We start from the raw sequence: 67,152 nt of genomic DNA, 5'->3' as shown, positions 1-67,152 counted from the left end.
ATTTTTCAAATCAGGCATTTGCTTAGAGGAAATAACAGTGAAAAAGAAGTAATTGAAAATGTTCACTGTATACATAATTTGCAAATCCATCTTTGATGATTGACTGATAAGATGCAAATATTCGAAAATATGTTCATTTGACGCTGAATTGATAGCGGCTGTTAACCAGATATGTTATCTAAACAAATAAAACAGCATCAACTGTTATAATAGAGTAGGCGTGAGAAAAGAAAAAGATGGAGCAGTTTGATCAATTGAAATTGCTATTAGCAAACCTGCTAAGAAATTAAGTTGATTAAAGCATATTTCTTCCAATCAAATTATTTGTTATTCTGAAGAAGAAGAAGTAAAACAGTTTATACAAGTAAGATGTATCCATTCTCAATCAATATTTTTAAATTATTGTGTTGTATCAGCGTTATGTGACAAAATCATTAAATGTTAATATATATATATATATAAAGAACTATGAGTAAAAGTGAGTAAAATTAAGAAGACAGTCAGTTTGGATCATTGTGCAATATGTTATATATTGTAGCAGTTGATCTTTAATAATTGTGATTGATTTGAAATTGTTGTTGAGTAAGAAAGGTGAAAGATTATATTTGTTTGCTTTGAATAATAAATAAGTAAACGTTTGAATATTGTACACATTTTATTTATGGTTAGGTTAACATTTTTAAAGAGAACAAGAAAGAAACTTCAATAAATCATACAACTGCTGTCAATGAACTGTCATTAGTGATAAAGATCGTTAATAGAGGATGAGTAACAATGAAGTAATATATAAAATTCAAGAAGAGGACAAATATTGAAAGAATATTAAGAATTTATTTTTTCAGTTAGAAATAAGGGAATATGCAAATTGCACTTTTTAATTAGAGAAGATGGAAAATGAAGTAAAATGGAATATCCAGTGAAATGTATGACGTAAAAGCAAACATCAATAAGAAAAGAGACGAGAATGGAATGAGCTAGAGAGGGAAAGAGAGGAAGAGAGGGGGAGAGGGAGGGAGGTAGAGAGGAAGAGAATGAAGAGAAAATAAGAAGAAGGGGAGGAAGAGAAAATAGAGGAGAGACCTTTTGCGCTATGTTTCCAACTTGTTATTCATTTTCCATCGCGTCGCCTAGTCGGAAGGTCGCGTCACGTCCATCAACTGAATGCGTGCTTTTCGTCATTGAACGTTTACAATGAAGATGCAGAAGCTGCTTTGGCGTTTCTAGCGTAAGCGACTGGACGACTCATTCAGTGACTGACTGCTCTGCTTGCATGTTCGCCGCCGCCTAAAGCTAAACAAACAAAGAGCATAAGCATAAGCATAAGCAAGCAATAATCATCATCATCAAGTTCAACAACATCGTCATCGTTGGTTGGTGCACGTCAGTGGTTTCGTCCTGCTTGTTTCTTCCCATTTTCTTTCTTTTTCCTCTTCTCTTCCCAAAGAGAGGGAAAGAAGGAGAGAGCAAGAACGAGAGTGAGACTGAGACTGAGACTGAGACTGAGAAAGAGGGAAGGAGAGAAGCTAAGAGGGAACGGAGAAGAGGAAAAAGAAAGAGAAGAAGAGAAAGAGAAAAAGAGACAGACAGCTTCTGTTGAAAATCGATTGCGCGTCTTCAACAGACGCACGCGCATCTTAAAGTGCACGGCTGCTTTTCTGCTGGTCAAATTATGCCTCTAATCTTATAATGATCAATTTCTTGTTTTCGTCTCATCTTTTTTAAATTCAACCTTTTATAACAACTGTAATCTATGCAATGGGATTGTTTTCTCTGTTTTATGTTTTCCATTTTCGCGGCTAACATGCAAGCTTGTTTTATGTGCTTCAATTATTCGTTGACTTTTTTATTCTGTTATCATTATTATTTCTGGCCAAAATCGTAATGAATGAAAGAGATTAAGAAATTGAATAGCCAAACCATTGTTATCAGTGCTATCAACCACTTCATCCGAGGGGCATGGAATTTTTCAGCGCTGCTTATACAAAGCCGCTGATTTTCACCACTTGAGCCAATGGTCGATTATGGTATCGCAGGTTCGATTCACCTGTTTACTACCACCACCATCACCATCATCATCATCATCATCAATCTGGACTATTTTTATCTACATTTTTCTTCTTTATGCCGCTATGTTTGCTGATTGTTCATCTGAAAATCAACCATTGCAAGTTAAAGGTAATTGTTTTTTCCCTTTTTTTAAACATAAATTTATACTTATCCGTTATTCATTTTCAATATCTTTATTTATCAAATGCTTGTCAGTTGATATAGCAGATGTGATCATATTTGAATATTTCCAACTGATTAATGTTGCTCTTTGAATTAAATAAGGTGCGCAGTGTCTATTGATTGTTCACAACGAATTGTCAGTGAATAACCATCGTTGTTTGCTAAATAAATTTTCATTAATTATTAGTTTTTAAAAAATTATTTTTTTATTTATCTATTTATTAAGCTTATTTTTTCCTTTATTAAGGTATTAAGGTAAAGGAGTGAGTAATTCAATGAGAAATTGACTTTTTCTCTTTTACAATATTTCACATACTTTGAAAATGTAAATCACTCCATTTATCAGTATGAATTATTTCACTTATTTTTGCCTATCAGTATAATTCTACAGCTTTTATATGATAACCATTAAACAAGACGATTAGTTTTTGATGTGCTTTTGGACAGATTAATTTTGCTTTATAAAATCCCTTGAGATTAATGTAAATAATGATCAATGTCTACGGAATAAGAATGTTCTTATTTCGTAGAAATAATATTTTAATATATCATAGTGCACTTTTAATTAAAAAAAAGATTTTGCTTCAAATATTCAAAATTTCAGTATCTTTTGGGACATTTTTATAGCGTATTTATTATTTGATGTCTAAAATGCAAATTCGTTCTTTGAGCGATTGTTTGATTAGTCTAATCTTGCATCAGATTTTGTTTGGCATATTTATCATCTGATATGAAAATTTCAGATTTCAAATTGGATAGCGAAGGGATTATTATATGGAGGAAATAATTTGATTTGTTTTCAATTATGTGAAACAATACTGTATTGTGTTTAGAATTTCAATATACTAAATTAAGTTGTTCTTTGAAGGTTTTTTCAAAACAAAATAAATTTGCCGAGTTATATAATGTAATGAACATTTTCAGCGAAAAAATGTGATGTAATAAATAATCAAGAAATTGTTACGCAGTGAAGGAAACTATTTTGCACATTATATTGTATGAGCAAACAGCTATAAGCCTTGTAATAAATATATTTTAAAGCAATAATGTTTCTAATGAATCACTGATATACAAGTATAATTTTGGCTAAAAGCATTTGGTAGCATTGATATAAATGCTTCTTGACCACAGCATTCATTGTATAATGTTCATTGTATGAATTTAGTTAGTGAAATCCAAACAAACGTATTATTTTATTGAATTTTATTTCAAGTGGAAGTGAAATTGCATTCAATTTAAATATATTATTAAATACTATTACATTGTTATAAAACATATTTTATTAAACAACTAATATTATTAGACTTTATGGAATATTATCAATTATTGAAACTTCTAAGAATTATACTTCAGTTAATGTAAACAGTTATAAACTGATGTTAGTAAAGAAATATCTCTTGTATTTTATTTTCTAAGCGACGTTGCATTTCTTGCTTAATCATGATGCTATACATACGTACCATATATCGCTAAAATTTTATAGAAAGGATAATTTACATAAGCAATGCTTCAATGTTGACGGATTAACAGTTTTACGTAGCATGTGATGAGCTGATTGATTCAACTTTTTTTATTATAATACAATCACATTGGCTAACAACATGAATATCAGTATAGGTGTAGGTATAAGAAGAAAATTATTTTTCTTTTTTTATTTGTAATAAATTTGCATTATTTTCTGTTTGAAAATTTCAAATTTTTACGTCGAAAAATTGTGATTCGAATTTTTCCACGTAATATTTTACGTATCTAAATGAAAATAAGGTTATTCAAAGTGATTCAAAATATGGATTTTTTAAAATTTCAAATTAGTACACGGCGCAGATTTCATCGAATTAAAATCATAATGTAAGTTTAGCGTTAGAGTTCAAGTCTTTACTCGATGAGTAATGCAATTTACTAACACCCAAGAGAGCCTGATTCGTCTCAAATGAATTGAATTTAGAGAAGGCTAACTAAGGAAAATTTACCCTGCATAAAATGACTTATGAAGTGTACAAATGAATGAAAAATTAAAATCAAATAAAACTGTAGTTATTTTATATGACAAATGCTTGTGAAGTTTTGAAATTTGTAAATCAATTTTGAATACTTGTTTGAAACTAGTTAACTGGTAGTCATTTGAAATGTATTTGATGTTATTAAAAGAAATTTTTTGTTCAGTGCTTGATTTCAAAATCATTTTCAATTGAAAATCTTTTGTGGCTTCAGTATGAGCTAGTAGTACGTTTAAAGAATGAATCAAAGTAATCTATTTTTTAGTTTTTCATTGTAACAAGTACATTTGAACTGATGCAAATAAATAAATAGATAACAAAGTATAAAAGTTTTAGCAGTCGAAGAATGCTCATTTTTGTATGATGGAAATAAAACTATCAATGGTACATTTGCCACGCCAGGCTATCCGAATACATATCCTGCAGATACTCGGTGCCGTTTTCGTTTCAGAGGTAGACGAGATCAAGTGGTTTGGATTTTATGGAGTGATTTTCATCTCGAAGGTCCGCTACCATATCAAAGGTGAAAGTGATATTGCGCATTTTGTTATACATTTTAAAATATAATTTTGACAGTTCCGTTATGAATTTTATTCTAAATGTATAATGATTGAAGGTGCCTTCATGATTATGTAGAAGTAATAATTATTGATCGTCAGAACGTGCAGCATATTAGTGGCCGTTATTGCGGTAATAAGAAGCCGCCAGATTTCAAAACTATGCAACGTTCCGTTGACATAATTTTCCAATCTTCCTTTAGCAAGCATTTTCAAGGATTTTCAGGTGTTTTTATGTTTATAAATGAAAGTATGTTGTCATTTTTGACACCTGTTTGTTTTTTTTTTGCTTTTTTACTTTCATTTGAACATTTTTTCAGGAGAAGTTCAACCTCCGATGAGCCATTATCCAGGCAAATCGAACCCTCATAGCGTCGGCTGCGGTGGATTTGCTCAAGGCATTCACGGAGGAGTTATTAAAAGTCCTGAATATCCAGAAAGTAAATGTTCATATTTCAAAATTGAATAGCCTGCAAAGCAGTCGCTAGGTGTTGTAATTATGATTTTTCAATTCAAATCAACTTCTATTATTTATTATTGATATCGAATTAGGTATAATAATGGTCAAAATGTCTATACTATTTATTAACAATTAAATTAGGCATTAATTGAAATTTCATGGTTCATATAGTATGGTTTACTTAACTAGTTTTGTTGTTATGCAATTTTTACAGAATATCCAGAAAATGTTGAATGCAACTGGGTAATTCGAGTCAGACCCGACAAACAGATATTTATTAAAATACTCGAACTGCAGCTGACACCTGGATGTAAGTGTCATTTATTATGCTATTAGATATTGTATAAATTAGAATGGTTTTGCAATTTGAGTTCGGTGCGAAGACGCTCAACTGGAAGTGATAGATGGTTATGCTCATTATAATCCGAACGAAGAAGCTGCACTGAGTCAAAGTCAGCGTGTACGTTTTTGTGGAGAAGAGAAATATTACCGAGAAGAGGGCGACAAATCATACATGTCGGACAGAAATCGTATACACATTAGGTATGCAAATTTGATTGTATTGAACGTGGTCACAATAAGTTAGAGAAGGTGAAATAACAGATTTAAAACATCGAAACCTGCGCCGGAACAAATGAAATATAAGAGACAAGAATTTGGTTCCGTGATCGGTTTCTACTTGGTATGGACAGAAGTTTCAATAGATGGCAAGTGAAAATTTTCTGCTTGTTGAATTGAGCACACATACGCAGACACGTGTAATAAATAAGCTTTATCATTTTCAGCTGATTGTACTAGTTTTTATTGTCGAGGTGGAGAGTATTGTATTGATGAGGGGAAAAATATTTGTGCAGAAAGAAAAAGATATTGCATTGAAAATAGCCTTGTTTGCGATGGAATACCAAATTGTGCAGAATTCGATAATAGTGATGAAGAGAATTGTAAATATTTTTGTTTGTTGGCTTTTATTTTGTGAATTTTAACTGTATTTGTTGTTGTCGTTGTTTCAGGTTATTCCAAAGAGCTTCTTGTTTCTGGAATATTTGTTTTGGTACTTTTGATTTTTGTAATATTAAGTGTAGTTTATTGGCAAAGATGCCATAGTCGAAAACAACTTGACAGATTGATCAATGGTCGAAGCTTAACTTCACGACGTGCAATGAATGAAGATATATCTGAAAAGGGTGATTTAATTTGGCAACCAAAGTCGGATCAATGTGCAGATGGTTTGAATGAAATATTGGACGATGGTCCGAAAAAAGTGACTGGTGAAATCAAGGACAATACCACGACAATGGATGATAATGCATGCTTACAGAGTGGTACATACAGGCGTAGGAAAGGTTACGAGGAGCAGAATCATGTTGCGCCTTTAACATTCCATCCAAATGAACACGCGGCAGGGGTTGTGGTGAATTTCAAATCGGACATTCAATTGGCCAACAATTCTGACATACTACGTTCACGCATTCCACCGTCATCATATTCATCTCCAACGTATGCTTATCAACCTTCAGCTGTATGGCAACAGCGAACCGATTTGCATCAGTTCACTTTTGCACCAACTCAACTGCTAGTGACAAGTCTCAGCGATGAAACAAGTGCTGATACGGAATCTGAGCCTACAAATTGCACGAAGAAAAGAATTAAAAAATCATTACCGGTAACGAGTAATTTTAAGCAACAGCAAAAGAGTAGCAGAGCAAGGCAAAATACGGTGGCACAGTGTTCACTTTATCAATCGGCTGCTTGTCAGCCGCATGCTTGTTCATCGTTTGCTCAAGAAGAAACAAAAAATCCAAACAATTTGAAATGCATTTTAAAAAGTCATTCGTCATCATCATCAGCCCAACAGGATCGTTTGGCGGCTGAAATGGTTCATCCAAATGAACCGAAAGATGATGATGATGATGATCAGCTGCGTTGCAGCAATATCAAATTACAAAGTCAAGCAAATTCCAAACAGTCAACTATTAATTCTTCTTCAAAACTGAAAACTTCCAAACAAAGAGTGGAATTTAGCGACATTGTTACTGTTCGCATTAGACCGTCTGATGTTAGTGATGAAGAAGAAATTGAAATTGATGATCATCAGATGAAAACAGTAGACTGTCCATCTAATACCAACAAAACTACAACTGACGATCTTGGTTTGAAACCTACAGTTGTTTAGTTTTAGCATTTATTGAGGTGCCTTAATAAAGAAAAAAGGAATTCCTCTAATTTTTCATCTTTTATTTGGTTGTTTTCATTTGGCATCCATCGATCAAGTGTCATTTTAAAACTGTACATAGTATTATTATTATTATTATTTTATTACTGTTCATCATCATCGTCATCGGTTTTCAGTTGATGTAAACTTTACAATGTTTTATTGCATTTTCAATAAAATGCAGGCCATTTTACACGAACAAAGTATTATTATTCATCTGCTCAATAAAAATACTACCAAAAATTGCTATAACCATAGAATAGCATCTAATCTGTTTTAGTGAATGCAGCATACTCGACAACTTCCGGTCATTCAATCGTAAAGCAATTAGATAGAGACGGAAAAACTTTCTTACACTCTTCTTGAACAATAAATTCAATTTTTTTGTAAAAATAATAAAAAGACACGAATTAGTTTTTATTTTATTTAATATTTCATGATAAAATTTGTTGCCAGATTCAGTGTTTGATAATCAAGACAGTAAAATTGATTTTTCGCACTTCTACACGGCTGCAAAGAACAACAGAACATACTTTCCTTTTAAAATCAAAGATATTTTAAATATTACAAAAATTATATGTCAAGAACAACAAAAATTTCATAGCCATTGTCTTTCTTTACAATCTTCATGTTGTTTAACGTAACTGCTTTCACTTCCATGCGTTGAATGTGTTTGGAGACGTCAAATGATTCTCCCCATGCACGAGCTGTCATGTAGCCATCCGTAAGATTAAAAGAAATAATTTTTATATAACGAGGAATAAAAAACGGCTCGCCATTGAATGCAGCAAACCATTCGTTTAAAAAATCAAATAGCATTGTTTTCTCATCGCTGCCTCGCACTTCAACGTCATATGAAAAGCATGCATCAACTTTGTTCAAATCAGTCAAATACGCAAACATTGCCATGGTTACCTAAAAACAGAAACCATTTCAATATTTCTTTAAACTTTAAAAGTTTTCATTAAACAACACGCACTTGTTCGAACGCTTCAATTAAATTATCACCCCACGCATGAAGCATGATATCTGCCGTGTGATCCAGATGCTCATATTTTATAGTAGCATTAAACGGGCAATCTGTACTGCTACGCACTAATGCATCTTCTTCAATAGGAAGCTCTTCACTACCATCACTTAGCATTGGTATCAAGGCTTCAAAATAGCTTAATTTATGCATATGCTAACATAGTAATTCACATTATAAAATGTATTTTTCGTGACTAAACAGCAAAAATAAAAGGCATAATATCAAAAGTAAAAATGAAATTTTACTCTTAAGTGACTTCAACTAACAAATACTACAAAACATTGTCCATCTGTATAAAATAAGTAGTTCAGTGAAAGATTAAAATTCAAAATAAAATACGTTGCATTTCTTAGTGAGATGTTAAAACACAATGCCAGTTCATTAATAAGTTTAAGAATACTAAAAATGCTGCCGCTTTAAAGAGATCAGTTACTTTTCGAATCATTCAAAAAAAAGAGAATCTTTAGAAGCGGCAGTGACAATTCACATTAGGCAAATATATTATTAAATAAAACTGTGTATGCTCCTGAATTTTTCTTTGGCTTCGTTCACATTTAAATGTTCGTCATTCACTTCATTTATGAACTGCCAGAAATCATCGGCGGACTAAATTTCAAAACCATATTACAAATAAAGACAAAAAATAGCAATGATAGTACAAACATCAGCAAACGAACGCAGTAGACCAAGATTCGGTTCAAATACGGATTGTACATCAGAAAAGTAGATGACGAAAGACAAGAATTCTCGCATATCGGGTCACCTTCTTCTGGTATATATCTAAACCGTTATCAAATTGCTTAAAACATGTCACTTTATCCAATTTTTTACACATGATAAATATGAACAACACCAAAATTGTTCAGCGGAAATTTATCAGTGTAAAAAATAAAGCTCTAATTTCTTACCCATAAAACACACAACGGTCAGTATCAATCACCTCTTTAATTTTGTTCCAAATAAAACGACTGATGTAACGATAATGGCGAAAGAAAGGTAACACCTTCCAATTTACGCTATTCTGCACGTCCTACAACACAACCAAACAAACATCTGAACATATGCAACCTTAATAAACGTTTCACCTTACTTGAAATGACTGCACAAGACAAAACCTGGTGCTTTTCGTGTTCATAAAATCGTAATCTTCAAAGCAAAAGCTAAGAGCTTCCAGTAAATAAAACAGTCTTTTATTTTCTATTGTGTAACGATAGCACTGAATAACAAAAAAGTTAATAATTTCACTGTAGAAATTTTAAAAAACTTTACGCACTACTTCACCGCCACTTTCTGTACGTTCGACAGGCATCGTGCGACGATTGTTCCTTAAATCTGGACTGAGTTCTTCATAAGGGGCAAGAACCTGCGAATCATGAGGAGTAGCATTGGGACCAATGGATTTTAAAAACTCTTTAAACCGACGTTTATCCTCGGAAACCATTTTGCAAGAATAAGTCTCTAACCTAAATTTATCAAAGCGAATAGTAAAAAAATAACCGATTTCAGATGCTACTAGTACCGGACATCAAAGTTGCAGTCTATTGCATTGTCACTGAAAATTTCTCTGAGAGGTCCGTAAGCATAATCGTTTAGCAATTTCATCTTGAATTCCACCAACTTGACCAAAATGAAGAGATCGTGATCGTACCGACGTGACTATAATATATAAAAATATAATTACATATGACTTATTATAAGATCGCTCATTTGAATTTGATGTGTTAAATAACAATAAGCTAAATAACATGCAAAAATAAGTTATACTAAGCAACTGGAAACAACAATAAACCTTCTATTTACCAGCTAAAATGAATGTAAACAACAAATGCTATATTTACAGTACTAATTACAGTAAACATAACGTAAGTACTTTAATAAAACATGATTATTTATTTTGTGACACATTTGTTAAATAATAATATTAAATGAATTTAGTCTGTAAAATAATAATTGTCACATGTAATCATGACAGCGTTTTGATAACAAAGCCGCATTTAATACACAGTTAAATATTTTCGTTGGTTTATTATCAGCATTGTTTTCAAGAACGTTTTAGAATGCATGGCTAAAAAGATCTTTGGATTGATATTTTTGAGGAACAGCATCTAAATTTGAAAAGCAATCTCGTAGTATTTTTAGCTCTTCATGTACAGTTTCTAACTGTATAAAGAAAGAAAATGCAACAACTGCACTTCAGTGGATTTACGATGTGTAGTTTTTTGAATTAAACAAGTAGCCATGATAAAATTTTCTGTTTGCTAAGTTGCAGAAAACAATGAAAATAGTCGTTCATGCAATGATTTTTAGAAATATTGATGAAAAAAAATAAATAAATAATTTATGCAAATCTGTGAATGAAGTTAATTTCGACTGTAAATTATATTTGTACCAGACACCCAGGTGCTGAGTGTCCTGTGGTAGGGAATCTTAAATATCACCCATTCCAGACACGGCAGAACGAGAACCTCCACTGCAGGATGATGAGAAAACCGATCGGCAGAAAGGATTCATGTGGCACTTGATTGTCAAAAAGGTTATGGTAGAGAGTTAGCGTAGAAGAGAGACGTTGTTGATTCTGGTGGTGTTGGTGATCGTCTGTTTGTCGCTCATGGTATTGTTAATCATGATTAGTGACGGTAGCACGTTCTAATACATGTTTTAACTTACTGTGTTGTTTTTTTTGTTATCCTGAATCTCTTCCTCGCAGCGTGAAAGAGGTCAAAAGATCGCTGCAAATTGCAGTGACCGATGTGGTAGTTCTGAAATGGAGTCCGACACGCCAACTTCCACTTGCGACATTGCCTGCTTGGCATATTGTTGCAAATGTATATTTGCATTCATGCAAATAATACCAACTAATAGGTTTATGGATTCTGTTTATTCAAAGGACAATACAACTATTTGCTTTTATGCGATATATTCGAGTTGAATGCACTGCACGAAAATACTGTGCCAAGTAATGATAATTAATCATAATCATACTGTTACGCTCATGCCTGCATAATGAACAACATGAACATATTAATTTTCATATGGTCCTTCGGATCGAATTCTTTTCGCGAGCAGTTCAACAATTTTATCACTTGTGTAGCTTCGATTTTTATGTAAAATCGCACTTTGAGTAGAAGCATTTTGAGATGTGTTATTAGAATTCAACGGATCGCCTTGTAACGATGTGTCTAAATCACATGAAAATGAATTTCCCAAAACAAAACAGCATAATGAGAAAAAACTACCTTCTTGTTGCGATGATGGCTGCATATGAACTGGTGCACATAAAAGATCGTCAATTGAAGTTATTATAATGTTGTTACTTTGCTTCAGTTGTGAATGTACTCTTTTGAATCTCTTAATTAAATTTGTATCCGCCATTTCACCTACGGCTTTCGATAAATCTTCAAGTACACATGCGGATATTTTGAAATCTGTCGTTGGAGAAGACAAATCAGTAACAATAAGTTGCTCAAGTAACTGAATAGCTTCGTGCAGCCGATTCAAATTTTTCAAAGCATAACAGAGTAAACCACGACTTAAAACGTTATCCTCTGGCTTCTTCATTAACATTAAAATTTCATATGACATGTTGGGATTTTCTATCTTTAAGCACAATGCACTCATCATTGCTAAAGCTTTTCCCGGTACTGGAACCTTAGTGATGCAATTACCAAGAAACTGCAGGCCGAATTCACAAGCCTCCTCCGTTGCCTATGATATGAATGCAATAAAAATTAATATGCAGAAGCATCTTGAATATTACCATTTTATAACATGCAGCAGTGGTGAGAATTTGCAAGGATCTTGGATATGGATTTTTTAGCATACAGTCGCTATTTTCATAAATTTTCCAAACATCAATTATCGCCTGGTAACGTTCTTCTTTATATAATAAATCCATACAAACGGTGAAACACATGGGATGATTAAAGAAATTGCTCAGCGCCTAAAAGTATGATGTAACTTTGCTGCAACAGAATACCAAGCGATTGTAATTAAACAAGTAATATAAATAAGATGAATTATAATTAGAAAAATAATTTTTAAATGCTAACGCAGAAAATTGTCTCATCGTTTACACAAAAACATACAGGATCTGATATTAAATCATAAGCCAGATCTGGTTTCTTAGCACAATGCAGCATTCGCATAATTACAGATCCAAACTGATAAATAAATATTTTCATGCGCTGACTCTGATCATTATATCGGTAACACATTTTTGTAACAATATGAATCTGTTCTTCTGTTTCAGCAAGACATACGGCATTTTTCAAATCTTCAGTGTAAATAAACAAAGTGTTGTTAGGAAGGAAATAATGCTGCATTCTATTCCAAAATTGCTCTAAATAAGAAAGAAAAAACAATTTTTTCCGATACAACTATCAGCTAACATTGAACATTGTAACCTTGTGAAATGTTCAACTTTCTTCGACGTGCATTTCGGAATATGTCGAAATCAGTAAGGCCAAGACTTTTATCAGTAAAAAGAAATCGTTCTACAATTCGAATATTCAAAATTCATTTCATCGTTTTCTCATATATTCATTACGTACCTTGTCTACAACGTCGCAGGTTAAAAAATAATTTGAATATATTTTTACTGAACATGAAAAACGAGCAATCTAAAAAGTATGGAACTAATTATTTAGTTTTTAGGCTAGATTTTATTAATAACATTACCATGAATGTACAGTACTCAAAATGACATTTTACCTTCGATTACTTAGTACTCAGTGATATGATTAGAAAAAACTATGTATATTAAAATACTTAGTGGAATATTTCCCTTTATGGTTTAACTTGAATAATTCTGGATTTGGTTCCTATATTTTTTGCTCCTTTTATTAACAACAATATTCCATTTACTTCACAAACATCTGAATTTTATTAAATCATTAATTTTATAATTTTAATTATTAATATGAAAATGACATATAATTTATAAATTATATATAAAAAAAATTTCTTTTTAAATTCATTAAATTACAGTCAATCGCTTTTATACGATACTAAGTATGTAGAATAAAGCAAGCATTTTTAATATTGACGTACTGTATCTAAAATAAGATTTTCAAGATGAAATAAAGTCATTATGAACAGTCACAATATTCTTTATTTCATTTAAATTTATTTTTAATAATTTATCATGAAAACAGCGATGTAAATATGAAATATATGTTAGTAAACCAGCTGCTTTTTATAAAAGAATATTTGTTTTATTCAGCATAAATTTGATGGTGGAGTTTGGATAATCATATTTTGATATACTTTTAATTATAATTCTTGATATTACAGTGAACATTACCAGGTAAACTATGAAATTGACTGTATGGTCTATGATATAATATTAGCTCATGAAAATCATTAACATGTACTATTTAGTGAGCACGTGAATTATTCTTTAAAAGTTAATCGATTATCTATTTTAAAATGTCTCTATGGCGAATTGGTGGTTTGATGAAGCGTGATGATTTTAGATATCTGAAAAAGTTTAGCACCAGTGCTGTTGCAGTTAATGGTTTTATACTTTTTGATGTGATTTGGTTTTAATTGCACGTATGCATTTTAGTTTGCTGATGATGCTTTTTCATTGGGAAAATTAAATCATGTTGCCATCGCTTGTCCAGATTTAAAAAAGGCAGCAGATTTTTACAAAAATATTTTGGGCGCTGAAGTTAGTGAACCAGTGGTAATGGGATTGATTTGTTTTGTTTTGTTTTGTTTTTCTAATACATAGAAATAAGCAATACGTATTTTGGATGCATGAGTAAATATGTACGTTTATAAATTTCTCAATCTGAATAAATGAGAATGTTAATATGTAAAGTATTTGAGAGGAAGAGAATGATACGGGACAGCTTTGTAACGTTGTTGCAATTATGCTTTAGCGATTTTTAAGTGACAGAAAATTTTTATTAATATTGAAACTTGTTCTTTGAGGAGCTTTATTGCATTTTTATAGAATCTTCCTAATCATGGTGTAACAACTGTTTTTGTCAACTTGGGTAACAGCAAAATTGAGGTAAAGCGGTGATATGGTCCGTTTTTTAAATTTTATTTTAAACATGTTTTAGCTGCTACACCCGCTTGGAGATAAGAGTCCGATTTCAGGTTATTTAAAAAAGAACACATTAGGAGGCATGCATCACATATGCGTTGAAGTAATTTGTGTTGATCGCTTATTGTATACAATTGTTTTGATAATTTATTCAGTGCACTGTTTTATTGAAAAGAACTTGTACAATTTAGCATTTTGGGTTACTTTTTAACTGTTTGCATAGTTAACTGGATGTATTTTTAGGATGAACTTGTATATTTATATTTATATTTTATTTTTATTGAGGTTGATAATATTGAGAAGGCAATTGCAAATGTGAAAAGCAAAGGTATCAAATGTTTGGCTGAGAAAGCTTCAATTGGTGCTCATGGAAAGCCAGTAATGTTTCTGCATCCAAAAGATTGCAACGGTGTTTTAATTGAATTGGAACAGGCATGATTATTAGTTTTATTTTATCTCACCGTAGATCGAACGTTCATAAACGATGATTGATTGCATACGTCATTGATCTGTTGCCATTGCTGATTTATAGTTTTTTATTTTTTCTTGATTTGCTAATTTTTATAATATAATTATCAATGAAGTAGACGAATATTGAAAATTCGTATTCTGTAATTGGTGAAGTTGGAATGTTTCGATGTAGATAAATATACATATAGTTAATGAAATAAATAATGAGAATATCAAAGTATAATAAATTTTTTAATTATTAAATTTGAAGCTTACTGCAAAATTTACTCAGTGTGTAATGTCGGTAGCGGTAGTGTAATATAAGTTTATGGGAAATAAAGAAAGGTACATTACTGTTTGTATGAAATAATTGGAATAAAATGCTGCTTTCTTTTAAGCAATTTTTATGCATTTAGTAGGGATGGTTTTTATAGAATTGTTATAATGGTTATTTCAAATAAAAGCGTGATGATAAATTTCAAGCCATTTCAACTATTGATTTGAAGGTAAAATTTGTAATAGAAAATTGTGTAATGTTTTGGACTGTTCATTGAATGTATTTTATGAGTATTGTAGAACAATGTTGTTATTTTATATTATAGTGAAATAATTTATAATGACCATAAATTGAGCATTATTGTGATTGTTTGATGATCAGTAATGGTGTCTGATTTTTAATGCAACGTGGAAAGTGGCAATTTGAAATTGCAAAATTTCTTGCACGCAATAGGGCCATTGCGTCGGTTCAGAGCACAGTTGAGAAGGTTGTCCCAAGTGATGTGAGTATTTTTGATTTTTCACTTTGAAAAGTAAGTAATGATGAATTTCAAAAACGTCATTCCGTGTGGAAAATGTATTCAAAATATTTGATGCAAGAGAATGGAAGTTGGAAATAATGAATAAAGTTGCGCGTTCGTTTTCATTGTCAATACTCCATTCTCTGACATGCCGTATCTGCTTGGAATTGCTTACTATGAATAGTTTTAGTTTCACAGGCGTTGTGTGCTCGCTTTTTCATTAAAGCAACGCATTTTCATATTATCAGCGTGGCAATGAAAATTCATATTATGCAGATTATGCTTTTTTCTTTCTAATTTTCATTATTGCGTTGTTTAATAGCAATGAAGCAATGAAAATTTGATACTCGACATGTTCATTTTCACAGTGAACTTGCTGAAAATGTCGATTTTATTTAATTTTTTCCATCTTCTTCGTTGTCCGAAAAATTTTCTTCTTTTCCATGTATTTCACTAAAGAAACACTACGGCAATATATTTTTGTTCTTTTTTTTTGAGGAAGAAATATTTCATTTTTTGTTCAGCAAAGTTTATTATAACTTTGATTTTAATAAGTAAGATCAATACATACACCCAAAAACAATATATATATATATATATAGATAGATAGATAATTTATTTTTTTATGTAAAATTGTATTGTATACTGCATTGTATTGTTTGAAACCTGTTGATGATGGACAACAGTCTGTTTGCAGACAAGAAAGATAGCGGCTTTCATGTCAACTGCTGTTGCCAGAAGACCGTGACTGGTCAGTTTTGAAAATTTACAGTAAGATTTAGTTTGTTCTTCACTTTCTTGATAGACATTGGACAATACATGTGATTTATTTATAATATTTACATATATGTATATATATATATTTATTTATTTATTTGAACAAAGAATCGAATATTATACAAGCGACAACGATGAATACGAATTTGTTTAATACTAATGATCATTCCACTTTAATTTTTGCAAAGTCTTTGCCTACAGCTAGACCTTATCGATCTGTTGCATTTAAAACATGGAGTGTTGGTGGTGCAAGAAATTTATTTATTAATAATTGTCAATCGTTACCAACAAGTGGAAGAACTTCTGTTGGTTGTGGTTCGTCTGGTGTCGAAGAAAAAAACAATCAATTGCTTGGATATTATGTAAATGGTGGTAATTATAGTGCACCTCCGTCTAGACGATGTTTGAATAAAAGTTCAACAGTTTTGCAATCATGCAGTGCGGCTGTTGAACAAACTTTCCATGAAAATGATTATAATGATAGAAATAAATTTTTGGATGAGAAAATAACAACAGCTGCAAATAATTCACAATTAGGGTGTTGGCAATCAGTGGATGAGGATGTTTCAAGAAAGAGATTGATAAAAACTTTACCGAAAAAGTTGTCGTGGCAATACAAAGAGCATTTTGTTCAAAATGTACATTCTACCGATGGATCGTATTTCGAAGCAGCAGAAGAAGAATGTTCTTCAAATTTTATTCCAAAAAAAACTTTGCAAAGGCAATGTCGTCAGTGGTTTCAAAATACGTTCAAACAAATGAATTCCAGGAAGAAGAAAAAAATGAACAATCAACCGAATTTTCACCGTATTCGGGATTCTTTTACAAAAAAGCAGACTACTAGTCATTATGGAAGTGCTGAACGATCAACAGCACAAGTTGTTGAATGTCTCTTTAGTGACAATGATATCTCTAGTTGTGATACTGTTCCAGAGCAGCATTGTTGTATTTCATCAGATTATTTCGATTTTAATGCAGAACGTCTTGAAAAGCTGAAAAAACAAATGGTAAATGGTTTGTTCACTGTTTTTAACTGCAAATGTTTTGTATATGGATAGATTGATGTTGTATTTGTAATCTTCCATTTTACTAACTAACTTTTAGGTGGTGTGAGCGCGCACGCTAGTGCTTGACATTCATAGCAATGCATTTTTCATATGTAATTAATTTTACGAATTTGGATAGTTATTGTCATAGAATGTGAAAGTTTAACAGCTTGAATGACAGTTGAAAATGGAAAATTTTTGCACAATCCTTCCTAATATTGTTAAAGCTTATCGAGTGAGCATATTGTTCATATTTAGGCATGTATGAATCAGTTCCTGAAGATTGATATTTATTCAGTTATTTATCGGAAATCAGTACTGTATTTGTATGCAATTTTCTTTATGATGCATATGTAAAATTTGTTCCAAAAACTTCTGTATAATTTGACTTTTGTTTTTAGTATGAGGAATGGTTGTTTCATTTCGTCTTTTTCCATTATTTATGTAATTTTTAATATTATTATTCATCAATGAATATAGCAAATGATTAGTTAATTGTGATCATTTATGAAAAATGCTTAATTATTAACAATTGAAATGCAGCATGGCATGTGTTTATTTGCAAAGTAGTGAAAATAATTTTTAAATTAAATTTACTTTTGTATTGTTGATGCTTGTATTTGGTAATGTGGTGATTTTAAAAATAAAAAGATGGCTGTCGGCTTTATTGAAATTAAGTTCAACCGTAGAATTAGCTCGTAGAATGAATGCATGAACAGAAGATTGAATTGATTATTAAGTTTTATTGAAATGCTTTTTTCTATTGAAATGGTTATAATAATAATAATGAACGATTTTGTACTGTAAAGTAATAGAGATGAATTATAGTAAAATGTTTGATGAAAATTTTCCAATATGCAAACAGTGATACACTTAAATTGGGATTGATGACCGAAGCTTAAAGTAAATTTGTATGTTTATTTGCAGGCGACAGTACGAAATGATGACATAATGCTTATTCACAAATTGCATCAATTGGAAAAGGAGATTTTTATGAAAAAGCAAAATATACGAGGTGAAGAATATTGATGTAGAAAATGAATTGTGATGAATGACAATGTTTTAAGTGATTAATTAATTAATTAATTAATTAATGTATTTTATAGAAAATTTATTGAAAAGAAATATGGAATATTCAGAATTGTATTGTCGTAGTTTCAGTTTGCCACGATGTTTGAAATTTACACGTGTCAAGCCGTCTGCACCATGGTATGGTTGGTAATAATAAGCAATGGAAATTGCAAAAATGTTTATGTTATTTGTTGTAGAAGATTATTTCTAGCTTTGCAAATTGGTGGCATAAATTGACGAATGAGAATTTTAGATCCAGTTTTCAAAAGTGCAAAATGGCAATTTTGTTCTGAAAAGCTGCTGCTGACTGACTGACTGACTGACTGACTGGCTGGCTGGCTGGCTGTTAATGTTGTGCTTCATGTATTTGCTATTTTCATCATTCTTGTCAATTTATTTGTTTTGTCAGTCGATAGAAAGCGGATTGAGCGCTAGCTGCAAAATTGTTCCATGTGCCTACACGTTAGCGAAGGTGGACAACGCCCTGTAAACTGGATTATCATAAAAGCACAATTGCCTCAACGACGAAAGTTGCTTGACCTCGCAGACAATTGAGTAAACAGTTATTGTCAGCTTTTTTTATTTGTTCAAAATTTCCTACATTTAGCTAACATATTTCTATTTATTATATTCTTGTCCATTGTCCATTTCATCTGTCTATTCATACATGAGTATAATTTAAATTATGTGCAGTGGAAATTTTAAAACCATTTAATAAATTAATAGTGATAAATTATTGAACAAAGAAAAAAAAAGAAATATATTTATTTCGTGTATATATATATACATACAACGATACTTGATTTTGAAGAATAGGTGCACGAAGAGGTAATTTAAAATTTAAATATTGCATTATTTTAAAGTAATAAAAGGAGAAATATGTTTTATTTTTATTTCTTTTCAGTTTTAGCATTTATGTGTAATTAATAAGACAAGGTTGTATTTATCAAAAAATAATCAAGATTCCAATTTCGAAAAGTCCAGCAGTTAAGTTCTGCTCTGTTCAGTTTTTCATTTTACAACATTCTTCTCTGCATAAGAAACATAATCTGTAAAAGTACAAGCACAAAGGAAATTGTATCTGTATGAAGCTATTTGATATTTTTCACGGTTTTCCATTTTTGCGATGCTGTTAAATAGATTTTTAATTGTTCTACGTATATTATTTATTGGTAATAAATCATTTGCTTTTACTAAATTTAATAAAATAATATTCAATGAATATAATAAAATGTAACTACAATAAATTCAAATAGAGAGGAAGGTTGAAAAATTTATTTAAAATGTATGGTGCACATTATGTGATGTGATGTGTTATAAATTTCTTCGAAATTTCCACTTGCTCTATTAAATAGAATATAATGCTTTTATTTTTAGCATATTTAAATTTTCCATAGAAATATGTGGCGAATGAATATCACATTTTGAAGACGCATATTTGAATGGAGTGTAGTTACTTTACGTTCAACATCTTCAATCGATAATGAAATTGTATTCTATAGAAAAATTATAAAAGCATCCAATTATTGCAATAAATTTTTATATAAATTGCAGTTAAAATGATTAAAAAACATGAAATTAAAAAAGTTAATTTTATTTTTGAAGTATGCAATGAAGAAAACCTAATGAGTATGCCTAATGAAAGCATAACCTTATTTATGCATTACTGCAAGCGTAAAAATTGGATGAACAGAAACAGATAGTTTATGTTTTGAAGTTATTCAAAAAAGCAAAAAATTATTATAATAGTTGATTTTTTTGTTCAAGTTAAAAATTCAATAGCAAACAGGTAAAATTAGTGTAAAATATAGCTTCGTGAGATGAATAATATGATAATTTGAAATTGACTTTCAACGCATTGCATATTTATCATTTAGGATTGGAATTTAAAGTTTTCATAGATTACTTATTAACTTAGTATAATAAAAATTGTAATTTTGCTGATTTCCTTTAAAACCTTTTTCATGATGAAAAAATTTTCATTTCAGAGCATAATTAAAAAAAAACATTTATGAATAATTTTCAATGAAAATCATTTAATAGAAACTTCTATTTGGATGATAATGCAGAAATAATAAGTTCAGATTAGATTTTATTAGATTTTATTTTTATAAAGGAATAACAACAAATAGTCTACTTAATTATTATTATTATTATTATTAAAATATACTGTATTTGTTGAAATGTATTTTATAAAATTATTTATAATGTATCATGATTTGCATTATTGTAGAATTCTGTGAAAATTATTTTTCAACTTAAATGATTGCAATTGTATAAGATGAGAATAATGGAAGTATTTATTTATTTATTTATTTATTTTTTTGCATTATTAACATTTCCCCCAATTAGTGATGCATTAGTGAGAGTAAATGTAAAAAGGAGGAAAAACAGATCGTGAACAAGCTAAAAATTGAAATTGGATAGACATAATGGAGAAAAGAGAAAATGGAAATGTTCACATAGAGAAGAGGAATGAGTATTGGTTGGCAGTCAGTGACAGTTGCTGGCTCTGGAGAATGAAGTGTGATGAGGATGTCAAGCCTACCGGCGGCACATTGCTGCCTATTAGAGAGCTGAACTGCTCTAGCGTAGAAAATATACTTGGCCGATTGATCTGAACAACTAAATGATCATAATAAATACGTGAGGGGCTAGCATTTATCGTCTCTATTTGTACAACAATCGATGCGCAGAGCTAAGAAAATTAGCTAGAACGTCTGTTTATCAGTAAATGGTAATAGCTGACGTTGAAATAGCCTACTTCTCAAATCTATGAACAGAATCATCTATCTTATAATTTGAAAGATTAAAAGCAAAAGCAAAAAACTAAGGTAAGTCACTTTCTTCATTTTTAATAATAATAATAATAATAATAATAAATTTTTAATATAATAATCTTAAAATCGCTGCGCACAACGGAATTTTCAAGTTGCATTTATTTGGACTTCTCTGCATTAGAATGTTAAAATGATTCATTTGAATAACAAAAATGATATATAACATTATTATTATTATTATTCAAAAGGTTTCAGTTATTTATAATAAATTTCCTTTTTTTGTTGTAACTTTATATCTTCGTTAATTTGGTAATATTATTACATTTTTTAATAATAAATCATTATAGACTTCCTTTATCATTCATTTTTATGACGTTTCAAATTCTTCATTATAAAAAAGGTTTTGCTTTTATGTAAACATTTTTTGACATTTAATATTAGATATTCATTTCTAGAAAAGCAGCTTTTTAACAAATTTATGCAATTTTCTGGCTTATTTATCATACATTGCACGAAACATATTGTTTACTTATGCAAAGCCAAATATCAGTTTTGAGAATATTAGTTTACAAAATATTAATAGTACAATATTTTCATAGTAGCCTTTTCTCGTTGTATTATTTATTGTCTGCATTTTTTAGAGATCTTGAAATTTTTGAAAAGTATGTTGTCATTTCGTTTAAAAACACGCTCTTTTATAAATTAATTTTAAAAACAAACCAAATTGTTTTGTCCAAAGCGTTCATAAATTTATTCTGTGATCTGAAACATTCGTTCTTCTATTTGTATTGAATCGTCATTATTTCATCTGATCGTTTAGAATTTATTTCTAATTATCTAATAGGGACAGATAAAAATTTGTGACTAACCAAGCACATATTTTAATTTATTGTTTAATATATTATGCTTTTCACACAAAAATGACAAATCTTTCTCTACCATACATTTTTTTATTTATTGACAGAAAGTTATCTGTTTTCATTGATTAATTTTTTTATACCTAGTAGTTTCAAAGTCAAATTTTATTCCACAAAGTATATAATATAATAGTTAGAGCATGAAGCTGCTGTATAAACAGTGCTAAAGAGATAAATGATAAGAAATTTGTTCATGTTTATTTTTCCGTTGAAGGAAAGAGTATGAATAATCTTATTAAAATCTGTTACGTAATGCAAATCATAATGCAAATTATTGCAGCAATACTATTTCCCTGATAGGGGCATCTTGTGTTTTATACTTTTCTATACTGTTCTTAATTTGTACTAATGAAATTTCTTGTTTTTAGATTTATTACTAGTAAATAAATTTGTGGAGAAAATGCAACAGATTCATTATTTTGTTTAAACAACTGCAAGTAATAAACAACTAATGTAATGTGACACTTAATTTGATTAAATTAAATTTGAAAAAAAGTATTTTATGGATTAAGCAATAAAATTGTTCATGGAGGATTTTGTAACAAATTTATCGGTTAATTAAAATAAAAATACTTACGGTGCAGCATGTACTTTGTAAATTGGACTTTTTCACTAATGCCCTATTGCATTACTTTTTATGGTTTATGCAATCTGCTTTGAAATAAATGGTATTTAGGCATTGAAAAATTGCTTAATTTACTAAATATGTGAATGTTAAATTGTTGTATAATCGTTATGTTTCAGAAATTTGTTTTTCACACATAATATATTAAATGGAATTTCAAAAATTACTTCGAAATGGTATTTTCATTTCTGTGTCACTTGAACAGAGGCATTATCTGGTTTATCATTTTTTCACAATATTCTGTTAATTATTAGTCAGTGAAAAATTATTTTATTAGTGCAATTAGAGAAATATGTTACTTTGAAAGTTACAAATTTATATATAAAAATGCTCTTAGTTGAAATTATAATTAATCAGTCAGTATCCGCTTCAAACAAACAGTTAATTAATCACAGAGCAAGGCATGGGAAGAATGAGCAAAAATAAACTTACATTTAGAATGTTTTTATCATTTCCAAATTGTTACACTGAAATAAAAACAAAATCTAGAATAATCATAAGTGAATTACATCATTTTTGAAGCCTTATCCGATTTGTGGTCGATCATCTCTTTGTTAATTTCGACGCATGATAAAATATTGATTTTTTATGCCCAAATGGACTTTATCAGCTTTGAGGCAAAATGATACCAACAACGCAATGCAATAGCAACATCAAAAGCATATTTTAAAATTTTAATTTGCAATCTGTTTTTAATAAATGTTAATATTTTGATGTTTATATTCATTCTAATAATAAGGCGCAAGCAATTTTCATCTCTTTTAATATTAAAAATAAAATAAAATAAATAAATAAATATATATATATGTGTGTGTGTGTGTGTGTGTGTGTAATATTTATCAAATTTTTTTAGATAAAAAGGCAAAATTTTCAATTTGCATTCTTTGTTTTAAAATGAATTTGAATAATTTATTAATCATATTTGTAATGTACTGTAATTATTTTGAAATGATTATGATGATTGAAAAAGTTTCACGGATCATTTGATTCACATTTATAAAGGATGCAGAGTAAATGAATTAGTGTTCTGTTGATAAATGAATGTTTATTAAATTTATAATAAGTTAGCTGGTGAAAGAGAAAATTAGAAGAATTAAGATGCAAGCAATGCAATATTACCATCCAAATAGCCGAATGTTAAAATCTTATGATGTTTTGATAATGGTTGGAAAGCGATCAAGCAACAGCCTATATGCGTTTGTCATAAATTGTGTATGCTATGTTGCGCAATTTATTGACAACTTTAAGAGGGAATGTTGTTTGCAATGCAGGCTCTGAGAACAGTTGCGTTATTAGATTATAGTGAGTAAACTTATTCCGGCTTGCGTTTTCTCTCATATACGCTTATTGAGATAGTATTGCGGATAAATGATTCACTGAACAACTTTTGATTGTGAGTTGATTAAGCAAGTCAATCTTCAGATTCATATCTTTGAGACAAGATTTGCATCATTTTTCATTTGTCAGTAGAAATCACGCAGACAGCTAGCTATATTGCATGTTTCCTACTGCGTACTCAGCATTCGTTGTAGTGATAATTTATTTGAACTTGACAACTTATTTGCGTCGGCAGTTTTGATTCAAACGGAAATAAAAAGATCCCTGCAGTTGTTAGAACTATTCACGCGAAAAGATGTGATGCTTTTAGCTTTTAGCATGCATTGAAATGTCTTGAGTAAATTGACAATATTTTGAAGCTTTAAGAAGCTGTCGTTTTGAAACGCAAGCAAGTGGTGTAATTGGCCAATAAGTCCACTCACTAGGTTTAATAGAAGAATCAATTCCTAATTAGTAAGCATCCTTTTGATCTGTTATCATGAAATGTTTATAACGATAACAATGCTGTCGGTAGTTTCCTCATTGAATATTGTTGTCAATTGACCGTGCTGAGAGGATGAGCAAGTTTTGAAGCCAGGATTTCTTAAGTGAGACCATTTTGCCAGTTATACTTTTGTTGATTAGTTAAATTTAAATAGTGAATGTGATTTTGAAAAATCGAAATGAATCAAACACCACTGCTCATTAACTTTACATTAATCGCTTGAATAGTTCAAAAATAAACCTTAGAACAAGTGGCTTGCGTGAAAGAGTTATTAATATAATAAAGAACATTTGTTTTCTTTTGCAGTGGTTCTTTTTTCTTTTTTTTGTATTTTTGAAAGCCCTCTCTTTCTGCGAGATATCTTTTCAAAATATTTAGTAAAAATAAAGGTTCTGAGCACAGTTTCTTTCATTCAACATCAGATTAACTATTAGAAATTAATCATGCATAACGAAATTCATAATTTACACGCGACATCTTCTCATTCAACTTTATTGACGCCGTTAATCATGTTCAATCGATTAGACTTCGCTTATGCTTCTCTCACTGATAATAAAATAAGGCATAATAAAGTAAAACAGAAAAAAAAGATAAAGTAATAATATTTTTATGACAGTACTTTTAGTTCGCATGGTTGATTTCTGATATCACTTATCGTTATACATTTTAAAAGTAATTTTTAAAATGATAATAAATTATCATAGATAGTCATTCATTATTTTATGAAAAATTTTATTTCAACCACATATTGAGATTTCGGATAACGTACTATGTTTGTTTATGAGTCCAAATTAATAAAAACTTGGTTTGATAAATTAACTGACAGAAAGTTTCATGATAAGTCATTGCATAGTATTTGAAAGTAGTTCCAAACTGTGACCAGATAAATATCACATGTAAAATACAATTATGCAACTTGTGCTCTAATTTATACACTATTAAGAATTGGATTAACTGTCAAAAGTGCAAAACATCAATGTCGCTTTAAATGAGATTATTGCAATTCATTATTCTGTAAGTAATTCAAGAAAATTTATTTAATGCTTTCACTTGTAATAGTGACACATTAATGTAATTTTTAAACACTCGACTACTTTTCAAATAAAAAAGCAAATTTATTTTTAATGTTGCAAAATAACTTTACCATGTAATATTTTATGATTTTGCAATAGACTAATGAAAATGAAAAAAATATTAGCTTTGTTTATTTCATTGTATGCATATATATAGCTACTGTTTTTCTTTTTCCTTTTCAGTGATTGAAATCAACTAAAATTGACTATTTTGATGGTCTGGCTTTAAAATGGTTTTCAAAATTGTATACAGTGCTGTTATCAGTAGAATAAATTATAAATGTAATATTTTTAAGCTTATTTACAAGTAAATTTTTTTGAAATAAATATGAAATTGAAGACATGCCGCATTTTAAGGTAATATTTTTCCTTCAATTAGATATTTTGCATTCATTCTTTCATATTTCATATTATTTTAAATATATTTTAGTTATATCTTTGTTTTGTTTTGTTTGAAGGTAAGTTATCATTTCACCACGAATTGCAATAAGTGGAATGGAAATGAAAAAGATAAATTTAATGAAAACGATCATTTCAGAATAGCATACGCTTAGCAATTTCAAAACCAGCTTCCACATCTCTTTGTTATGTGAAATTTGCTTGATAAGGACCAAGCATTACTGTAGCACAAGTGGAAGCTTTTCATGCATGGATAACACATCATTCACTGTGAACAAGAGCGCAAATTGAAAATCATGCTATTATAGATGTTGTGTCTATGAATTTTGCTTAGTTTTGCATGAGCAGATGCTACTGAACAGAAACCGCAGTTGCTGGAAAGTTTCAAAACTGGGAAGAAAATAATCAAATGGAAAGCTTGTCTCATTAATTGACCGTCTTTTAGTGAGTATTGTGTCTTTATTGCATGCAATGAAACAGAATGATGCTTCTATTTAAAACAGAATTTGCAAATGGAACAAACAAAGTATGATGGTTGCATTTATTTATGCATAGGCAAAAATGTTGTATTTATTACATGCCTGGTGCTATATGTGTATTTGACTTATGAAACTGTTTGTTAGCTGCTAGTTTGCTGTAAGGTTTTATTCTGTTTACTCTATCCAAAATTGTTGATTGAGTTTCTGATAAATTTGGACGAAATCGATAAAGAAATGGCGCCTAGAGACCAGAATTTATGTAAAGCTCCTACTCTGTGTTGAACAGTTGGTAAAACTGGAAATAGTATGCTTTCATCGTAGTTAGTTAGGAAAATTGTTGATTGCAAGTTAACACCCTGCCGTGCAGCTCTTGCTAACGTCTGTTCATTAACCCCTTGATAAGTCTGCAATCCAGTCAGTTCTGAATTAAACGTAATTTTTGGCTCTATTAAAATCAATATTGGCCTCCTTCTTCGAAAATGACTTAAACCGAAGTCCTGAACAACTAAGGTCACTGACAATTAAGGATTGTTCGATTTTTCCTAAGACGGAAGCCTGCGCCTTTTGTCAGCTGCAACTAGCGCAATATATCCTTTCAGGTGGTGTTGGTCAATATTCATTTGAAGAAGTAGCTGTGATTAGAAGGCCTTTTGGTAATTTATTCGTTGTTACGTTTTCTGGAATTTTGTTCTTGCAACCAATTTTGATTGGTTATCTTTTTCACGTTTACTATGCTCATGTATCCGTGATTCATGAAATAGTGAAGTGTAATTTGAGCATATGCTGCTCAATTACAATAATAATAATACTAATTTGATTTAAATCATATTTTTTCGACCTTTTCGTCAACTTTTCTATTGCTACTTTTCTTGTTTTTTTTCTTTTCTTTACCAGTTATCAATTTAATTAACTTTAGGATTTGTTGCAAATCGTGTCATTTTCTGGATAACGAAAAGCAAAGTTCGTCAAATAAAATTCAAACAGTTCTTTTCCTCACATTGAAGGTATGTGCTGATATTTAAAAAATTTATATTTCTAAAAATTTGCATGTATTAGAACATTTTAATTCTAACATGCCTAGATATTATAAATTTGAATTATTTGCTTTGAATTAATGAAACCAAATACGATCAGCATATGATTTTAAGAATGTGAATAATATATTTGATGAACATGAATATATATTTTAATTTAAGCAATTTGTTTCATGAATATGCATAAAAATTTGTTTTCATTGCAAACATTACAAATGAAGACTTATTTTTGCAGTATTTTATTTAAAAAGCAATTAAAATGTGAAGTATAGATTGCTTTTGTTGAATGAAAAGTGTATTCCATTTTACTATGAAAATAAACAATAGAATTTATTCAGTAACCAAAATTTTCCATTCCTGAATCCCAAATTAGATAATAATGTGGAGATTAGAAAAGAGGCAGTACTAAAACATTTTTCTATGAAATGTATTCTTATGAAATATTTTACATTTGCATGATTAACATCCCATGGGTATTTTAACAAGCATTTTCTGATAATGTATAAAGTATCAAAAATATTAATTGATTTTACCAAGGACTTATACGGGTTTTAGTTTGTAGAGGAATTTTTCTGGACCATGAATATGCCTAGCTGATTAGTTTATAATATAAATTGTTTTGTGAGCAATTGTTAAAAATAAAACGAATCATCTTACAAAGAAGGGTAAATTTTTAATTAAAATTTTAATTTTTTGAGTTGAAAATTTCTACCACCATCTAATAAATACTTGGGGCAAATTGATTGTGATTGCTGTCATTTCTATTAGGTGCAAAAATTTAAGCATATTATATGGAAAGTTGCTTTTCTTAATTTTCTAATATTGAAATAAGTAAAAGGCACAACTCCCTTCTTTGCCCAGTAATTTAAATATTAAATTTTTGTTTAATTTTGATGACAACCGTCTAATGTGTAACAGTATGCAAAATCAAAATGCAACCTGCATGAAAAAGTTTTGCGAATCTAACCAACTGAAAGGGATGAAAGTGAGAAAATTCATCTTGCTTGTTTTAGAATAGCAATGCAAATTTATTAAAATGTTTCTTTTGTTTTTTATTTATTACTTTTATTCGATCAGCTGCTGCTTATGTATTAGATGAAAAATTATTGCTAATTTGTGATTTCATTTTTTGAATTATTATATTTTAAGTTTATAATTCAGATCAAGTTGCATAAGCATGTGTATCGCGTTTCAGTGTTTATTAAGTGTCATTTTGCTAAAAGTCATAAAATGCAAAATTCCATCTGAAATTATGTAATTTATTTATTACACTACAATATTAGTCAGTGAATGGCATATATTATTCAATAAATTGTTGCTCTCTCTCTTTATAGACTTATTTGTATGTATATAGTTTGTTAATATTTCATGAATATTTTATTTTAAAATATTGCCGCTCTGTTGAATACTGTTCTTATAAGAAAAGTATTGTTGTTCGCTTTACATTTTTAAATAAAACTTACACTCCATTGAAAATATTTCTCATTTCCACCAAATAAAAAGTTACTTTAAATTGGTTTTCCCGCAACTGTTATTGAATACTTCTTCAATCGTACTTTAATGTAATTTAATTACCTGAAAGTTTTCGTACAATTAATCAATTGTTAAATGACGCATTATTTAAATAGTTTGACAAATTGTTAAAATATTTGGCATATAATCTCTAGCATATTTAGCAAAGGTTATCATTTAAACAAAGGAAATTTGAAACTCACAAGTAATAATGCTGTTTTTTGAAATAAAAGTTTTTTATAAATTTATGAATTTTTCATCATTTTAAAAAATATATCCATTTAAAGTTTAGCTTTTATTTTCTTTTAAAATCACTCAATAATGCAGTCTTCAAGAGGTCTATTGTTAGAGATCGGTTTAGTTGCATTTTCATGTTTTAACATTTGGCATGCTTACTCTGCTTTGCATAAATGTTGTTGCTGAAAGTATTTTGATGCAAGTTTGTGAATTTAGACTGTTAAAAATTACTTTTCTAATAAATGTTATGATAAAGTTTAATGTCAGTTACTGAAATATAGTGGAATGCGTTGAAAATTAACTAGATCCCAAGAAAATATGTTAAAATCAACTGTTTAAGAAAATATGCTACTCTGAAAAAAACAAACAATTTGGCTCATTCATACTTATAAGTAAGCAATGGAAATTTCAATTTTCCGCCATCGCTTTCGTTTATGTTTTGTAGCGTTTAGTAAAGTGAAATGAAATCAATTGCATTTTAAAATGAAGAATATCATAAATAATTATAGATTTTGTTTTTTTGTTATTTTTTAAAAATGAAATTCTACCATATTTTAATTGATTTTTGCGAAAAATTTTTCTTATTTTGGGAAATGATGTTTATAGATTTCTTTATTTTATTGTCTGTTTTTGTAAATTAGAATTATCGAAGAATTAGCATATTTAAAGGTAAAGTTATTAATCGATATACTTTTGAAAAATCGCTTCACCGATGAGTTTAATTTTATGTTTGAAACAGGCTGTTCTGCTTACGTCTGTTTAACTGCTATTATTTTAATAGCATATAATCGAAGTCAAGCAAGTATTGTTTATTGTTTTCAAAAATTTTCCTAAAAATGAATGAATAAACTGCCGCTCCATATAGTTTCCTGGTGTGATTTATTATGATTGCTGTACTAGTGTGGTAGTTGTCCAGCCTTGCTTTGTAAAATTGATTTAAAAAATTGTCAACTTTTTGCACATTATTTACTGTACTATTAAGCAGGTGTGCTTTTTTCTTTTGTCCATATGAATAATATTTTTTTGAATAGGCTACTTAGTTTAACTCGTTTATGTTGACTGAAAGTTTTATCTTTCACATATTCCATGTTGAATAATCACCCAAAGCAGAATACTTTACCTATTATTATTAGTATATATGATGCTTTATATATATGATGTGTGCTATTTTACAAAAACATTACTGAAACATCAGAAATTATGAAAATAAAGAACTTTTCTTTCTAAAGGTCGATGTGATAAGTGATGGTTTTTCAGTTTGTTCATCAAGTTATTCAGCTTGTCTTTACCAAACTGATCAATGTTGTATACTGTCAATAACAGTGGAAATATTATTGCTCTCATAAAAGGGTTTATATTTTTATTCATTCAACGCATTGTTTATGCGTAAATACAAGAAAATTACAATTTTTTAGTGATGCAATAAAGTGGCATTTCACATCATTTTCAATGCGTTAAGTCGTATCCGGCAATTACTTTGCCTAAATGAATGGTGAAGCTATTTTCCACTCGATTTCTTTTTTAGTATAATTTATAAAAGTAGTAAAGTTGAATAAATCTACTGCTTGCTATTGCATGCGAAAATAGCCTACTATTGGAAGACAATTCAATGAACGACATATAGACTGGAAAAAAATTAAGCATAGCAGAATTTGTAGCAGCATTAATTTGCTTAAGAGACTTTTTGTAAGCGTAAATACATATTCAACAATGGATTGCTTTGCTGTTGCATTCGTGTGAACAGCTGCCTTTTGGTAATAATACATTATCTTTCAAAATTTTCACTTGTATATTTTATCAGACTTTGTTAAACTTTTATAGGTTAAATTTGATACATTCAATGGTTTTATTTATCTAGTGGTATGCTTTTAAAAATAATGATTTTTTGTTTAATTTCTTATCCTAAGAAGATAAATCAAGCAAAATTTCAGCTCACTTCTTTTTCACATTTCTCTTATTGATATAATTTTGTTTTGGTTATGTTTTGCACGTTTCGTCGATTTTGTTTCGTTTCATTGTGCTTCTTATAACACCAAAAAATATGCCCATGCGATATGCGGAGTGCAGTTGCAGTCAAAATAGTCTAAAAGGAAATTTATAGCCGCATTCTGAAGTGAAGAGAATATTTGGAAGAGTACTAATGGTTTTTGCCTCATAAACAGACAGATGATTGCTTATAAATGTTGTGCTGTGATTTTGTAGAGGATAAATTTAGAGGTGAAAAGATTGCTTTCACTTGCTTGTTCATTTATGATGAACGTTTTCTTCATTTAAACTGAATGTGAAATTGCTGCCATCCAACTACTTGTGTATAATTCTATTACATTTGAGCATTGAACAGTTTCTTAATAGAAATTTTTTTCATCACTCATGATCAATAATCATTTATTTATCTATGGGCAAGTAATATTTGAAAAAAAAAATAACTTAAAAATTAGATTGAAATATATTGAATATCAATTGATTTTTTCTACTTGTTTATAAAATGTTTTACAACTTATTTTTTTGAAAAACTATTTCAGCAAATTGAAAATATTTGAGGTGATAATTTTTTATGCTCACTAAATTTTAATTTTACACAATGATTTACTCGTTTTTTTACTATTTCACTAATATGTGGTATATAATGAATGAAAATGAAAATTAATGCAAGCTGATAATAATAATAATAATAATAATAAGTTAAATATGCTATTTATGTGTTGCAGTGAATAGTAATTTAATAATTTCTCTTTTACAGCCTGTCATTGTTATTATTTCTAAGATTAGCTAGAATTGAATACTGAAAAATATGTATGGAAATACAGAATGAAAATGATTATACTATTGAGGAAAATATAATATAATAGAGTGAACAAAAATGAAACATTATTAATTATTGTGAACATTAAAAACTAAATTTTTTAAATTCAGCACTGCAGTTTAATCAATGTGCATGTAATTAAATTGTCAATGGGTTTAAACTAATTCTTCGAAATGGGAAGTCATTGATTTGTCGTCAATAGTTTCAGTCACAAAACTGATCATCCTTTCTAATGATGAATAATAATTGAAGGAATTGTTTTACTTTTATTTTTATTTTCAATGCTTTTGAATAACTATAATGTTGCGTATGGAGTTGAGAAACTGATTTACATTAATTTTTGCTATGATAATGATACTGATATTGAAAAGCAATTAGTGCGAAAAAAACAATCAGATATTGTTGCAGTTATTTATTTTAAAATTCCAGCACAACTGTGCATTTTTTCAGTAAAACTTGCACTTTTTGCACTCAAATCTATTCCATTATATGGAATAACTTATTTGTCAACATTTAAATTAGCAAATAGTCAAATTATAAGAACACCAAATGTATACTCAGCAATTTGTCATCGAACTAACTGGGATCAGTTAATTAAATATAAGAAAAATATTTTGATACAAATTATTTTTAGTAATTATTTCAACTTGTGCAAATAATGTAGCTGCTGAATAATAATATTTGTTTGTAATATGATAATACAATTCAAATTTTATTTATTAAGTAATAATTGAAGGAAGTTCAGATGTATATTTAGTAAATTATCTAACGTAAAATAAAATACATCTGCAATTACAGGCAGAAGAAATTGGTTCATGTTAGCAAATGAGTAATTGGATGTAAAATTAGTTGAAAACTGTAAAAGTGATTATTGCATAGTGCTTATTTAAAATTCAATTAAAATGATAGTGAATTTTGCATATAATAATAAAGTTAATTGTCAATTTTTTTCTCAACTTTAACCAATGGCAAATATGAAGTTTAATTTTGCAAAAACTGAAATTTCATATAAGAAAGTAATAATACTAATAATGTATTATTGAAATTGTATACTTGTGAAGCGTTAAATACAAACAAATTACTGTTTCCAAGTGAAAGTGCTAATTTTTAACATTAGCTATAAATTGTAGAACAGTGTGTATGATTATTCAAATTTGCAGTTAAATGATATTTCCATTAAATTTAAGATGCTGCTGTTTTGATGGTAAAAATTAAATTAACTAAACATAGCAAAGGAATTGAATTATAGCAAAGTGTGAAGCTTTACTAAAGTATTGAATGTTGCATTTAAGCAAAAAGTCAAATGCAAGCAATTATGGTAAGCTTGTTTGTGTTGAAGCGTGTAAAACTGTTTATGAAGTTACAGTAGCAATGGCGTTGATTAATGCAAGTACACAGATCTTTATTTCTATTATGCAAATGGTGTATTTGATTAATTGCGCTTGAAAAGAGTTTGAACTTTCAACGTTGTAACTGTTTAGAGTGAATTTTATAGAAATTTTGAATTAAATTATTATCAATTATCATGTTATATGTTTAATGACTTTAAGTTTATGCTATTTATCAGTGAAAATTTTGATAATTGCTTAACATTTCAATAGATGAATGAAAAGTGATGAATCATTTGTAAGTTGCTTTTGCATATGACTTGAATGAAGATGTAAATGGAAAAAGTAAGCTAATGATTGATTATTAATGAAACATGTTTTTTGCGTGTTTAGAGAGTTTAAAGTTGAAACTAAAGTTAAAGGTTTGTTGACTGTGATTTATTTAGTGATTGTGAAATAAAAGATGTACGATGTTTAATTTTGACATCGATTTGGAATTAAAAATTATGCGCAAGTGGGAGTAAATTCAGTTGTGCTTTGAGGTCGTAAAGCATTCCGCGTTTCCGTTTGAATGATCCAGTCAGAGAGAGCCTGCCTCTTTGCGAAACGCACGCATGCGTTCAGAGCATCACATTCGAAACAGTGTACAGCTGTTTTCCCACTTTATCATTGCTATGACTGACTACATGGTGAAATAATTCTTATTCTTCCTTTATTTATAATAATATTGCTGTAGATTTTATATTTCTGAAAAAATATTTTTATACAATCAGTTTGAACAATTTTAATTGTTAAAACAAGTAAGAGAAAAAGGGTTTCTTTTTCAACCTCTTTTCTGTACATTCATTTGTTCTGAACAGGAGCAAGCAGTATGGGAGCAAAGAATAGTCGTCCGAAGCTTTCTAAAGATGATTTGGACTTTTTGAAGAAAAACACGAGCTTCTCTGAAGAGCAAATAAAAGAATGGTACAAAGGTTTCGTTGTAAGTATATGTTTGGGAAATTTTTCATAATGATTATTGTTCTATGGCTAATATTGGTGAAATGTTTACTTTTTTTGAATATTACATTTTAGCAAGACTGTCCCAAGGGGCATTTGACGAAAGATCAATTTATCAAAGTGTACAAGGACTTTTTTCCCTCCGGCTCAGCGGAAGCGTTCTGTGAGCATGTCTTTCGAACGTTCGACACGGATAATTCTGGATTTATTGACTTCAAAGAATTTCTTTTGGCTATAAATGTCACTTCTAGCGGAACACCAGAAAAGAAGCTAGAATGGGCATTTCGTATGTATGACATTGATGGTAATGGAACTATCGATGAAAAAGAAATGGTCCGAATTATTGAAGTTAGTAAATTTTTATAAAATGTGACGTTGATTTTGGATTTTAATATTTCATTTTACAGGCAATTTACGATATGCTTGGGCCAGACGTTACTCGCTCAACTGATGATTCACCACATCGTCGAGCAAAAATGATTTTTGAAAAAATGGATTCAAATAAAGACAAAGAATTAACGTTGAAAGAATTTGTCGATGGATGTCTTGCCGACAAAGAGCTATATCAAATTTTGACAAACGACATGAAAAAGTGATAAAGAAAAAATCCGAAACATCAGCAACAATAATAATAATATTATTATTAATAATATTAATAAGAATAAGAATATTTTTTGACGCGTAGCCTAGCGATCTGCCTTTAGCAACAAACACTGTTACACTACTTTTGTCTTTTTCATTGGTTGGTTGTCAGGCAACCGTACCCCTGATTGTCTGTTAACGATGTCATATGCTCGCCAGTTTGTTATATGTTCATTGTGTAATTTTCACATGAATGCACGCATCAGCTATGTGGCTAGCTGCCGGCTGTCGTCGCTTCATTCTTCTTATTTTATCCTTCCACATTTTCTTTTTCCAACGACAATTTCCTCATCTTCATTCAAAAATGTATTGTATATCTATCCAGTTTAATTTGACATATAATCCGCATTTCATTTGCTCGAATTAGAAATCCAGCAACAATTTTCAATGAGCAAACAACAATACATATCACTCTACTATTGTCATCTTCATAATACTATTTAATAACTCTAATAATCATTGTTATTATTGTATAAGCAATAGTATGCAGCATAATCATCAGTATAAAATGAATAAAAAATGAAAAAGAGAGAAAATAAGAAGCAAAATAATGAAATAAATTGAAAAATGGAAATATGATGAAATTGTACAAGGAAGGATGAATAATTTTGTGAATGGCTGATGAAAAATTAACTTTGTTAAAGGTGATGTCCAATTACTGTTGCGCACAGTGGCGGAATTGAATTTTAGTCAAAGTGCTATTTCTAGTGCTTTGTTAATAAAATTTCCTGCCGCTTAGCAATTCTTTCAACATTTTAGCATCGCACTTCATTTTAACAAGTAAAAGAATTTTTTTCTTTCTTCAGATATTTATTAAATTGAACGCTATTACACAACATTAACGTTGTACTATTTCTTGCGCATTATTACTCACATAATAATAATAATAAACAAAACAAACAAGATAAATGAATATTTTTGCATAGAAAGTGCAACGCAGCAAATTGCAAAAGCAGCGAGCACACTACACTGTGAAGATAAGGCGAAGCTACTTCCTTTTAGTAGTAGCAAAATGAACAGGAAAGAGGCTAGGCGAAGTAGTCTTATCCAATTTATCAGTTATTCAAATTAGCCGTGTGCATTCACTGCCTGCAACGCTAATTTGCATTGCATTGGCGTACTAATAGGAATAATAGAAACTGACCAGCAGTTTGATCGTCATCTGTGCTAGTGAATATCGCCAACTGCAATGTTTCAGCACCAAAATGAGATTTTCTTCACTATTGCATGCCAATCGATGTTAGACACTAGAAAATGCAAAGACAAGGAAGGCTCATCATAATGAATGTTCAATCTGATTGCACTTGAATCTATATATCTACGATAAAAGTGCCCTCGTTTTATGAATACAATGCAATTTGAAAAACGAACACAAATATATATGGAATAAAATCGCACGTGCGTTATTATTTCACAATGGGTGGATGGATTTTGCAAAAGCGATTCAAAACAAATACAGCGTGTAAGTAAGTAGTCGTTGGATTATCCAATTACACTGGTCTTTTCACTTCTGCATCAGACTGATTCAAATGTGAACATTTGCATTCTGATTTGAATAGTGCTTCTCAGTGATCAAATGTACTCCTTTTGAAAAATTGTCACTAAATTAAATCCTACACGCTTGTCAGCTGACCAGCCATTTTGGGCGTCTACTCATCCAACTGAACTTTGCACTTCACAATCTGTCACATAATTGTCGAGCTAATTTTGCTTCCGATCCAATCTCGCTTCACGATTTTCAACACAATAAACTTAATTTATTGCGGCAACATCGCCAAACTTCAAAACAGAATGAAGCATAACAAATGCATTTTACAAACCTCCCACACTCACTCACTGCATCAATAATCGTTCATCTTCTTCTTCTATTGACGTCATCACCAAGAAAAGTACAAAAGGAGAACGCCTTTTTTAACCACTTCAACTGTTCTTCTTCACATCATCTCTTTCACATATACAGCAACAATTGGTAAGTATTATGTCTTATTCTTTTTGTCTTTCTTAAGAACTGATGCTTTTTTTGAAAACAAAATACTAATAAATTAAGATTGCATTTTGCAACAATCAATTATAAACATAAATGCTGTTGATCAATTGCTAAATCATCTGTAATTAAATGCGGACTAGAACAAAATCAATATCACGTGATTTCATTTATTATACGGATCGCATTTATTTATTAATCCGTTTTATTTATGAAAGTATAATATCATATATTTTTCTTATGCATTTTCAAGAATTCATTTACAGCTTACATTTTAATTTCAATTTGCCCTTTGTGAGTCCATTCCTACTGTAACTGCATATCAGATGCTCAAGAAAGGTGATATTATTTTAAATATGTTGAATTAAACAGAAATACAGTAATTCAATTCAAAAAAATGTGGAAGTTTAATTCAAATTTGAATGATAAATAAAGCAAATATACAGTTTAATCAACTGTCTTTGAAAATCATAATTGAACATTTTTCTAAAAAATACACTATCACTACGTTACAATTTATTATTGTTAGTCACTTTTACGAGAACAGTGATGGATAACTGCGAATAAATCGTAAAAAAGTATCATAAACTGTGAAGCTAATGCCTACAGCTATTGGGCCTTTGATCCAATTCATACTAAGTCCTTTGTACAGCCCATGAACAACACCCTCGTGAATAGCGACGCTTCGAACGATTTGCGAAATGGAGCTTGACTGAGGAACCACACCGGTTTGCATTCTAAAAGAGTAAATTAAATTAAATTAAATTAAAAATAAACTTATTTCAAATTGAACTCTTTGAAGGGAGGCGATTTTTCATTTGGTTAAACTTTTCTTTTATAAGATAAGAATATAAAATAGGATAAGAAATTATAATAAAAATAATTTAGTCTTGAAATTAAACAAAACTATCGACAATGGGAAAAGTTATGCATTACTGCACTTCTTCTTTATAACGAGCACAAACAATTTACCTCCTGCGCACAATATCCAATGGATAGGAAGCACTCTGTCCGCACAAGCCAGCAATGGCACCAAATATTAGCTTTTCTAGTGCAGTTGCTGGACGGCCTGTCCTTTCTAAATCAAAGTAAATTAGAGGTTTTAAAATTTGATTCCTAAAACAATACCATGCTGAAAATTTTTAAGGCTTTCAAATGTAAAGAAACTTGTTCCCGCATAAGGAATGACACCAAGTAAGGTTGGTATGATTCCTCGGTACAACGCCAAAGGTCCATCGACGTGCCAGATTTTAACGAAAACAGCAATGAGAGTTTTATACCTTAAGGTTAAAATTTAACAATTATGTGTAGAAAATTAAACAGTATTAAAAATAAAAGCATTTTACTGAGATTTGCGACTAACAGACAAGCAGGCTTTAGCCAAATCTAGAGGATAAGTCACTGATGTAGCTGTAACACCTGCCATCGAACCGGCTATATATCGACGCAGTGGTGTAGAAGAGCTGATGGAGGTGAAATAATCGTGAATAGCTGTAAAATAAGCAAACTGTAAATATTACTTGGGCCTATCTACTTGCAAAACATGCTTCCATTGCTCATGTGCACAGTACTGAACAGCAGCAAATGGAATAACACGTGCCATTGTAGCTGAGTTGCCTCGATAAAGTGCAATGAATCCTTGCTGACGGTACGTTTCCTTTATAAATTTCGCAGCTTCTTTAAATGAATAATGTCTGGTTGAAACTAAAGAAAATTCCAAACTCATTATTTCAAATTCATATTTTCCAAATATAAACTAGTTATGTTTATTATAAGGAACTGTATACAACTATCAACAGAGCTTAATATAGTTTGCATTTATCATTGCTTACCCAATTGTGAGAACTTCATCCAGTACAACTATATAAAAAAGAAAAAATCATGCATTCATTGTACATATTAATGAGTACTTCAAATAAAAATTATTACTGGGTTATCAGTAAATAACTTTTATGAAACTGCAATACCTTATATTATATATATTACCTAATATATAATTAAAGATAGAATATTAAAAAAATGCAAAATATAAATCACTGTTTTGACAGAAATGTAAGAGAAAGTAATGTTACATTTTTACAAGGAAGTGCATATCCACTGACGTTTATTAGCAGAAAACTCTGTAGTTCAGTTTTAAAGAAATAATAATACCTTGGAAGTTAATTTTTGTTCGATCTAGTGGCGCTATAGCCGTTTTGGCAATTGCTCCAGCAATAGCGCCAGCGCTTAAAGAAGTAACGATTTTGTAATGTTGGGCCATCTGAAAGAAACGTCAATTCATTTAAATTACCTTTCATAAACAAATATATATGTTAACAGTAAGCGATAAATTAATATATTACTTCTTTTTGTTGAGCATCAATTGGCATACTGAGAATTGATTCACTAATTCGTTGCGAACAACTGCTATTCGTATTGAGCAGGAAAAAAACTTGCCATTAACCAAAACTAAAACAATTCATTTCTAATTGACACTCCCAATTGTAATAACGATACAATTTATGAAAAGGGTGCACCGGTTTGTTCCCACTAGAATAACTTGAGGCGTTTCTATGTTAAAGCGCATGTCTGTAGCATTTAAAAACATATCAATAAATATAATTATTTTATATGTTGAAGAATCCATTATAAATTGAACACCATAATATGAAAATGGCAATTCCAAAAGCAAAAAAATTATAATACACGATTTATAGCAGAAAGACAAATCATGCAATTAAACAGTATTTAAGGATAAATTCGCGTAAAACATTATTTAAATACAATATAATAAATTGGTATAAACCACATCCGATTACAGTAAGCAACAGTATGCATATAATGACTCTCAAGTTATTATTTGCAAACTTTCATATTCTGTCCAATTGCTATATTTTTGTTGAACTGGTTAGAGGTTTGCGCACTTTTTACTTACAAAAAGAATTTAATGGTTTACCTTAATATCGACACTTTAAATTACAAATAATTACAAATGCTAGAAGCTAATTTCATGCAGTAATTTTTATTATTGTGATATGTAACTTTGTATTTATTATACTAGGTTTCATTTTCAATTTTAAATTGGTTGAACTTATCTTTTGGTTGCGAAAATTAGAACTTTTCATTTAATCAGCTTCTAACAATTCATAAAAATTCAAATGTTATTGCTATGCAACAGACTTTTTAATAAATCTCAGTAAGCGGAAATTGTAATGACAAGTTTCTTTCAAATTTCAAAACCAAGAAATCTAATTAGATTTTGTCTTGCCGCGATTTACTGATCCCCAAATCCTGACATTATGCAAACAGCATATCATGTGGATACTGAATTAAAATGAAGAATGCAGCAAGCTTAATAAATAATCAACATTTATGATATATTTTCAGTAATTATTACGCAGAAGTTTTGCTAAAAAATTAACTCAGTAAAACTTATTGGAATTACAATTACTTATTCTTGAATTTGCTTATAAATCCCAGAAACACGTTAATGTTAAAGACATTCCTTTATAAATATAGTGTTGCAACCAGCTCTACTAGTTTATGTATCTGGTAAGCAGAGTGTTAGAGTCAGACTAGCGACAGTAATCTGACGTTCAGGTATGAATAGACCAGACGTTCGTTCGTCCGGCCGATAAGTAAGTGGACTGTATAATAAAGAGTGGATGAGGTGTATCTTCCACGGCGTGGGCAGCGATCGGGGTCCAAAAACTCTCGTCGATGGCGATCTCCTTCGCGGACGTCTTCCGGTTCCCTAACTCCGCTAACTCTGTACGTTGCGACTGCACGCTCGAAGTGTACGAATACCCGAGCGACTACCGTTGTTCCTAACGGTAAGTCGAATGCCCTTCAATAAGGTACGCACGAGTCTCTCGCTCGATCGTCCTTCCTTGCACTTCGACTCGGTTCGTCTACACTTCCCAATTCGACTCTTCGGAATACGGCAATACTGCAACCAGTACTGCAAACCACGTATTCTAAGCCGACTTCTCGCAACCAACGCGTCCTCTTGTACAACTATCGTACCACTGACGCATACACACACAGACGTATCTCTCTCTATCCATGTATATGTATGTCTGGCGCGGCGCGCTTTCTAGCCCTATATATAGGGCCAGGGTCGGCGGCCCCGCGGTCGACCCAAACGCGAACCACCAATAGGCAGCTCGCTCGCGGCGGGAGCGCTCGCTATCTCCGGCGCCGATCTAAAGCCTTGTCAGTCTTCAATTATGTTGTCATGCTTCGGATCTCTTGATCCTGCGCTAATCCCTTACTAGTCACGTCATGATGGCCATTTCCACGCCCTTTGATCTGACTGCCGTCGCCGCTATGGCGCACTCGCCATTGTCTCGCGAACGACGATAGATCGAGGCGCAGCAGGGGGTCTCTCTGACCCCGACTCAGAGCCGCCAGACGCCCAGATAGCGATCTGGCCGGCGATGCGCGGGTATTGTTCTTGGCCTACCCGCGACTTCTGGGCACCAGCCCTTGGCCAGGTCACACCGACTAGGTCGGTGTTGTTCCGTCCGGAACACAGAGTTCTGTACATGATAATGCGCGCAGTGGTATTCAATCGACACTGCTATTGTTTAATTTAAAATATGCATTAACATAATTTAAATATCCATTTTATTAATGCACAGTCATTGTAATTATGACATATAAATATACGGTATTAATTTGTAGTAATAAAATTAACATTAATTAACAATATATATGTATTTTACAGTTATAACTAAAAGGTGACTAAAATATTTACTAATTCAACTGTATTGTTTTTTATAATATTTTATTGATTTATGTTACGATGATTAGCATAATTAGTATACTGTATATCCTTTATTCATTAGGAAGTGATGATAAATGTAATAGTAGAGTTTTTTCCCATTTACAGAAGCTTTATTACGGGTAATATTTGCTTTTCATCTTGATCATTCACTTTTCAAAAAAGTAGGTCAGTGGAGTATAATATGAAATCTTTTTATAGTGGTAAGGATAATAATAAATTTCATACTTAAAATACAAAGGATAACATATTTTGTATGTTTAATTATATAACGTTTTGAATTTTGTCCATGATTTTTTCACTATTATTTTCTTATTATTTATTGCTTTAAAATTACTGTAATAGCACTTGTTCATCACAAATACTGTATATTTCTCATAATTGTTCAGCTTTGAATGCGTTTGACTGTTTTTAAGGCCTGTGAAAATGTTCTATGCACAGTATGTTCTTTCAAAAAAAGGACCATTAGCGAAAATTTGGTTAGCTGCTCACTGGGAAAAGAAATTAACGAAAGCACAAATTTTTGAGACTAACATTGATAGAGCTGTGGAGAGCATTCTAGAACCAAAAGTAAGCGAAAGTATTACGATTCTGTAATCTTCAATGCCATTTATTATTTTCATTTATATATACTTTAATTCGTTATGTTTCAAATGTATGTTAATCGTGTCCCAATGAAAATTCATGTCGTCGTGTGTGCTTTGTTTTCTCTGGAATCAATGTGTATTTAATTTTTGTTACTTGTGTTTCTTTTTGGTTTTAAAATCATATTTTATACAAAAAATTTTTATCTTTCCTTGGAATGATTAATCTTAAATGACATTATTCATCTATCTTGGTTATCTATGTTTTACTTTGTATATATGTTGTAATGTTATGCATTTTGCTGATTAATGCCGAAGTAAATTTTACAATTAAAAATTGTTTTTTTCAATGTTAAGTTTGTTTTTATGAACCTCCTCTTGATTAAACTCTGGATAAATTGCTCGAGTGTTTTTATTTACATTGTTCTGTCATCAGTATTTTAAATTAATTACAGGAATTAAAGCTCGTTTCTTTAATTTTCAGTTTTTATTTAATATAAATATGTTGAGATTAACTATTTACTGATTAAAAATTATTGTTGAAAATAGATTTTTTAATTCTAGCAACGTTATGCAATGTTTATATTGTAAATTTATTATTTCTTAGGCAAAAATGGCTTTGCGAACAACAGGTCATTTGCTTTTGGGTATTGTGCGAATTTATTCTCGAAAAACTAAATACTTATTAGCTGATTGCAACGAAGCATTTTTGAAGATAAAGATGGCTTTTCGACCTGGAATTCTTAATATTGATTTACCAGAAGATCGTATTGAAGCGGATGTGGATGCAATAACTCTTCCAGAAGTGTTTCATGATTTTGACAGTGCTCTACCAGATTTTAGGTAATTAATGGTTTCGGTTAATTATTACTTAGCAATATTATTTTTAATTTGCTGTTTTTTTAGTGAATTGGAATACGCTGATGACATATCCTCCACCCAGGGTAAATTGGATCAGATTACAATGAAAGAAGATGCACCCAAAGTTTTGGTTGATGTTGACGATGAGTTTGGTAAGAGATGTAGTTATAATTTAATGTAATATCGGTTTAAACAAGAGAAAATGTGCATTGTATTATTATGGTGTTGGTTCATTTCTATGAATATATAATGTATAATGCATTTCTGAGTTGTAATTTCTTGATGTTCTCTTTTGTATTGTAAGTTGTTAAGCTGAGTTAGATTGTTTGCAGATGATGCGGATGGTTTCGACAGTTTTGAACTTCCTCGGGAAGAAGTTTCACAGTTTTTGGATGATGCTTCTATTCCTCAGCTGAATACAGCTGAATCAACCAATAATGAGCCTGTTGTCGCTGAGAAAACTGTAGAAGTATTGTCAGATACTGTTCGTTTAGAATCTACAGAAGAAAGCACTGTTAATGTGATGATGGATACTGATTTGGAAATGTTTCCCACAAATGAAAGTTCTACAGCTGAAGAAATTTCAGTGGAAGTTGGTAAGAAATATTTTTACTATTTGAATAGAAATTTTCTGTTTCTTGAAAGTGCATTGTAAAGAAGAGCCGGCTGCGGTCCCCAGCGTGACTGAAACAGCGAGTGCTGAAATGAGAAGTAGTAGTGAATCTTCAAAAATGACAACACTTGTTCACGATGAAGATGAAGAATTCGCTTTGGAACCGTTGGAAAGTATTGTTACACAAAGTGCGTTAAAGTTTTAAAAAATATTTTTTTGTTGAAGATTTTGATTAATAATTTGTATCCGAAAATTAGTTCACTCGAATATTTTAGCGTTTTGCTTTCAGTTTTATTAATTAAAAAAATATTATATTATATTATATTATATTTTATTTTATTTTATTTCATATTTCAATGTTAGCATATTGGATAAAAATATAATCTCTTGTTTTAATGAATCTACTTCTGTTGAAATTATTTATTGTGAAATATTTCAGTTCCGGCGAAAGTTCGTGTTAAGCGCAAACGTCGACTGCTGGTAGATAATGTGAAGACATTAAGTGGGGATGATATCAAATCGCAGTTACATCGTTATTCGGACACACTGGGAAGTCTTGATCTTGCACCACCAACTGTTGTTTTGATGAAAGTCAGAGAGGCAGCTTCGGTGGACAAATTGTTCTCTCTTCAAGGGATTCCATGTCGTTCTCCGACGTTGAACAAGGTAAGTTTGATATTCCAGTCAATCTGTTTCAATAATACATTCATGCTTCTTTTTGAAGTTTTGGAAAAGTGCTATTGGATCGAAAATGGCGAAGTTTAAGGCAGACAGTAGCAGAATGAAAGCTCTGGAGGCAACAACATTGGAGAAAATGCGCGGAATGGACGGAACAAATTCAAATGTGGAACGATCAACATTGTCTGAAATAGAGTTGCAACCGTCAGCTGATGCAACTTTAACGGAAGCAAACGAAATGATTGATGTCATTCCATCGGATATGCAATCACTTAATGAACCAGATATGACGAAACTCTCTGATGTGGAAACAGTGCAGTTGTTGGGGAACAGCGGTGCAACCATAAACATTGAATTGGATTTGGTATTATTTAGTTTATCTTTGAAATTTGTAATTATGTAATTTCTAATTGATTACATTTTAGAGCAAAGAAGAATGGGAACATTCTGATGAATCTGCTAAAGATCGTCGTTGGACGAAGAGAAGTCAGCTTGTGTTGAATCAGTTTGAAACCAAATTCAAAACTACCGATAAAATATCTTTTAAGGTATCCTTATTCAGTTACTGTTATGGAAGTTTATGGAAGGTATTTTAGGAATGGACTTCTCGAGATACTCGTAAATCTGCGGCGCAGAAGTTTTACTGTTTGCTGGAATTGCAGAAAGCTTCAGCTGTCAAAGTGGAACAGGAAGAACCGTTTGGTGATATTTTTATCAAAAAGGGTACTGTTTCATAATGTGCATTTTGATGTAATTTACTTATTCTTCACCGCCCGTCCATTTATTTTAACATAATCCACTTAGTACCCTTGTTTTATTTAATACTTATTGAAAATATTACGCAATTTTATCACTCTTTCTACTAGTATTCTATAACCATGCATTATTTCTAGTCCAATTTTAATATATACATATATATATATATATATATATATATATATTTTTTGTGAAGTATTATCGTATACTTTTACGCTTCATATAAATGCATTTTGCAGTTTTGATGAAAACAAAAGTAAACAGAAAAACCTCCTTTTGGAGAAATGTTCAAAATTATTTGAAAATAATATTTGTGCTTATTAAGATATACGAATCAAATATTAGTAAAGCAGTGTTTAAATGTGGAAAGTGCTGTACAGGGCCACGTAAAAGAGATTTGAAAAAATTCATCCGAATGGGCATGAATGTTGTGAAATGCGCAAAGTTATTATATTAAATCGATTTCATTACCTACACGGTTCATTGGACATAAAATATGTGCTTTATTATGATAGTGTAGCCAAAATGATCTGAGTAACAGATTTTCAAAACATTGAAGAAGTGTAACGTCGGTGGTTTTATGCTAGTGAAATGACAAATCTTCCGTTGCGATAGTTACACTGAATAACACCATATGCAAAGGCAGGCAGACTGTAAGCCTTTACCTCCACGTTTTTGTACAGTTAATTGTTCTCAAGTCTCTTATGTTTTCCAGCGACCTCGACTTTTGAATCAATATGATGGCTGACATGATAACACTCATTAGTGTTAGCTATGCGTTCTATTTCTATCATGGATGCTTGGTTATTTGTCAGTCTGATATTTGATATGTTAAATGATAATAATAACAACTTTACGATTTTTTAGCATACTCAATTATAATGGCAGTATTTACAGTGATTCACAGTGATCTGACAAAAGCATCAATCACTGACCTTAAGGCACAGTTCATTAAAGCGGTGAACAAAGAACTAAAAACAAAGTAAATTTTTTTTATTTTAAAGTTAAATATAAAATAAAAAATGACCATTTTTAAACATGAATTTTATTGCAAAATATTTGCTGTTTTTCATATACACGGTTGTTTGATCTTGAATTATTTTTAATTGTACTGTAGAAATAATCTGTGTTGCTTTAGCAATGAGTTATTTATTTTGTGTGAACATTTTTTCTTCAATTTGTTCAAGTTTAATTTAATCCTTTGCATTATGGATTTTGAAATTGTTCCAGAATCTGCTCTTCTTAATGAACACGTTAAACTGCAATTAGGTAAGATAAAATATTTCACTTTAAGACTGAACAAAAAATAGTAAACAGTTCAAATGTGATTTCATTCACTCATTTTTATTTAATATATAGTATTTTCATTTTACAGATTCCGCTGTATTCGTCTTATAAGCTAACAGTACTTCATTTCTAATGTTATACATAGGAAAATTAATAAATATGTATCTTTTTAAATTATTTTAAAACATTATTGATAAAATCAGATTAATGCTGTTTGATCGTATGTAAAAAAAGTAAATACATTTACATTTATTTTGACATTACGATTACTATTATTATTATTTTATTAGATCAGAAATTTCGAATAAAATTTAACATGTAATAGTATAGGGTCGCTCATTAACTTCTAATTAAATTCTTTGTAACTAAATTAGCCGACCATATAGGATTGTGGAATGCAACGGATAGAAAACGTTTAAAGCATTTGTTAAAATTCTGTTAAACAATTTGAAGATGATTTTACTGCGTTATCACATATAAATTATCATAGAAACGTTGAGTTAATGGCATTTTATTTTAGGTATGCCATTAGGCCAGGCGATTGCATATTTGCAACGGGCATATCAGATATTCAAAGGGATAGAACTAGTTTACAGTGACAAAGTGAGTTGATTTTTATTACTATATTAGATAACAATCTGTAACTGGCAATCTGTACTAAGTTATGTGAAAAATAGGATCCATTGGTGTCTGATGTTGTGGTGAATCTTACCAACAATGGAATTAAGTTGCTTTTTGATGCTTCATCGCAGTTGCTGAAGGTAACATTTTGAAACTTTATGATCATGCCAGACTAGTGAAAATTGTATTCTCACTAATATGTTAACTGATATACTTACTAACAATAGTGATTTGATATAGCGGTAACACATTTTCTGATGTGATTTACAATTGTGACATTTCTTGTTATTATGTTAGTGTACTGAAAAGTACTGTAGCTGCAGTTCAACAATAGTGAACTACGTTAATGCAGTGAATTATTTTAAATAAGCGTATAACATTATTTTTTATTTAATTTTAAAAGAAATTTACAAATGTATTTTATTTTCGAAGTATTTCATACGCAGTCATTTTTTTTTAATTTCATTGAAATATTATGACAAAATTTAATAATTGATGGCTGTTCTAATTTGATAGTAATAGATAAATGTATATTTAAAATGAAAACAATGTTAAACTGAAATTATCATTATTGTTTCATAATAATTTATATATTCAGTATATTGTCTACGTGCAAAGTATTGCGATACTTGAATGTTGTGATAGTAAGCAAAGTGAACCCTGTTTTCACTTTTAGGTAATCGAAATTATAGATATGAATAAAGTTTGCCTAAGTTACAGGTAAGTTTTGAGGCACAAAGTATAATATTTATTACATTGACATTGTTTTTAGTGGTATGGTATTTTCAACACCCTCAAAAAAACCAAGCATTGAGAAGGTGAATGAAACTTTTGGCGCTACACATCCAGGAGGCAAGTCTTTTTTACGTGTTGTTTTAATTATTGAAATAATATGTGAAGTTTAATATTTCAAAAGCAACAGTTGTAATTGATGTTTCAGCATTAGTAATTAAAGGTAGAATAATGATACTATTGATGTTGGAATTAATGACTTTAAATTATGTAATATAGTGTATGATTAAATATAATAATAATGAAAATATGTATTAATTTAATGCAAATTATTTTTTATAAATCAGTAAAATGTGCATTAAATTTAACATTTGATATTGGATTGGAGATATCGTGGCAAGTATTCTCTTTTTTTTATAGTATATGATTCAGTGCAGCATGTATACATACTGAGTTGGCGTGGATTGTCGATGCTTTTTCCAGCAGAACAGAATTTGAAACCTTTTTTTGCTCGTGGCTTGAGTTCGCTTCATTTTGCAGATGGGACGACATTATTTGTCTCAAAAATTGTTATTTATCATGGTAACAGTTTAACGGAAACAACGTACGTCAAATAATTAATGTTTATAATATAGAAGTTTTAATATCATTCAGTGTTGATTTATTTGTATTCACAGTATTTCGAAAACACCTGTATCTTGTTATCATGGACAATGCTACGCAGAGAAGATTGAAGTGATGCGGTCAGATGTCCGTACGATTGGGCTAAACATAACGCTGAGTAGTGAAAGTGAACAATATTATTATTAGATGATCGCAAATGATATTAGGTGATTGTTTGGTTTTTTAGGAGTTGATTGCACCGGTTATTCTAACAATTCCCCAGAAATGTTAAACAGGCTTATTTTGTTTGGTGACAGTTGCCAAGTATGTTATGTTTATAAAAATGTATGGTTGAATAATTGTTGTGAATTTAGTAATATAATTTTGTGCGATTTTGTACAATTATTATAAAATTCATTTTTCAGTGCAAAATGAGAATCGGTTTTATTTTTGTAATACAGTGCTTTTACTGTAATAAATGTGAAATTGTTGTTTTCCGTTGAATGTAAAAAATGTTTTTAGAAAGTGGCTAGTGCTTTGGGCTTTCCAAATGCAGTGTATTACAAGTCGGAAGATAAAATGAGAATTCATCTTCCTTCGGCGCAGCGAACAAAATGCAATGAAAAGTCCGACTATTTTTATAATTATTTTACTATGGGACTGGTAAGTAATATATGACAACATGTACAAGTACATGCAAGCAATTTTAAATTGATGTGCAATTTCTTGCTAATTGCTTGCCAAATTTGAGAAACTTTTTTATATAATTATAAAAATTTGAAGAGCGAGTAATTCAGTCAGAGCGTAACTGAATTGTCTCAGATAGAAGTTGCTTTGATGTTGGCGATTGTGATTTTACAGCAACTGTTTGGCTGACTGGCAAGTCCAGAATACGACAGTGTTCGTAGTTTTCTTCATGAGTTCTGTAGGTGCCGTTAGGACGATTGTAAATGCAGAGAATAACGATGGTAACATTGACTAAAAGCACGATCAGTGTCATGCCGATGATAATGACAAAAAGTGATGATTTGCTTTTCAGCCGGGTTGACTGCTGGGCATGGCCAAGAATGCAATCAGAATGTTGTTCATCGATGCTAATTACTGACAATCCTTGCATGTCTTTTGGTGTGATGCATTGTACCTGTCGGAGGGAATGTTTATGTTTATTTTTCTGCAAAAATTTTTTCAGTGGACCCACTTCGCATCGACAGCTCCATGGATTGTCGTGCAAATAGATTTGATCAAATGAGTATGTCAAATCGAGCAGATATCCGGGCAGTTGCGTTAATTTACATCGGGATATGTCGAGAATTTTCAGCTTTTTCAAAGTACGCATGTGCTCAGGGTGTAGCGTTGAAATTGCATTGCCGGATAAGTTGAGCAGTAGAAGATTCGAAAATTGGCTAGGCAGATGAATAGGGAGCGTTTCGATTCTGTTGTCGGACAGATCGAGCAAATTCAATTTGTACATTTCTTTGGTCATTTGATCGTCTACGAATCGTAACTGATTGCCACACAGATTAAGTTTAGAAATTGTTTTCCGACTGCTTACCAACATCGAACTTTGAAATTGTCGAAATCCGTTGTTGCATAAATTAATATGCTCTAAACGTGAACCATTTAACAAAACCATCAACGTCGAGTGGTGTTGTTGCTGATAGGATGATGCGTTGGTTGACTGACCGAGTCCATTCCCAGCTAAATTGAGACTCTTTAATCGGGCGTGGGCAAAAGCGCCGGCTGTTAATTCTGTCAGAAGACGTCGATTTTTTGAAATGTTAAGTTCTTCAATTGCCGGAAGCCGGCCTATAAGGTAGCCCAAATCACTTGATGTCAGTGCGTTTGCACTTAAATCTAAATGCTTTAGTCGAATGTTTTTACGCAGCGCGTATTCTGGTGGTGTTGAACTGATTTCACAATTGTGCAGAAGCAATTTTTCAATGTTTGGAAGATCATCGAAAGCACGCCAATCTTGTTGTAGAAGAGGATCACCGTCAAGTGAAAGTTGACGTAAATTTATTAGTCCAGAAAATATATTCGCAGCGAATGGTCCTCTCTTTTTATTGTATGACAAATCCAAAATTTGAAGGCTTTTCAAATAAGCAAAGCTTCCTGTTGGTAGCGCGTCTAATGGCAGATTATTGTTTCGCAGTACGAGCTTTTGAAGTTGCTCTGTGTCGTCGAATGTATCTGGTCCAATGTGACTTATTGAATTGTCTTCTAAATGTAGCGTATTGAGATTTTTCATTTTCACCAACACTCGTTTGCCCAGACTGTACAAACCGCATCTTATCAAATGAAGATGTTGGAGTTGATTGAGACGTGTGAACTCTTCTGACATGCTGAAATTGTTTGGACTTATCTCACTGCCAACTACCCGGAGCGTTGTTGTGCCTGAAGGTAGACGTTGTACAAGTTTAGCCAAGCTTTCATCTTTCAAACCGCCCAACAAACAGTGCACTGCAACGGATTGTTTGCTCTGTAAATGATTTGCATAATCTTCTATGTTTGACGATTTATTGCATGTGCACTGATCAGGACAAACGATCCCAATTGAAATTGTGCACTTCAAAATTGATGATATTACCAGTAGCAGCGGAACAAGAAGCATCGTACTTTGTGATATGTTCCTGAAAATAGTTGAGATAACTTTTATGAACAGTTGACAATGAAAACAGATTCATTTTGATTTTATTTACTGAACGGATCACAGTTGTGCGCGCTTTTCAAAGCTGACCGAACGAACGCTGGTGGTCTCTTTATCTATTTTTGCTGCTACCTACCTCAACGCTGACGTTTCAATTTAATACTCTTATCGATTCTAGCACCACACCTCTTTTCAGACCGGTTCTATGGCCTGAGATGATGAACTGAACCTTTATTCCGTTATCATGCTGACTTTTCAATTTGCTAGTCCTCAGCTAATTTGCATTTATCGCAATCAGAAATTAGCTTATATTTCATGGTCGTTGCCGTTTCTCTTGTCATTCACACAACCAACCATGCTCATTTCAATTGATCTACCGGCTTGATTTGAATTCAACTCACAGTATCAACATTAACGTCATTATTATTTTGACATTAATGTAATTAGTTTTTTTTATTTTAAAACTGAACAAATATAAGAAAGAAGTGAAAGAAATTATTTACGAAACCAGTAAGTTATGAACATTTATTTGAACATTGCAATATATATATATGTACATGTTTTTATGTATTCTCTGTATTCATTCGACTGTGGTTGGTGTATAATAATTTGTTGAACAGAAAATTAATTTTTGTTATAGAATTTTCTCATTTATTTTCAAGTACAAGCTCAAGAGTAATATTTCACCATTTTCCTCGTTGAATAAACTATTAAATTGAAACGAACGTTTCATAGTTGGTGCTGTTTATTTTGCTGTTGAGTGAATTCGCCTCTTCAAATTCAAATTCAAATAATAATAATAATAATAAATTAAGAATTTCCAGTTTTTATGAGATAAATTGTGCATTTTGTTCGCTTAATGCTTTCTTTTCTGTACATGGCTTTATTTATATGATAAAATGAAAAATTACTAATAAGAAAAAGCCCCCGATGCAAAATGAAATTCGCTATTTCCAATAATGCAGTAATTTTCGTAAATGTTTGAGAGAACGATTGTGAATTGAGAAAGTTGTTTTTAGTTGTCAGTGTTATGAAATATAATGAAATATTTCTTATTTATTAAGAAATATGAAAGTGATTTTCAATTTTTACTGAAACAGCTTGGAATGATGATGGAATTTCCATTTTTGGTCATAGTTGGTTGAATAATCGTCATGAATCATGTACGATTCTTTTCATTAAGGAATTGTATTTGCTGCGTAATTGCAAAATAGAAATGATTGTATAATTATAATGTAATGCCGGCGGGGATGAATGTGTCGAAGTGGATGCTGAAAGCCGTAGATGCATATAGTAAGGATTAAATATCGATAATTTTGATCTATAAAAATAATGAAAAATGGAGAAGCTAGTTTTCTTCAGTATTAGCAATTGCTATCTTAGCATGCTTTTTTGTGTTTAATTATTTATTTCTTTGTCGAAGTGTTCTGATTATTAGCGCTTTTGAACAAACTGAGCAGGCATCGAAATTTGCCGATACAGGATATTATTTTCTGTTTTGTCATGTAAAATAAAGGAACTGTCTTAGCTTGGAAAATCAAATATGAATAATGCAATTCTTGAAGTGCTAGTTGTTCACGCTGCTGTTGTGCACGTTGCTGTTTTCTGAATTATATGAAATGAGCCTCAGTCAATATTAATTATGCATTTGCACGTCAGTTTTTATCTCTAACTCGCTCGCATGGTTATATTTTCTATAGTTGTGTTAAAATGTTAAGTTTTCGTTTAAAGGTAATGAAAAATTTTTATTCTACTTTGAATGAAATAAATCTGTGCAAATGTTTCACATTTTAAAATTGAATTTTTATTACCAAATCTGTCATTGTTGACAAAGTGATTGTGACCAGAGATTAAGATTGAATAAGTCTTGTAATGTTTCAAGGAAACAAAGCAATCCTAAATAATGAATTAATGGAGCTAATTTGAAAAAAAATTGGTTATATTCTGTTAATGCTACTTTAATGGGGGGTGGGGGGGGAGAAAAGAAATGTTTAAAATTTTGTTGAAATGTATTTCAAAATTTTTTGAGCATTGTTTGTGATGCACTCGGTTGAGCTTGATGGTGTGAAGTGTATTTATTGAAGTTGGAAATTGTTAAAAAGAGCAGAGTGAATGGAATATACAAATTGTATTCGTTGACCGTACAAACAAGCGAAAAAGAACAAGGTTGAGGCATGGATTTTTGAAAGGGGAAGGAAAACATTGGACTGTAGTTTTCCCGCGTAGCACAGACAGCACTTATTAAGTTTTTATTAGCCACGAAATGGTGGAAAAACGTGTACCATGGTTCTTGTTGGTGATAGGTTTGATTCGTGCGAAAAGTTCACCTGCCCTTGACTGATGGCTAATCGAGTGGTACTTAGCTTTGGTCTGTTTGTATTGCGTCGTTTACAAGGCCGGTGGTACAGTTCGACGGTGGTTGCCTGCTGACATTCACAACACGAGCTGATGCTCAGAATTGATAATTCGTTTTTATTATTATCCGGGGCAAGTTTTGTTTCAGATAAATTTATTCATACTGAAATTGGATCGTTGGTTTTGGAAAAGGAACGCTTTTCCATGCTCACTTGATTTCTAGACTGGAAACTGGAGATGGTCATTTTTATTTTCTTATAACCTTTTGCTTCATTGACTTTTTCAACCATCGCTTTGATCTTCTGCAGCAATTGTCCATCTGCGGTACATGGTAAATGGTCACAATTGAAAAGCAAATTGCGAACTGGCCGTGGCGGAACTGCCCCACCGTTGCCAACTGATCCGTATTTCCCCAAAGCGGCTTCTATGTTGACTGTCATATTGGTACCCTATTCTTGTCGATATTAGAAGACAATGTCCGCCTTGACAATTTTCGCCTAATTACCCCAGACTAGGCCGACAATGACCCTTGCTAGTTCTGCCACGGCGTCCCAGCATGAATGATGATGGCCCTTTGGCCTGTTTGGTTGCATATTCAATCTTTTACGATATGTACCATTTTCCGTCTTTAAACTTTCATTTTCCATACATTCTATGCTTAATTTCGACGAACTCTTAAGCAGGACAATTAAATCACTAACCATGCATCAGATCCTGTTTGTTTAAACTTTTTATTGTCTGTTCCCTTCTTGCGCATTTTCATGCAGAAATAACGCTATTGTTTATTTGTCCGAATGTGCAATTCTAACGAAGGGATTTTTGCGGAAAATTCTTCTTATATTTCAACATCATCATCTAGTTGGTCACAAATCATCAACGGTCAATTTGATGAATATCAATTTTTAATAAATTATAAATAAATAATTAATTAAAGGAATAGCTTCGTAGACAATCTATATTATTATATGATGTTGCATGTTATTTGTAGCCAATTTTAAAAGTAAAAATAATATTTTCAATTTTGTCGAATTATTATGAATAGTTCAGTTGCCAGTTAGAAGTGGACATGTGAAATACGAAAATGTTTCATCGATGTATTTTGTGTTTCATTGTTGCAACGGTATTGAGAATAGATTTTGAATTTGATAAAAGCGAGTGTGTATAATGTGTGGTTAATTTTGGATGCATGAGCAAAATGCTTGGTGCAGCATTCAGTAGCGTGATGTGGTTTTATAATGGGTTGGGCAATTGTCCTTCATTTAATCTTCTTTGCATAGCACGAATCTATTATCGTGGCTATTTGTTGGTCTACTTAAATTAAGGTAAACAAAGCATTGTTATCGAGGTACAGACGATTGTTCTGCCAACAGAATTGCCAGGCATGTACGCGTGATTTGATTTAGAAATTGGACACAGCTAAAATTTGTTCTGTCCCAACAGGAATTAAGCAGCAGTGTTTTTAGCTTCTACAGTTTTAGACAACAAAATTGAAATTGTTTTTTTTCTATTCAGCTGACGTTCGTGTATGACAGGTCCAGCCTGCTGTCGGCAATCTTTAATAACACGCCTATAGCAACTGCTCGTTCTTACGATACCTTTTGTTGCTATGTGGAAGAAGTATTTCCTGTCGAGCTAGTTGCATTATAATTCGTCTAAGTGTACTGAATATGTCCAGTATATGCGTTAATGTACCTTGACACCCATTTATTTTTAAATAGCTATTTTGCTGGTATTATTCATGCAGTATTCTTTGCTTAATGCAAACGACTCTGTGCAAAAGTACACACTGTCGCCTGTGAAGAAAGTCTCTTTTAAAATATGCTCGTGGAAATGACTATTTAACTTATGCATGTTGTTTAAATTTTACACCTTTTACTGTATGAATTTTCCAAAATTAGCACACAGAAATTGGAAAATTATGTTGCTTTACGTTGAAGTTGAATTTTGTATGAGCACTAATGACGGGTAACAGTGTTGTTGCAGTTGAAATATATTTTTGTATTTCTACTTATTGTTTTCAAATAATCCAATCTGAGAGATCCTTTGGAAAGTTATGCAAAAAGACTAATTTAGAAAAGTAGCGTGAATATAGTGCAGTTACTTACGTTTGCCGAAGAAAGTCGACAGGGTTATTTGAACGTCCAGTTGGTTGCACAAATCGTTCGTCTTCATATAGTTTATGACCCGTCGTAGTTAGAATTGCTTGGATTGAGTAGAAGTTCTGCTGTTTTCAGTGTATTATTTTTATATTTTTATGAAATAAGGGCACACGGGGAAGCGCAGTGGAACATTTGAACATTTGGTCGTGTGATGTCGATTTGATGCTTTTAGGCTGGTTAGTTAAAAATTTTTTTCTGACACTTTTGATTGGTCGGATTTGATAAAGATGGCGCTGTGTGCGATGAGTGCGCGTGCCACCGTCACCTCTTGACATAATATGCTTTGTTCAATGATTGTTAGCGACAGCATCTTGAATACTTGTGAATGTGAACGAACAGAATTCAAGAAGCGTATTTTATCAGTTGCTTATTAACATTTATCCTGCCAAATTATTAGCCGTTTATACGCGCTCGATATGAGATCGACTTTATTAATATTTATAGTTCGATCAATGAAATGAGCGTTACACTAGTGTCGATGCTGTCAAGTTGGTGTGAAAAGCAACGCTACGGCGATTCATTTTTAACGATCGACACAGTTCTATTACTTTTCATTTTGATGTTAATTTATGTTGTCAACAAGTTCATCTTTTGTTCAATTTTATAATCGCTTTTCAGTATTTTCACTATTGTCTATAAATATATATACATATATTTATATATAGTGAACAGTTGATTCATAAATAAGCAGTAGATAATATTGTGATTTAATTACAACAAAAAAATAGGCAAGTCATGTTGAGCTCAGCGGTGGTCGTTATCCCATTAGCGTTTGCCTTTCTGCGATTCCTAAGCCGAAAGTCCACCTCAGTTAACTTATGTTATTTTTGATTTTTCAAATTTTATGCTTTGTTGATTAGGCCTTAACCTGGATGTAATTTTTACAATTTTGCTGCGTCATTGGACAATGAACGCATGATGATTCAGATTGTGGGTACTCGCTTTCTTTGTTCGCATCAGCCCTCTAGACACTCGTTGACCATATGTGTAGCCTGAAATCACTCTGTGACTGTTCGAGAAACCATTCTTTAATGTTATTGAAAAAGCGGCGACTATTCCTCAAATAATGATCTCTAGAGACAGTAACGGCGTCACTTTTTCTCTTTCCGACAATTGTTTTCTGTCTGAAGTCAATTGTCTGTATTCTTTGTTGGGCACATTTTATGTTTCTTTGATTTTATGTACCTATTTTAAATGCTAGATGTGGTATTAAAAATTCAAGAAATCTATTTATTTATGTATTTTTATTAGGGCGGGCCATTTTATTTTGCGTGTTCATCGTACATACCAATTGTCAGGAGAGAACGCTTTGCTCCATGCTTTATTTATTCCATGTTTCATGTTTTTGATCCGCTTGCCAATGTGCATTATTGAATTGATTGATCGATTTTCACTTGTTTATTGCACCATAGCAATAATTATTTATTGTTATTGAATATGCTTCAGGGCGCATTTTAATAATTACTAGCTTAAATTTTTTTGAAATTGTGTTAAATTTCTTTTTCTCTGAAAATTATCTTTCAATTGATATTAAATATTGCTAGTTTCCCTGTTGAATTGTTTATAAAATGGAATTGTGAACATTTGATGTTTGAAATTAAATATGCAAAAAATGATTTAGATTATCCTTCATTATTGCTTCAGTCTGTAGCATAAGTTTTGTAATTATGGCCAATTAGATGTAGTATATGTTAAAAGTTTATATTTGAAATTGCCATGAAATGTGTTTCCCATTTTTTAAGCCCCAAATAAAATCGGCGAACTGTTCTTTTGTAAATTTTCATAAACGTCATTATTTTTCCAGAATACTAATTTGCTGCCTTTGTTTGTTACAAGAAAATATTAGCACGAGCATTTCTTTCCTATTTTTACTGATTATCTTTGTAGTAATTCTTTTTTTAGATGTACGAAATGTGAATTCTGTAATATTACTTATCATATCTTGATCGATTACTGACTGTCTTACTTTCTGTATGTAAAAATAAAAATAATGCAATGTAGTTTAAGGTCAGTAAAATTTTTTTAGTTTTAAATAATATAAGAAAGTAGCTGCACAACAAGTTGGAAATTGCACAAAACTGTTGTTTTAATTGTTAAAATATGGAATGGATTATTTCCCTGAAAATGTGTTTAAATAAAGTAATGTTAAATGCTATTAATTAAATAAAAAAATTTTTTACTGTTGTTTGCGTTCATTTATTGTATTCTTTGTTATAAGTTGCACATGCAACAAATTTATTTTTATTATGGACTTTTAATTCATATCAAAAATGGCTTCATGTGTTGAAAATGAATATGCAGTTTACTGCAGTGGGAATGTACGATCAAGAAATGGATATGATGTGACAGGTGTTCTTGTTGCTTATGTGGTTTAATGTTTAATGAAGTAGGATAATTTCATGGCGCTGCTTAGTTAGCTTGCTAGTCTTTCAACTGCTGTTGAAATATGTATTACACTGTGTTGTTTAAAAATGCAGTATGTGGTTATGATTCTTAAAAGCTGAGATTTTCATGGTGACCAACATTCATTTTCGAGAATATTATGTTTATTATGTAAATAATAAATATGGAATACTGAGCAATTTGAGCTGTTTATTGATATTGTTGTTGTTGCCGCTAGGACATATATTAGCTGTATTAATTGAAAAACATTTTTCGACGCAACATCTCTGTTGCTCTACTGTTTCTTCAGCCAGTGTGTTATAGAATGGGTTTGAAATTCTTTGTTTAAGACTTTTTATTAATCGCAGCAATTTGGATCAGCATCATTTAACATTTTTCTGTGTTCACAATCCTCATGATTGAAATGTGAAGCTGTTCTGAATTTTGTATTTGTTACAACTGGTGACTGTTGGCAATTAGCTGATAATATAAAATCAACATGTCCTGCAAAAGAGTGTACAATAAAAATCACAAGAGATATTTTTCAAGAGAGTAAACATTTCAACAGATCGCCGTTGAGTTTTCTTTCATACTGTAAAATTTAAATATTAAAACATTTTTAACATTATTGTTATCCCACGAATAAGTGTGGAATAAAATGCTGAAATGAGCAAAATTATGACGAGAAACTGTTTATTAAAATATTAAATTGATTATTGTGAATTGTTACAGGCAATATATACATATATCCATGTGCATATTTTATCAATTTATTTATTTTAAGGACATACTGTTTGATGCCACTTCTCATCGTGTGAAGAAATTTGTTCTTCATACCAACTATCCAGGGCATTATGATTTTGGAATGTAAGCTTTTATTAATGAATTATAGTTCATGCATGCTATTTAATAATGATGTTTAATTTTAGATATAACCGATGCAATTTTAATATCAAACTGTACGGAAACGCTGCATCTGAGCATGTTGAAGTCACTCCTTTTAAAAAGGTATGTGATTACACATTTATTTATTCATTCGTATGTGGTTTCTTTCAACAGAAGTATGTAATTAAAATCACTTGTTTCTTACTTATTAGGGCAAGTTCAATCAGATTTACAAATTTGTCTTCTAGCTCATTATTATATGAGGATGTAAACGATATTCAAAATCGTTGAAATTAAGAACGTGGTACATTTTGAAACATTTTTAGTGGGAAGAATTGGAAAGTAGTCTTTTTGGATCTACTCGTAATTGTGACTTGCCAGCTGCACTTGGTCAGCATCAGCCTGTTGTACTGAATCGCTCTTGTTCAAATAATGATAGCAATCCGTTTGGATCAACCTTCTGTTTTGGTTATCAGGATATAATTTTTGAGGTAAGTGATACAGTGTGAAATTTCGTATCATGTCTGAATTCATACGTAAAGTTTGTCATATTGTTAGAACTGTGATAAAGGGACAGGTTAATTTAAAGTATTGCAAAAGCATTAGTATGAACAATCCTCGAAGTTTAATGTTTTACTGAAAGTGTTGAGTATTTTTTTATGGCACAAATTGAAAATAATAGGATAATTGGCATATAAATTTATGTGAAAATGTCTATTTATTGCTCTTCACTTATATAAAAAATAAATGCAGAAAAGCTGCTTTTGCACTACGGCGAGTTGAAGCGATAGCTTTGAAGGCTTTATTCGCATAATAGTTTGATAAAATTTTTTGAAATATATTTTGTACTTTTCAGCTGTATTTTATGTTGAGTGATAATTAGTGAAATTCGTAGACTTTTATCATTCTAATGGAAATGCAATAATTTTTCATTGTGATAATTTAATAATTTGGCTTAATAAATTAGATTGTCCACTGCGTTGAACTGTATAAAAATGAAAAGTTTCAAAATATATTATAATCATAAAATTGATCATTTTTTCTAACTACTTAACAACAACTTTATAAATATAATTGAAATTAATTATAAGTTATGCATCAGGTTGACAGACTTCATGAATGACTTTTGCTATTGATTATATATAACTTTAATAGAATTAATATTCTATCTGTGTTGTAGGTGATGTCAAATAGTCACATTGCAACCGTAATGCTTTTTGATTACTCCAGTTCAATGGCTTTGGACTTTCTTGAATGAACAAGTGATGGTGCAGTTTTCAAAGTGTTTTATAAGGAAATTTATAACAGGAGCGCATCACAGATGTGTGATCATATTTATTTATATTACACACAGATATTTTCTACTTTCTGTATTAAATAAAGTAATCATAATTTTCTAGTTATCAAATGAATTTGAAGGTAACATTATGAAAAATCAACTGGTTTCATTTGTTTTCTTATGTATTTTAATTGTTTTTTAATGTAATATGTCATGAATAATGAATGATAAAAACTTGAAAACCATCCATAAAAGAAAGTAATTGTAAAAATTTCTAAAAGTGACAGTGCAGCTTTGTTGAAGTAGATAATACAGTTTCAGATGGAATTAAGCGTAACATTGTATTTAGTTGAAGTGTTTCAGTTGACTGCGGCTTCGCATCTATTTGCAGCTTTCATCTTCATGAATTCACTGCCAATAATCGCATTGTGGATTAGTTATATGGAATTGTAATTCTAGTCTATAAATATAAAGACTGTGCCGTATTTATGGGATGAATGTCAGCTTATGTTGATGGTCTTCATATTGAAAACCGATATCAACCTACTTCAGTTTGTCACTGAGGCAAAGCACCACCGAATTATTTATTTCCTGTCGTAATTGGTTATTTCCAAAGGCTTCTTAGTTTTAGTTCTGTCAATAAATGAGCAGATGTTTTCAAGGCATGTTGAAATGATTATGACCTGCAAGCCTGTATCTATTTTTGATGAATTTTCCCTATTTGATTTTTCAACAAATATACAATAAATGCATAGTCCAAGAAAAATAATAACTTTTAGAGAAAAAAGCATTTCGAATGAAATTTTATAGGGGATTTGCGATCAATTAATTGCAAAAGAAAAACCTTGAGCGATGGTTGAAAAAATGTGTGGAAAATGAGTTTTGGCGACATATAACTGGTTAATTAAAATGAAGCTTACGAAATATAGCAACCGGAAAGTGATTAGAAATGGTTTGTTGTTGATGAATTTATTGTCGTATGTTATTTGAAATTTTACAAAATGGATATCAGTAATAAATGAACAAATCTTGATTAATCAACGTTTAACAGAATTAACAAACTCTTGTAATTTAAAACTGTCAAAAAATTTAATTTTTGTGAAGAAACTTGAAAATGAATAATAATGTAGTTGACTGTTACTACTGACTATTAGCACCTCTAGCTATTGTTATATTACTATTAACACCTAAAACTGACAAGCAATATGCAATATCTTTGCTATTTGACTGCTGTACCTTTGGAAATTATGAAATGTTATCTTGTTTATTTAAGCACAATTAATCTTGAATTAAATTCTTTTTGAGCAGCATGTTACTTGCAGCTTAACTTGTTGACTGTAATCAGTATATATAAAAGTTGTTGTGGCACGTATTTCAAATAGCAGCACATCATAAAAAAAGCAATGACTGCTGTATTATGAAGATCGCATGGCTCCCACGCCAAGTGAACATAATGAATTTCAGCTGCAGCGCAGCAACGTGACATCTGCAAGTGAGTATTTGTTATCTGCAGTGCAATGTTGTAACTAGCCTGATTGTCATAAGTAATATTCTACACTAATCATGTGCACACTACGATGAACAACATTTGGCAAAATTGTTTTGAGAAACCTGTAATTTTCAATGTTTTTCATTTGACTATATCAATTGAATGTTATTGGATCATCATTAAAATAATACCAAGCAAAACTGATGCTAATTATGAATAAATTTGACAGTGGTCAGATCATAATACATTTGATCCGTAATCACAGGAAGCTGATAATCATAATTGTTGACTACCATATTTTTCACGGACCTAGAAATTACGTTACATTATGCAGGCGTTGCATACTTGAATGCGTGATGTTAAAACATGAATGCAATTACATTGCAGCATTTAGCTAATAAGGACAACGTTTAAAAATTGTCTAAAACATTTCACAGAATTGTCAAAACGTTCTTAAATTTAAAATTAAAAATTATACAATATTTTACAGCGTCGTAATTATTGTGAAGCGACCATAATCACTCAATAAAAAAGCAGTTTGCAGATCTACGGATAAAAATTCATTATAATAGTTGGTCAATATAGAAATGCTACGGACAAATGCTCAATTTGCTGAAATGTAAACAACTCTCCACTAAGCAATATCAATAAAAAAATTTGAATAATGTTGCGCCAGAGTACTAGAAGATAAGACTGCCGCTGACGCTATGCAAATAAACTGAGACTACTCAGTACAAATTGCTACGCTAGTAATAGTCAGTGAGCAGTTGGCAGTGCGCCAAGTTGTTGCTCTTTTCCGTTCGCAGGCCCTTTCATACAAGCATTTTGTACTCCTTAGCCAAAAGTTACCTTTCGTGGCAACTTGTCCAACAGCCAGTAAAAGTAACACGGTAAGTACAGCATTAATTAATTATTACAAAAATAAATGACCAACAAATTACGACAAAATTTTTTTTCTTGTCAGTTATGAAAAGTACTTAGTGATTTTCAAATCACAGCGCAAAAGACCCATTTCTGAGCATTGATATTCACGCTGAAAATGCATTAATTTTTAATATAATGTATTGTCGACAACTTTGGCTTGTGAAAAACAGAATCTACAATTGCAAGGTTCCATTTTTGCGCATTTCGGTTTTCTCATTTTCCTAAAGTACGCATAAATTAATTCACCAAAGCCGTAATTGTTAAACCAGGTCGAAGCTTTGTCACTTTCACTCATACACCAAAACATAAACATTAAATTGAGTTAACCTGAGAAACGTGACATTAAAATGCCAATATTCTAACTTTTCTAAAGTTATTAATTTACGAACATAAAAATGTTTACTGTTTAACACATTTTCTTTTTGAAGACTGTGTAATATTAAAAAGGCGCTGATGTTGTCAAGTACTTTGCGGTTACTACTCATTAATATGTTCAGTAAATTGTTTTTCTGTCTGAATACAAAAAACATTTTCGCTGCTGTGATACTGTGTTTTTAGCGTAAACTATAAAGCAGAAATCTATGGATGACGTCATCACGTTGCCTGGTAACAGATCACGTTATTGCATTGTCATTAATATGCAAAAATTGTTCAGCAAACAAACGAGCCTTATCATTAACATTGCGAGAGCGACTTATTTCACTATTACTTAAACATTTTCGTTTTCCAGCATTACTTATTTAATCAAAATGGTATTTCACGTAAAATTAATGAATAATTTCTGAAAAAAATGTTGGCATTCAGAAACTTAACCCCTATATTACGCGTTGGATCGAACTGACCATTTCTGATTTTTAAACTATTTTCATTTGCCCTAAATAGATAATTTTGCTATTTAAATTTTCCATCTTTGTACAATTTTCTCTTGAAGAATAATCTGAAACTCTTTGCTTTAATTTACTCATTACGATGGCGTTTTAAAAAATTCAATTGTTCCTTTTGTTCAGGGTCAGATCGACCCGAGTTAATTTTCTATATACTGCAATTTCATGTTTTCCCATTGTTTTCTTCTGTGATGATTCCTCTGTTAAAACCTTTATCTTCCCAATGCTCACTAAATGGAACAAAACTTTGAGAGCACATAACTCTACCAGTATTCCATTGTTTTGGTTTATATTTTGCAAATAAAATCTTGGCTGGGATATTTATATAAATATGGCATCACATTTACCTTTAGATATGCTGTTCTGTTTTTATTAATCAATGAATTCACAAAAAATTGACTTTTTAATTAAGTTCCAATTTTTTGTTAATTTTTTTACATGCACCGTGCCTAACTATTTAGAAGGCACATATTCTTGTAGCTGAGACATTACTCTATTTGCACATATATAATAGATGTTTGTACTCTTACGTTTAGATATCAATAATCGATCAAAACACTGATGTTCCATTTAGTGAACATTGGGCTGTTCTCGACATAAAATGGCAGGTTATGATATATTGTCTACAACAGTGACTAAGACTGTGTTTTTGTGTGTAAACTGCTTTCTATCTATGTTTTCTCACAGCCTGCCATTTGACATAATTAACCAAACTCAAAAATCAAAATCTGTGAACTCTGGCAATGGAATGCAATTGTTTTTTTGTTGTACAGAACAACTGATAACAACTGTTGCATTTATACCACATGCAAATCTCAAACATACAGACACTGACACTGGAATGCAATTGTTTTTCTGTTGTATAGAACAGTTGACAGGAGCTATATATTAGTGCGGTTAGGTTTGGTTACAAATTATGGTTGCTGTGTGGCAACCGTGGCTACCCATGTCATTTGATGTACAAGGTAAGGAAATCCACTCATCGAAAGTGCCATTCAGCACCAGAGTTATCAGTAATATAGTCGACATTATTCAAGAAAACTCCAATACCACAAGGCATACGTTGTATTTTGACAACTTTTTCAACAATTATGAGCCGCTGGTAAAGTCATCCGGTTTGAAAATGAGAGCTATTGGAACCATCCGACTATGCCGCAGCAATGGTGCTGATGCAGTGATGTTGCCGGACAAATAGCCAATGAAACAAAAGCGAGGTGCTTATGACTTTTGAAGTGATAGAAATGTCAATATAGTTATATGGCATGGTAATTCCATCGTCAGAATCGTCAGCAACTTCCTGACGCACAGGCCGTTGCACAATATGCAACGATGAGTGAAAGGCCAACGAATAGAAGTACAAATGCTGAACATTGTAAGATCGTAAAGCACTGGTATGGGGGAGGTTGACCTTCTTGATAGACTTGGTACTGCGAATCGTCCAACAAGAAGAAGCAAAAAATGGTCTTGGCCTTTGTTTATCAATGTGGTGAACGTTGCGACAGTGGGTGCTTGGCGGAATCACTGCTTCGTAGAAGAAAGATCACAGCCACTTAGAGCTCTGTCGACAAGTAGTCCTGAGCTTGCTGCAGTCAGAACGAACTGCATCACTAAGATGAGCATGTATATCACAATTGCCTGACACTTGTTTCGATGGTGTAAACCACATTATTGGTACAGGACCACAGGGGCGTTGCCAAAAATGCAACGTTCGACTACACGCGGAGCGAGGAAAGCAATGCTTTGAAATTTACCATCGGCAGAAATAAAATCAACCATAAATCGAAGTGTAGCTAGCTGTTTGTACCAAAATCTCCGTTCTCTGATCAGTAAAAGCAATATTTCTACGTGTCGAGCATTCTTGTTGAGAACTGCCCAATGTTCACTGAATGGAACATGCCATAATTCCAAAAGGAGTAGTGCCAGACATGTCTAGCTCTAATATTTTCTCAATTAGAACCTATGTATGTGTCATCAAGTTTTACAGCCCTTGCACATGCAGTGAAAGGGTTTAGGTAGATAAATGTTTATAATTAAATATCATTAAAATGACACCCGAGCCACAATCGAAGATCACACGGTTAATCAAACATCAAATACAGAAATGTCACATAATGCCGCGGTTTAGTGTCTTTGTATCCTCACGAAAATTGCATAGTGTAGATTCTGAGGTGACGATGAGAAACCAAACTATCCCTGCCCACAAACAATCAATTTTTCGCGTATATACATCAGAAATAGACAACAAAGAAGGCACAATGGGCAGATAATATAATAAGTCTACCAACTCGTGAAGTAACTGAGGAATAAAAGCTGAATTCATGCGCCTATTTAAAAATAACAGCAATAGATTAGGAAATGCAATGGCTGTAATTGATCTGAGTCTAATTAACATTAAGTTTCACAAAAGATGACAAAAACTTAAAAATTAATGAAAAGAATACTAAATTACATACACAAAAAAGCGAAAAACGCACACTGATAGTTTCAAAAAACAAAAAGCATAGCATGTAACCTGCGAATCACAAATTTTGCAACTTTGAAACATTTAAAAAAGTCACGCTAAAATAAGGTATACTGTGGCCTTAATATTTCAATTTCAAAAATGCCAATAGAGCGTGCACTGGTGGAATAAATTTTATGCAATGAATTTATGCTCGAACGTGGTTACATTCCTGTATCAAATGATCCTAAACCACACAGACATTACTAAGTTTGAAAAAATGCAGATTATAGTAAGAATTATCACACATATTAAATAAAAACTTGAATCCATTTTTCAGATTCCAAGCATAAGGTAATGATTGTTGAAAAAATCGAAAAAAAGAAGCGCAACGACTAAAAAAAATGAAAAAAGACATGAAAATGCATTTTTCATAAAAGTAAGTTTTTTCATGACTTCTTTTAAAAATGAATATTCAAATTCCACAAAGAAATAGAAAATCACTGAAAATGCAAAGTTGCAGCACATCAGTATATGAAATGAAAAGAAACAAAGAATTCAAATGTCCGTATTCGAAGAAGAATAGAAATCATAATGAAGCAATGGACTCGCAAAACGATCAAATAACACAACTGCATTTCAGAGGAATTACATTATACCAAAAGATATTCGAATGTGGTAAGTATGTTTTCCTTCCCTTAGATAAAAATTACCCGTCATCTTCACCGCGCTTAGTGCTACCCCCCGACTATATCCGTGCGCTTAGGTAGCCCGCTGGTGGTGTGGTGTGCGCTTAGTGCTACCCCCCGACTATATCCGTGCGCTTAGGTAGCCCGCTGGTGGTGTGGTGTGCTTTACGTGCTACCCCCCGAGTATATCCGTGCGCTTAGGTA

General features: G+C 31.2%; 16 protein-coding genes across 16 annotated transcripts; 11 read left to right on the top strand and 5 right to left on the bottom strand.

Moving 5' to 3' along the window:
- The first annotated feature begins 2,021 nt into the window (after positions 1–2,021).
- Tsp_10017 (putative CUB domain protein) lies at positions 2,022–7,416 on the top strand. The gene is made up of 8 exons (XM_003373123.1): positions 2,022–2,175; positions 4,563–4,749; positions 4,843–5,009; positions 5,104–5,223; positions 5,615–5,786; positions 5,847–5,914; positions 6,029–6,169; positions 6,326–7,416. Exons 1-8 carry the CDS (start codon positions 2,022–2,024, stop codon positions 7,414–7,416), a joined length of 2,100 nt encoding a protein of 699 aa, XP_003373171.1.
- A 612-nt stretch (positions 7,417–8,028) lies between these two features.
- On the bottom strand, positions 8,029–10,087 carry Tsp_10016 (protein archease). Its single transcript, XM_003373122.1, has 6 exons — positions 10,005–10,087; positions 9,759–9,948; positions 9,576–9,701; positions 9,394–9,515; positions 8,435–8,621; positions 8,029–8,370 (listed from the first exon to the last, which is right to left on the bottom strand). The coding sequence occupies exons 1-6, from the start codon at positions 10,085–10,087 to the stop codon at positions 8,029–8,031; spliced, it is 1,050 nt and encodes a 349-aa protein (XP_003373170.1).
- Positions 10,088–11,506: 1,419 nt separating this feature from the next.
- Tsp_10015 (hypothetical protein) lies at positions 11,507–13,573 on the bottom strand. Its single transcript, XM_003373121.1, has 7 exons — positions 13,531–13,573; positions 13,036–13,104; positions 12,889–12,978; positions 12,571–12,824; positions 12,243–12,425; positions 11,722–12,190; positions 11,507–11,664 (listed from the first exon to the last, which is right to left on the bottom strand). The coding sequence occupies exons 1-7, from the start codon at positions 13,571–13,573 to the stop codon at positions 11,507–11,509; spliced, it is 1,266 nt and encodes a 421-aa protein (XP_003373169.1).
- A 319-nt stretch (positions 13,574–13,892) lies between these two features.
- Positions 13,893–15,228, top strand: Tsp_10014 (methylmalonyl-CoA epimerase). The gene is made up of 5 exons (XM_003373120.1): positions 13,893–13,993; positions 14,052–14,171; positions 14,445–14,504; positions 14,557–14,643; positions 14,826–15,228. Exons 1-5 carry the CDS (start codon positions 13,913–13,915, stop codon positions 14,976–14,978), a joined length of 501 nt encoding a protein of 166 aa, XP_003373168.1. The 5' UTR covers positions 13,893–13,912; the 3' UTR covers positions 14,979–15,228.
- A 1,234-nt stretch (positions 15,229–16,462) lies between these two features.
- On the top strand, positions 16,463–18,832 carry Tsp_10013 (conserved hypothetical protein). Its single transcript, XM_003373119.1, has 4 exons — positions 16,463–16,538; positions 16,673–17,571; positions 18,538–18,625; positions 18,717–18,832. The coding sequence occupies exons 1-4, from the start codon at positions 16,463–16,465 to the stop codon at positions 18,830–18,832; spliced, it is 1,179 nt and encodes a 392-aa protein (XP_003373167.1).
- Positions 18,833–24,863: 6,031 nt separating this feature from the next.
- Positions 24,864–35,286, top strand: Tsp_10012 (neuronal calcium sensor 2). The gene is made up of 4 exons (XM_003373118.1): positions 24,864–24,928; positions 34,551–34,672; positions 34,765–35,037; positions 35,097–35,286. Exons 2-4 carry the CDS (start codon positions 34,562–34,564, stop codon positions 35,283–35,285), a joined length of 573 nt encoding a protein of 190 aa, XP_003373166.1. The 5' UTR covers positions 24,864–24,928; positions 34,551–34,561; the 3' UTR covers position 35,286.
- A 2,564-nt stretch (positions 35,287–37,850) lies between these two features.
- On the bottom strand, positions 37,851–39,684 carry Tsp_10011 (solute carrier family 25 member 42). The gene is made up of 7 exons (XM_003373117.1): positions 39,658–39,684; positions 39,467–39,575; positions 38,850–39,019; positions 38,662–38,822; positions 38,483–38,595; positions 38,288–38,447; positions 37,851–38,052 (listed from the first exon to the last, which is right to left on the bottom strand). Exons 1-7 carry the CDS (start codon positions 39,682–39,684, stop codon positions 37,851–37,853), a joined length of 942 nt encoding a protein of 313 aa, XP_003373165.1.
- Positions 39,685–39,816: 132 nt separating this feature from the next.
- Tsp_10010 (hypothetical protein) lies at positions 39,817–41,549 on the top strand. The gene is made up of 4 exons (XM_003373116.1): positions 39,817–39,833; positions 40,012–40,146; positions 40,955–41,127; positions 41,152–41,549. Exons 1-4 carry the CDS (start codon positions 39,817–39,819, stop codon positions 41,547–41,549), a joined length of 723 nt encoding a protein of 240 aa, XP_003373164.1.
- Positions 41,550–42,506: 957 nt separating this feature from the next.
- Tsp_10009 (double-strand-break repair protein Rad21-like protein) lies at positions 42,507–46,992 on the top strand. Its single transcript, XM_003373115.1, has 9 exons — positions 42,507–42,650; positions 43,272–43,507; positions 43,571–43,677; positions 43,858–44,121; positions 44,171–44,326; positions 44,578–44,804; positions 44,863–45,180; positions 45,242–45,403; positions 46,948–46,992. The coding sequence occupies exons 1-9, from the start codon at positions 42,507–42,509 to the stop codon at positions 46,990–46,992; spliced, it is 1,659 nt and encodes a 552-aa protein (XP_003373163.1).
- Positions 46,993–47,381: 389 nt separating this feature from the next.
- Tsp_10008 (conserved hypothetical protein) lies at positions 47,382–49,607 on the top strand. Its single transcript, XM_003373114.1, has 12 exons — positions 47,382–47,462; positions 47,537–47,620; positions 48,079–48,142; positions 48,185–48,200; positions 48,253–48,352; positions 48,381–48,435; positions 48,560–48,612; positions 48,650–48,816; positions 48,890–49,002; positions 49,063–49,139; positions 49,338–49,478; positions 49,599–49,607. Exons 1-12 carry the CDS (start codon positions 47,382–47,384, stop codon positions 49,605–49,607), a joined length of 960 nt encoding a protein of 319 aa, XP_003373162.1.
- Position 49,608: 1 nt separating this feature from the next.
- On the bottom strand, positions 49,609–51,248 carry Tsp_10007 (putative leucine Rich repeat-containing domain protein). Its single transcript, XM_003373113.1, has 3 exons — positions 51,193–51,248; positions 50,014–51,157; positions 49,609–49,986 (listed from the first exon to the last, which is right to left on the bottom strand). Exons 1-3 carry the CDS (start codon positions 51,246–51,248, stop codon positions 49,609–49,611), a joined length of 1,578 nt encoding a protein of 525 aa, XP_003373161.1.
- Positions 51,249–53,714: 2,466 nt separating this feature from the next.
- Tsp_10006 (hypothetical protein) lies at positions 53,715–54,464 on the bottom strand. The gene is made up of 4 exons (XM_003373112.1): positions 54,345–54,464; positions 54,080–54,266; positions 54,030–54,048; positions 53,715–53,913 (listed from the first exon to the last, which is right to left on the bottom strand). Exons 1-4 carry the CDS (start codon positions 54,462–54,464, stop codon positions 53,715–53,717), a joined length of 525 nt encoding a protein of 174 aa, XP_003373160.1.
- A 548-nt stretch (positions 54,465–55,012) lies between these two features.
- On the top strand, positions 55,013–56,198 carry Tsp_10005 (conserved hypothetical protein). The gene is made up of 4 exons (XM_003373111.1): positions 55,013–55,123; positions 55,330–55,434; positions 55,891–55,992; positions 56,082–56,198. Exons 1-4 carry the CDS (start codon positions 55,013–55,015, stop codon positions 56,196–56,198), a joined length of 435 nt encoding a protein of 144 aa, XP_003373159.1.
- A 2,048-nt stretch (positions 56,199–58,246) lies between these two features.
- Tsp_10004 (conserved hypothetical protein) lies at positions 58,247–60,975 on the top strand. Its single transcript, XM_003373110.1, has 5 exons — positions 58,247–58,345; positions 59,143–59,225; positions 59,288–59,366; positions 59,570–59,734; positions 60,844–60,975. The coding sequence occupies exons 1-5, from the start codon at positions 58,247–58,249 to the stop codon at positions 60,973–60,975; spliced, it is 558 nt and encodes a 185-aa protein (XP_003373158.1).
- A 3,760-nt stretch (positions 60,976–64,735) lies between these two features.
- Positions 64,736–65,014, top strand: Tsp_10003 (death-associated protein 1). The gene is made up of 2 exons (XM_003373109.1): positions 64,736–64,784; positions 64,857–65,014. Exons 1-2 carry the CDS (start codon positions 64,736–64,738, stop codon positions 65,012–65,014), a joined length of 207 nt encoding a protein of 68 aa, XP_003373157.1.
- A 1,784-nt stretch (positions 65,015–66,798) lies between these two features.
- Tsp_10002 (death-associated protein 1) lies at positions 66,799–66,937 on the top strand (the record flags this gene model as incomplete). The annotated part of the gene is made up of 1 exon (XM_003373108.1): positions 66,799–66,937. A coding segment is annotated over exon 1 (139 nt), but the record flags the coding sequence as incomplete, so codon positions are not given.
- Between the last annotated feature and the right edge of the window lie 215 nt (positions 66,938–67,152).

Source organism: Trichinella spiralis, assembly GCF_000181795.1.
Source record: "Trichinella spiralis strain ISS 195 chromosome Unknown Scfld6, whole genome shotgun sequence".
NCBI lineage: Eukaryota > Metazoa > Nematoda > Enoplea > Trichinellida > Trichinellidae > Trichinella > Trichinella spiralis.
Note: the sequence above shows the minus strand (reverse complement) of the source record. Positions and strands in the feature narration are given on the sequence as shown.

Bases quoted from the DNA above. Each gene is read 5' to 3' on its own strand.
- Tsp_10010 (XM_003373116.1), top strand. The intron at 40,147-40,954 runs GTTATTATTTGC...TGTATAATAAAG, and splicing joins ATGCATATAATGACTCTCAA to AGTGGATGAGGTGTATCTTC. The intron at 41,128-41,151 runs GTAAGTCGAATG...CCCTTCAATAAG, and splicing joins GACTACCGTTGTTCCTAACG to GTACGCACGAGTCTCTCGCT.
- Tsp_10004 (XM_003373110.1), top strand. From the start codon at position 58,247: ATGGCTTCATGTGTTGAAAATGAATATGCAGTTTACTGCAGTGGGAAT. The intron at 59,226-59,287 runs GTAAGCTTTTAT...GTTTAATTTTAG, and splicing joins GGGCATTATGATTTTGGAAT to ATATAACCGATGCAATTTTA. The intron at 59,735-60,843 runs GTAAGTGATACA...ATACAGTTTCAG, and splicing joins ATCAGGATATAATTTTTGAG to ATGGAATTAAGCGTAACATT.
- Tsp_10016 (XM_003373122.1), bottom strand. From the start codon at position 10,087: ATGAAATTGCTAAACGATTATGCTTACGGACCTCTCAGAGAAATTTTC. The intron at 9,949-10,004 runs GTACTAGTAGCA...TGATAAATTTAG, and splicing joins GACTGCAACTTTGATGTCCG to GTTAGAGACTTATTCTTGCA. The intron at 9,702-9,758 runs GTGCGTAAAGTT...TTTGTTATTCAG, and splicing joins CAGAAAGTGGCGGTGAAGTA to TGCTATCGTTACACAATAGA.
- Tsp_10011 (XM_003373117.1), bottom strand. From the start codon at position 39,684: ATGCCAATTGATGCTCAACAAAAAGAA. The intron at 39,576-39,657 runs GTAATATATTAA...CGTTTCTTTCAG, and splicing joins TTGATGCTCAACAAAAAGAA to ATGGCCCAACATTACAAAAT. The intron at 38,596-38,661 runs GTAAAATGCTTT...TTTAACCTTAAG, and splicing joins TCTGTTAGTCGCAAATCTCA to GTATAAAACTCTCATTGCTG.
- Tsp_10012 (XM_003373118.1), top strand. From the start codon at position 34,562: ATGGGAGCAAAGAATAGTCGTCCGAAGCTTTCTAAAGATGATTTGGAC. The intron at 34,673-34,764 runs GTAAGTATATGT...ATTACATTTTAG, and splicing joins AATGGTACAAAGGTTTCGTT to CAAGACTGTCCCAAGGGGCA. The intron at 35,038-35,096 runs GTTAGTAAATTT...TTCATTTTACAG, and splicing joins AAATGGTCCGAATTATTGAA to GCAATTTACGATATGCTTGG.
- Tsp_10008 (XM_003373114.1), top strand. From the start codon at position 47,382: ATGCCATTAGGCCAGGCGATTGCATATTTGCAACGGGCATATCAGATA. The intron at 47,463-47,536 runs GTGAGTTGATTT...TGTGAAAAATAG, and splicing joins AACTAGTTTACAGTGACAAA to GATCCATTGGTGTCTGATGT. The intron at 49,140-49,337 runs GTATGTTATGTT...AAATGTTTTTAG, and splicing joins TGTTTGGTGACAGTTGCCAA to AAAGTGGCTAGTGCTTTGGG.
- Tsp_10009 (XM_003373115.1), top strand. From the start codon at position 42,507: ATGTTCTATGCACAGTATGTTCTTTCAAAAAAAGGACCATTAGCGAAA. The intron at 44,327-44,577 runs GTGCGTTAAAGT...GAAATATTTCAG, and splicing joins GGAAAGTATTGTTACACAAA to TTCCGGCGAAAGTTCGTGTT. The intron at 44,805-44,862 runs GTAAGTTTGATA...TTCTTTTTGAAG, and splicing joins GTTCTCCGACGTTGAACAAG to TTTTGGAAAAGTGCTATTGG.
- Tsp_10013 (XM_003373119.1), top strand. From the start codon at position 16,463: ATGGACAACAGTCTGTTTGCAGACAAGAAAGATAGCGGCTTTCATGTC. The intron at 17,572-18,537 runs GTAAATGGTTTG...GTTTATTTGCAG, and splicing joins AAAAGCTGAAAAAACAAATG to GCGACAGTACGAAATGATGA. The intron at 18,626-18,716 runs GTGAAGAATATT...TGTATTTTATAG, and splicing joins GAAAAAGCAAAATATACGAG to AAAATTTATTGAAAAGAAAT.
- Tsp_10005 (XM_003373111.1), top strand. From the start codon at position 55,013: ATGCTTGGTGCAGCATTCAGTAGCGTGATGTGGTTTTATAATGGGTTG. The intron at 55,435-55,890 runs GTATTTCCTGTC...AGACTAATTTAG, and splicing joins TTTGTTGCTATGTGGAAGAA to AAAAGTAGCGTGAATATAGT. The intron at 55,993-56,081 runs GTTTATGACCCG...TTATGAAATAAG, and splicing joins AAATCGTTCGTCTTCATATA to GGCACACGGGGAAGCGCAGT.
- Tsp_10014 (XM_003373120.1), top strand. From the start codon at position 13,913: ATGTCTCTATGGCGAATTGGTGGTTTGATGAAGCGTGATGATTTTAGA. The intron at 13,994-14,051 runs GTTAATGGTTTT...TATGCATTTTAG, and splicing joins TTAGCACCAGTGCTGTTGCA to TTTGCTGATGATGCTTTTTC. The intron at 14,505-14,556 runs GTAAAGCGGTGA...AACATGTTTTAG, and splicing joins TGGGTAACAGCAAAATTGAG to CTGCTACACCCGCTTGGAGA.
- Tsp_10003 (XM_003373109.1), top strand. From the start codon at position 64,736: ATGGTTGCTGTGTGGCAACCGTGGCTACCCATGTCATTTGATGTACAA. The intron at 64,785-64,856 runs GTAAGGAAATCC...ACATTATTCAAG, and splicing joins CATGTCATTTGATGTACAAG to AAAACTCCAATACCACAAGG.
- Tsp_10006 (XM_003373112.1), bottom strand. From the start codon at position 54,464: ATGGAAAATGAAAGTTTAAAGACGGAAAATGGTACATATCGTAAAAGA. The intron at 54,267-54,344 runs GTCATTGTCGGC...CGACAAGAATAG, and splicing joins CCGTGGCAGAACTAGCAAGG to GGTACCAATATGACAGTCAA.
- Tsp_10015 (XM_003373121.1), bottom strand. From the start codon at position 13,573: ATGACTTTATTTCATCTTGAAAATCTTATTTTAGATACAGTAC. The intron at 13,105-13,530 runs GTCAATATTAAA...CATACTTTTTAG, and splicing joins TCTTATTTTAGATACAGTAC to ATTGCTCGTTTTTCATGTTC. The intron at 12,825-12,888 runs GTTACAATGTTC...TTTCTTATTTAG, and splicing joins AAAGTTGAACATTTCACAAG to AGCAATTTTGGAATAGAATG.
- Tsp_10007 (XM_003373113.1), bottom strand. From the start codon at position 51,248: ATGAAAGCTTGGCTAAACTTGTACAACGTCTACCTTCAGGCACAACAA. The intron at 51,158-51,192 runs GTAGTTGGCAGT...AAACAATTTCAG, and splicing joins CAGGCACAACAACGCTCCGG to CATGTCAGAAGAGTTCACAC. The intron at 49,987-50,013 runs GTGGGTCCACTG...AAATTTTTGCAG, and splicing joins CATGGAGCTGTCGATGCGAA to AAAAATAAACATAAACATTC.
- Tsp_10017 (XM_003373123.1), top strand. From the start codon at position 2,022: ATGGTATCGCAGGTTCGATTCACCTGTTTACTACCACCACCATCACCA. The intron at 5,010-5,103 runs GTGTTTTTATGT...ACATTTTTTCAG, and splicing joins GCATTTTCAAGGATTTTCAG to GAGAAGTTCAACCTCCGATG. The intron at 6,170-6,325 runs GTGATGAAGAGA...TATTAAGTGTAG, and splicing joins TTGTGCAGAATTCGATAATA to TTTATTGGCAAAGATGCCAT.